Genomic DNA, 72,089 nt, shown 5'->3' with positions numbered 1-72,089 from the left:
ATTTTAAATTAAGGTTCCTATGGACCAATAAGATTCATCCAAATGTGTGGAGGAGATAAATGGAAGAAATAAAGAAAATCCCCCCCAAAAATGAGTAAATACTCACATAAGATGAAGAGTTGACTAAGGACAAGGCTAATAGTTAAAAAGGAAAGATATTTAGATATAATGATGCATTTTTGACACCTCTGCATGGGGATTTTTCCCTCATAAATGAGGCGCCTACTTCACATGTGCAATTGACTTTTAAATCTTCAAAAATTGAGATATTTCATCTCTCCTCTCTCCTAATTCAAGTCTAGTTCCAAAAAGTTAGCTCAACTGACCTAAAAATGGTCAAAAATTGACCAAACTGAGTTGGAAAATTCTAGAATCAGTTTGTTTGGTTAGGAGCTCAATTTTTCCTATAAATAGAAGCCTTCCCCTTTGTTGAAACTCAATAGTGTTTTATGCACTGTTACTTTGCTCCTCCCAAGCCAAGAACTGTGAATTTATTAATAATTCACTAGTTTTTGACATTTCCCTCTTCCAAAGATTGGTGGCCACTCTTGTTACAAACAAGAGTTGAACCCTCAAACCATCAAGCCAAAGGAAAGCTCCAAGAAACTATGTAAGTAGAGATTCTTGTAATTTTCTTTATTGATTTTATGTTTTTCTAATGTTTATGATTGTTTGAAGTGATAAATAGAAGCTATGCCTTGATCGAAAGGCTTTTCCCCTCTCTCTTCTTAGAATCAACCCTTCTTTATCCTAGTCAAAGTGATAATTATTGGAATTAAAATTTTTTATAATGTTTTCTCTTTTATAAGTGAATTTTGATTAGTCTAGATTACTTTAAATCAATGAAGAGTTAACTCTTAAGACAAATTAAGTAGGAAAATTTGAAAGATGGTGAGCCATACAAAGGAGGTTCTGGCAAATTTTTTTAGAAATAAGTATTATCTTTTATTATGCTAAAAAAGTAATTCGTATCAATTCTACACTCTAAAAGTGTCATTTTCATGCATAGATGATGCATATTGATTATTATTTTTATGCATAAAGGAATAATTTTCTTTTATTATGAAAGTGTTACTTTCATCAAAATAGATTTTTATGCATAAAGGAATAATTTTCTTTTATTATGAAAGTGTTACTTTCATCAAAATAGATTTTATGCATAAAGGAATGATTTTCTTTTATTATGAAAGTGTTACTTTCATCAAAATAGATTTTCATGCATAAAGGAATAATTTTCTTTTATTATGAAAGTGTTACTTGCATCAAAATAGATTTTTATGCATAAAGGAATATTTTTAAAAGTGTTACTTTATCATAATTGATTTTCATGCATAAAAGTATGCACAAAAGATTATTTCTTTAAAAGTGTTACTTTTCTCATAGATGATTTTTATGCATAAATGGGTGCATAAAAGATATTTTTATATTAAAAGTGTGATTTTCATCATAAATGAATTTATGCATAAATAGGATGCATAAAAAAAATTCTTTTATTCTAAAAGTGTAATTCCTACTAAATTAGATTTATGCATGAAAAGATGCATAAAAATTTTATTTTAATCCAAAAGTGTTATTCTCATCAATTTTGATTTTATGCATAGAAAGATGCATAAAGAAATCTATTTTTAGTTCAAAAGAGTTATTTTCATCAATTTTGATTTTATGCATAGAAAGATGCATAAAGAAATCTATTTTTAGTTCAAAAAAGTTATTTTCATCAATTTTGATTTTATGCATAAGCAAAAGCATAAAAGATTGAATTTTAATTCAAAAGTGTCATTTTCATTTAAAATAAATTTATGCGTAAGAAGATGCATAAAAAAATGATTTCTATTTCGAAAGTGTTATTCTCCTTAAAATGGAATTTATGCATAAGTAGATGCGCAAAGAAATCTTATATCAAAAATAAGAATTCTCTTGTATTCTATAAATAGATACGAGGATGTGAAACGAATCAGATAGATGAAAATGAACGAGGAATAGATGGAGATGTATGTATGTGAAAGAATGGACGTAGTTATATCTATGTGAAAGAAATGATGTAGATGTATGTATGTGAAGGATGTATGTGAAAGGAAAGATGTATGTGGATGTGGATGTGGATGTATGAATGAGGATGTGAAAATGGATGTATGCATGTAGATGTGGATGTATGGATGTGAATGTGGATGTGGATGTGGATGTATGGATGTAGATACGGATGTGGATGTATGTATGTGGATGTGGATGTATGAATGAGGATGAGAAAATGGATGTATGCATGTAGATTTGGATATATGAATGTGAATGTGGATGTAGATGTGTATGTATGGATGTGGATGTGGATGTGGATGTAGATATAGATGTGGATGTATGTATGTGGATGTGGATGTATGAATGAGGATGTGAAAATGGATGTATGCATGTAGATGTGGATGTATGGATGTGAATGTGGATGTGGATGTGGATGTATGGATGTAGATACGGATGTGGATGTGGATGTATGAATGAGGATGAGAAAATGGATGTATGCATGTAGATGTGGATGTATGAATGTGAATGTGGATGTAGATGTGTATGTATGGATGTGAATGTGGATGTGGATATGGATGTATGGATGTAGATACGGATGTGGATGTATGTATGTGGATGTGGATGTATAAATGAGGATGTGAAAATGGATGTATGCATGTAGATGTGGATGTATGGATGTGAATGTGGATGTGGATGTGGATGTATGGATGTGGATGTGTATGTATGAATGTGAATGTGAATGTGGATGTGGATGTGGATGTATGGATATGGATATGGATGTGTATGTATGAATGCGGATATGGGATTGGATGTATGAACATGGATGTGTATGTAGAATAATGAATGTGAATGTGTATGTGAAATAATGTATCGTCAATATGAGTGAATGGATGAGAATGAGTACACATATGAATGGAATGTGGAATAAGTAATGTGGACCGAGGAGAGATAATGTGGAAAGACGAGAGTTCAATATAGAAACTATATTTTGTGACATGTTTGTAAATGACTGTTTTATGTCAAGAATGCTGGGGAAGCATTTTGACCGTCTTGTGGATTAAGGTCATGGAGACCTAACTGATAAAGTTGCAACTGTTGACGGAGAGTCAATGGAGGACATCTCGCGTAGCAAGGTCGATTGAGGTCTTGACTAGCCTCGGTTCGATTTAAATGGTGAGCTTCCGGTACGGTGGATGAGGGACCAAGGAAGCGGTCTATGAGTGAAGCGCTAGGCGACCTGCGAAGGATCCTAGAGAGTGCTGACCATACGGTGCTCGGGCTCTGGGTCGCCGAAGATACCCACACGTGCGTCGTGGAAGATAATGGAACAAGGAGTAAGAGTTGTTTTTCTGAAACCGGGCATGGATCTGGTTGATTGACCTTGCTGGTCCTCAACGGATGAGTCCATGCACTACAAGGGATCGAGCTCATACCCGCGCTCCTAGCCGCTAAAAATGACTTGTGAAAAAAAGTAGCGGGCCTGTGTATCAGCGCGTGTATAATCGCGGCCAAAGACATGCGTGTAAAAGCGCGTATATAGGACTGTTCAGACGCGCTGATACACGGGCGTATACACGCGTTCTGTCAGTTCAGCTGCATTTAGACGCGTTGATACAAGCGTCTATACACGCGTTTTGTGACTTTAGATGCGCTTATACACGCGTATTTCTCAGATTTGACGCGTTTATACACGCGTGTTTTACAGATTATTCGTGTATATACACGCAATTTTTTGCAGTTCTGACGCGTTTATACATGCGAACAGAGAGCAAAAAAAAAATCCAGAGAGTGCTATTTGGTACCTGAATGCTGTTTCAGCATTCCAGCACCCAATAACACTCTCTGGATTTTTTTTTTGGGTGCATTGGACCATTCACGAAGAAGATTTCCATGAGGAAGATTAAGACAAGAACGACATGAATGCATACATTGTCAATACACGATTCAAGACAGACATGAATGCAATACTATCGATTCACGATTCAATATTACTATCAAAATTTCACACATATATACAAGGGAGTCCATATGTCGAAGTAGCCCATGGCTTCAGTTTACAAAAAAATATATACAACCACATTCTCAATATGGAATGTGATACTATAAGTGTGAGTACTACTCAGACCCAGATGATGACTCGGTGCTCCCTCCATGCTCAGATGAGCTCACATCGGTCGGAATGTCCGATGAGTAGTGCTCACGTCCACCCTCTGCAGTGGCGGCGGGTGGATCATCAGCAGCTTGTGCCTGTTCAAGTAATATATAGTATATTTGTATATATATATGTAATTCAATAAACCAAAATCATTCGTTTAGAGTTTTCAAGTACCTGTCGACCGTATGGTCTCATGGCCATCTCAAACTGTGCGTCCGTAATACGTCCCTCGGCTCTGAAGATGACCCACGTGTCACGTCTGCTATGCCCGCGAGCATACCCAGTATCGTGGGCTGTGGGCTTCCTCCCCGTAACCCGTCGTCACTGTATCATAATCAACACAATTTGTAAGATTAAAACAATCATAGAATCAATGAATTAAGTAAACAATCAAATAAAGTGGCAAGATACTTACGAACTCTGCCTCCCATGACTCGACGCCACCAGATCCGAAATGCGAAGATCCAATGGTCTCCATCTGGATCTGTCGTGCCTCCACATGCTGCCTGCTCTTCACGCCACCCTCTGCTCGTTTCTTTGCCTCCTTCCACTCGCGTTTGTGTGCAGTGTGGCAGGTTTCTCGACAGGATAGCCACCCGCAGCTACATTTAGCCCATCATCGTACGCGAGTTTTTTAAGGTGAGATTTTTTATTACTTAAGATCTCCCTTATTCGCGTCCTTCCCTATACATCCGAGAATGTAGCATGTGGGGGATTGGGGTACCGACTATGTACAGCCTCTATCACCTCCCCAACTAATCGGCTATTTTGATCTTTAAATTTAATAAAATAATTTCTATACAAGTTTGATACTACCCCACGCATGTACTCCATTACCTCTTTCCCCCTCGCATCCATCACTATCCCGCTCCTATCCGTCACATCATAGCAGATCACTCCCTCCACCTCTCTCATCTCCTCCTCTTCCGAACTGTCTCCTCTAACTCTTCTCCCTCTATCTCCTCTCTCACCGCGTGCCCTACTACCTCCCCCACCAAAGCACCCGCCGCATCCTCCACTCCCACTCTTCCTACTGCTGCGGGTGGAGTCATGACTGGGGGATTGTCGACGTGACGGTGGCTGTGAGCCCTGACGTGACGGTGGCTCTGAGGGAGTACGTGATGGTGGCTGTGAGCCCTGACGTGACGGTGCTTGGGAGGGTGTGTGTGAGTGTGTCTGGGACGAGGTATGTCTCCTCGGTGGGCGTGGAAGAGGAGAAGCTGCATGCCGTCTCGTCGGACTCGTAGGCATAGACGGCAGTGGAGTGCCCTGGATACTCGCGGTAGGGGTATAGACACCAGGCATGGAAGGAGGGGGATGGACATACATGTACTCTATAAGCTCAACTGGACCAGGATGGCGCCCAAAATGATTTAGCATCTCCATCAGCCAATTGCTATACGCAAATGGATCGGATGAAGAACCTGGAATATCCATAAAGAATCTGCAAAAATAATCCTCATGTACATCATGGGCTGTCTCTTGACTCACACAAATATCATCATCCAAGCCACCTATCAGCCTGCAAACCATAGAAACAGGAAACACAGTCTCGTGTATACACCCGTCTAGAAACGCGTGTATACACCCGTCCAGAAACGCGTGTATATGCGCGTGAACAGTCTGTGCAGACAGGATACATGCAGACATACACACGTTTTTACACGCGACCTGCGCAAAATTTTTTTTAAAAGGGACCGACCTCCGACAATGTGTCCTTATAAAAGGCACACTGTCGCCCCTGCCAGAATCGTTCACCAGATGGCAACCAGTGAAGGAGAAGGACGGAGACAAACCCAAAAAAAAAAAGAGAAAATAGCATAAACAAATCTGAGGACAAATCTGAGGAAAGAGACAAGGCAAAGGACAAACTGGCTCACCTCTGAAAAAGTGAGTCTTCTTTTTTGGTCGGTTTCTTTCACCCGTGTGTGCTCCTTGTCTGCTCCTTGCACTTAGGTTTAGTGTCTGTTGGAAGAGGCGAAAATGAAAGAGAGCAGATATGTTAGTTCAAAATGTTTATTTGGGGAAGGCGAGTTATTTTTAGTTTAAACAGGTCGTCGCGTGTATTTTTGCGTGTATGATAAATTAGCCGCGTTTATACACGCGATTTTAAGGATCTAGCCGTGTTTATACACGCGATTTTCAAGAAGTAGTCGCGTTAATACACGCGATTTTTAGGATATAGCCGCGTTAATACACACAATTTTTAGGATGTAGCCGCGTTAATACACGCGATTTTTAGGATGTAGCCGCGTTAATACACCCGATTTTTATACTTTCATTAAAAACAGATTATGATTTTGTGTTTTTTGGTTTGTACATAGGATGTCATCAACCTCCTCAAGCAGTTCTGGTGAAGATGAGACAATGCGTCATCGTAATCACGATGTGTGGTTAGGACAAAGGATCAAGTGTATGTGTAATCGATGTCAAGGATGCATTGTACGAGCACGTCGAATTACCTTGAATCACATCTCCATGTATGGAGAATGGAATCAAACAGGTTTAGAGGTGAGTAGATGTAAATTGATGGTATTCAAATGACTCATGGTATCCAAATTAAATTAATGGAGTTGTAATATATAAACTCTAATTGAAGCAGGATGCAGTACCACACCCTAACATGGTGCCCTACGCGCGGCGAGAGCACGCAAAGCGTCGACGAGATGATGCTGGAGCTTCGGGATCTATTGTGAGAGATGAGTGGGAAAGGGATGACAATAGCCCTGCACCCCACGAAGTTGTGGAAGAGGAAGTGTTTGATGATATGGTGCAGAATCTTTTTAAGGATGATCCCAAAGGTATGGACGACGATGATATGGTGCGGAATCTTTTTAAGGATGATCCCATGCACATCTTCAAGAATGTGGGATCTGGTATTTGGGAACATGTTATTGGTAAACGAGACAATGTTAGCGTACGTGAGGACTTACGGGTCGCAGGACGTATGCGTCAAGCTTGGCCACGAGAGGAGGGTGGGCACGTTCGTCTTCCACCTGCACCATGGATTATATCAAAGAAAGAGGAGAAGCAGGTAAAGCAGGCCATCACCACTTTGCGTACTCCCACTGGATGCATGAGATCATTGAAGGGAGCCTTTACAACCACTAAGAAAAGAGGCGTTGAGCAACTATATGGGTTGAAGTTCCACGATTGGCACAAGATGCTCCAAGTAAGTGTTTTCCAAGTCTTGTACGTTGAAATTAAATTTTGTAATGCCATAAACCATACATACAGGTGCTCTTATGTGCGCAGTTCATACTACCTACTAGCATCGACCATTGTGCAAATAAGAGTTTGAAAAAATGTATTTATAAGATGGGCAAGCTTGTGAGGTATGTAAAACCCATGTCAGATCACCCTTCATTATACCTTGCAAAATGAACGTGCATGAGGTATAACGTACTATTTATTTATTTTTCAGATATGTTAGTTCCAAAGCAATTGATCCAGCCACGTTGGATGATGCACGTGTTATGGCAGTGGAGGTGGTTTGTTTGGTAGAGGAGACTTTTCCGCGAACCATTCTCACAAGTCAACTACATCTCATTGTCATTTAGTGGACGAAATCGCTTTATGTGGCACTGTGCATGCACGTTGGATGTTCTTCCTAGTGCACTTCATGAAGACCTTAAAAGACTTTGTGAGGCAAAGTGCAAGGCTTGAAGGAAGCATGGCCGAGGGTTGGTTGATACAAGAGTCTCTTGTATATATTTCAGAATTTCTTGGTCAAGTGGACAACTCTTTGCCACGACTATGGAGCAATGAAGAGGACTTGAGGATGACCTCTATTGTGCCTCAAGGAAAAGGACAGAGTAAAGTAATTGACAGAACATTGATTGATGGTCTCAATTTCACTTGCATCCTTAATAGTGAGGTGATGAGCAGATGGGTTACAAGATATGAGGATGCAAAGACAAAAAGGCAAGCAGAAAGAGCTCTCTTTCGGAGGCAACATGGCTCTCGTAAGGCGTACCCTAAGCATCTAGCAACACTTCCGAATGATATCCATGTTGATTGGTTGCATGAGGAAGCAGAGAGAGCAGAGAGCGACGAGGGGCTGCATAATATCACGGCGGAAGAATGGGAGTATGCATGTTAAAGGTACATAGAACTAATGTTTTACATTAGTTGTAAGTGATTTGCTTTTAATGTTTATTCACATTGCTTACACAAATATTGCTTCTATTTTGGTCCAGTGCACTATGTTCAATGCTATATGGTGTGAAGGCAAGCATTTTCGAACACAAAGAATTGATGAAAAGAGGAATACACAAGATTGTGGTGTCATTAGTAGCTTTGAGGGAGCTAATAGAAAAATGGATGATTATTGTGGCACAATCCAAGACATATTTAGGCTTGACTTTCGTCGCTTCTTTGTGTATGTTTTGGATGTCAAATGGCAAATGAACATGGTGGAAAAAGGACCTAATGCAACAATAAAACGCCATGCAAGTGGCTATGTAACTATTGACTCTACAAAGTTTTGGCAAACAAAGAAAGATAGGCTCGTATTGCCACAACAATGTGAGCAGGTATGCATTTTTTTACTAATGTGTTTCATGTACATATATATCTAAGCTCGCGTACCCCTTGACTTTTGATATGCTAATTAATTACTGCAGTATGTGTATTTGAGTAGGTTATCTATCTACCAATGGTGCATGACATTAAATGGTGGTACGTCATCCCTATTGCACCACGTTCCAAAGTGATGTATAATACATTCACTGATATGGAGCATATGGAGGATGTAACAAGCCGCAATGAAGATGATGTCGAACATGCCAATGAAGATGTTGTGATCGATGATCAAGAAATAAGAGATGATCATGATAATGAGGATGAGCGTGCCATTTCTCATGATCATGAGAATGACCCTACCATTGAGGATGATGGAGATGTTGATGAGGAATATCAGGACATCGATACCATTATCAATGGACATAATATCGATAGTGGAATAAATTTAATCGTAGCCTTACAAATTGATCAAATGGATATTGATGTTGATCGTTTGGCAAGGATGGATCTTATTGAAGATGAGATCGAACCCTAACCAATCCATCACTGTATCGTTCTAAATTAATGACATTTCTATTGTATGTGTTGTCTTTTAATTATCATCTCATGATTTATTTTTGAATATATTTCATTGTTGTAAATGCATGTAGTGGGATTGTGTAATGATATATACTGTAATGTACTATGAGATGGTTTAAAGAAAATAGTTTTTAATTTTGTAAAGGAATTCAGTTTTTCTTAATAAAGCGTGTATTGATGCGTGTATTATTGCGTGTATATACACACGCTTATACACGCACTGATAGATGCCAATATACACACGAATTTAAATGCCAAAATACACGCGCCCGATACTATTCAAATACCTGCGCGACCATACATGTGCCCGTAATTTATCGCGTGTATGAAACGCGTGTATGGCAGCATTGTCTTGTAGTGATGGCTCTCTTATATGGATCTATTCATTGATCTTGCTGATCTTCAACAAGGATTCCATCATGATTTTTATATGTGAAAATATTACCGGGTACTATGAGCTAGGAACTATTGAAAAGGCCCCTGAGTGAACAAGTGGTGAGCGTTCTGGTTGCCAATGATGCCATAAGTACACCGATGAATGAATGATTGGAAATATGGATTCAACCAGAGATTTCGAGGATTGTCATCAGTGACATAATGGTTTCATTAAAGGATTGTTTGAAAGTTAGTTGATGCTGAGAAAAAGGCAATTTCATATTGGGTGTGTAAGTGGTGTGACTAGTTTTATGTTTGCATGAACTTCCGGCTAGGGAGCTTGGGAACTCTTTTCCCTGGTACCCGGGACAAAACCTAACCAAATTCCTAATTGGATCCCATCACTACAGTGGTTGGGTGGTTGGCTAACCTATGGGACTGGATGGGGTTAGGCTGGACTGATGGATCCGTAAATCGAGACTCAATTTCTGTTATTACGATAGATGAAGAAAATCTCGGATAGTAATAGGAATCAACGGCCGTGTCTCTTGATGGGAAAAAAAGCATTGATCCCAATGATCCAAGTGCAAGTTTCTTCCTTGATCTGACCGAGTATCTTTATAGGTGCAGTCGGATCAGCTTGATCAGTAATGGTCTTGATTACGTTAGAGTAAAAAGTTATCTTGGTGGAATCGCCTGTGCTTTCCGGGCAAAGGAAATTTTTTCTGGGTTCGGTTTTGGAAAAACCAACTGATTAGTCTCTTGTCCGGATATCCGTGGGCGAGGCCCCGAGTGTGGGATCTTGCCCCGCGCAAGAAGTGCTACTTCCGCTGCTAGTACCCGAATCCATTGCATGGTAGGGACAAGGATCTTACAGCTTCTATAAGCAAATTGCATATACTCGATCCCAAGAAAGGCACTCGACTTTACTGCCTTTGTGCTGACCCGACCAATCACAATGCATTCCATCAATGCAAACAAGTGGTTGCCAACATATGACAAGTTGTTGAGGTGTCTATATACAGGAAGGTGGCATTGTGTGCCATGTTGTGGTGTTTCTGGGTGCATTGTTTGCATGGAGAGATGAAAGAAAAACTTGAAAGAATCTTTGAGGGGTTCACCATAGGGAAACCTTGTGTATCACGTCTGTTCATTTATAAATCTCTTATTTGTTAAAGTTTATATTTTAGATACACCCCACCCCCTCTATAAATTTGGAGGCAATAAAACGATTTTAGATACACCCTTCTATAAACTTGAAGGACCTCTTTTTTGGACCAAACATGTTGATTCTTTAATTTTCTTTTTCATGTATGTATATAAATTTTTGGTTCTTTTTAAATGAGAACACCCTTCGTGTGAAACTCACATGATATATTACACATATATTTGGGAGCGAGGGCAGGGGGTATGCATAGGGTAGGGCACAAGGGGCAATCCCAGACATGTGGGCTTTCATTTTTGTTTGTGCATGTGTGTGCATGTGCATGTATATACATATGTGTGTGTATGTGTGCGCGTGCGTTTGTGTGTGTGAGAGAGAGAGAGCAAGAACCTCTGGCTTGAGAGAGTGAATGGAGATTGCGGGTACGAGTACTCAACGAAACTTTAATCGAAACAAGTTGGGAACCCGTGCTTCACACGTTTTTTGAGGCTTTCATAATCAAATTCTACTCAAACCTCCTCCTCCCCTCCCCGAACCTCCAAATTCTTGCCACGTGGCAGCTTTGTGAAACTCTTCCTCAAGATAATATAGAGATGCCTGATTCTATATTCTATATGAATGCTATGGACAAAACTGAAGCCATGAGGAGCCTGAAACTTTATTGAAGCGTCTGATTTTTCTATAATGGTACCAAAAAGTCAAACAACATGAGGAACAAGTAGTAACGAGCTTGCTTTTACTGTACACAGAAGTACACACCTGTGGAACTGGTCGCGCCCTTTATACGGACGGGCGGGGAACTTGGACGGCAGGGATCCGGAGCAACGGGCGGTGTAGATGGGCGCCCATCTTGCGCTGCGGCCATACTAGGGTTAGTTGTTGGTGGCGGCGCGCGGGAGGGAGTTATCTGTCAGTTAGAAGAGGCTAGAGCTGTGCATGCCGAATTGACGCGTTCTCTTGATCATTCGGGCAGATCAGAGGAGAGGACCACGGCGCATGCCCATTTGGAAGCATCTGGTATCCAGGGAGGCGGACTGCTGCATGTGCATATTGCCATCACCATCGCCATCATTATCCCGATGCTGCTTCACCTTCTCGACCTTCTTGTTCTTTTCTGCAGAGCCGTTTATGGTCTCTGCACGGAAAAGCCTTTCGGACTAGCCACCACATTTTGATAGCCCTGCTTTCACTTATACGACAGCGAGCGGATAGCTAGATATCTGAGCAAACGCAGGTGACAGTGGAAGGCTACAACTGATTAATGAAAGGACTAGTGTCGATGTTGGGTATGTAGTGTGTAGTAGCAATGGCTTAATTTATATAAGAGTGAGCAATTGTATGCAGTTACTCTGCTATTTCCGCCTTCATACCTGAAGTCGTTATTACTTCTCTCGCAAGCCACGACTGATTCGTCAAATATGTAACTCAAAAGAAAAGAGCTTGCCTAGCTTCACCTTACCACGTAACCAATGTAGATCGAATCCAATAATGGATTTCTCCATTTAAGTGTGTTACTCCCTAGATTCTCACATTCTGCATTGCAACAATTAATGTGATTGCAATCACATTGCTAGTGGCAATTGCTACAATTAACCGGTATAGGCAATACCAACAAATATTGTCCCACACAATGTGCTTTTCTATGTAAATGAGTATGAAATGTGCTTTTTTATGTAACTAGCATTGAAAGAAGACTTATCTTTTAAACATAGCACCAAATATGCTTGAACAAGTTACTTTAATATAGTATTATGGCCCATTTCAGCCCCCCTAAAGAACTCAACCATTCTCTTATGGAAAGAAACAAGCAACAACCATTGTGCTAAGATCTCCATAGCCTCCAAGCTCCACCAATGGTTGCTAACTCCCCTTTTCTTAGCCAAATCTCTTATTGTCACCAAGAAGCTGTTGCATAAGGACATACATCTCTCACTCTCTACACCATCTCACAATGCAAAAGGAGGCACTAAGAACCACAAGCTCATCCTCTCTCTCTCTCTCTCTCTCTCTCTCTCTCTCTCTCACACACACACACACACACACACGCGCACGCACATACACACACACACGCGTGCGCACACACAACCAAGAAGCAAGGAGTACACAAAAGCACAATTAGCACAAAAGAAAATTGTGTCTTTGCATTATGAGAAAAATGACTTATATACAACTGGCCCTTATTGACACTTGGGTACCCAAAAATCAAATAAATGACTAGGTAACATGGAGTAACCAAAGTTTTTTATAAGATTATAATGTTTAAAGTGCCTTTTCATGACACTTTTTGCAAATTCATGCTCTTAGTGGTAGAGAGTGTTGGAGCTATGTATAGCCTGCCCAACCTAACCCTAGGTCTCACCTATATATACCTAACCTCAGTGTGATTTTCACACACTTTGGGAGCTATGTTTGTGCGTCTCTCTCCCTCTCTCCCTTCGGTCAAACATGGTATCAAAGCGCAGTTGTGAAAAAAATTCTGCACTCTTCAAACTTAAAAAGATTAAAACTTCCTCATACAAAATCGGAATTCAATATCCAAGTCTTGTTTTTGGGGTTTAAAGAGCCATTTTGGAGCTGCTTGTCATCTCAAATTCTGCACCACCAATTTTTTGCAGCAATTAGACAACTTTCCAATTAGGTGGATGTCAGGAAAAATTCTGTAAAGGTGTTTTGAGTCCGTGTACATATGGGATGCATGGTGTGCAATAAAACTTTGCCCTGAATGCGCTGGCAAATGTACAGACTGAATGGCTTTGGAGTGACTTAGTGCATGCATTTTTCTTTGGAGCAGCTGCTGGAGACTTGAAGTTTTTATTGTATGAGCTTTTTGTTGGTCAAGAAGGTGTCTTGGATGTGTGTAAATAAGAGGTGGATGAGCATGAGGATGTCAATGATTGGTGCTTTGATGAGCTCATGGTGGAAATAGATGTACATATGCTGGTTATGTGGAGAGAGTCCAATTTAGACTGTAAATAATGAAATCTCCGAGGGACGCCAGCAAAATATAAATTGCTCTTATGCTTAAGTTTGGAGGGTCTTTCAGGTTTGGAATGGCCGTGTTTTGGTAATAATGATGTTGATGATTTAAAGCCAGGGGCAGCCCTTGTATTGGAAAGTATGGGCACGGCGTGATGATCCAAAAGTGAAGGAAGGAGGGGCTCTTATTGTATTGTGTGGCCATCATTTTGAAGCTCCAAATAAATAAATAAAAATGTAATACACATGGCCAACAATCAAATGACCACGTGGAAGGTGTTGTAGGCCGCCAACGTGAAGAAGGGAAGGCTGGCGAAGATTCGAGGAGGTGCTAACCGCCTGGTGAGAAAAAGCCCGGCTAGTGATTCTAAAAAAGAAGAAGAAACGGGGCGTGTGAGTACACAGGCGCAGGTAGAGCCGACTGGAGAGACTACCTTGTAGAGCCCAGGTGATCGTGAGTCTGCAGAGGCGTTGTAGCTGTTGTGCGGACGCAAAGAAAGTTGCCGCTTTGTATAAGTGAGGTGGTTGGTAGGCCACCGTGTCTGGGTGCAACATAGAGGTTGCCGTGAGGAGGAGCTGTCTGGTGTTGGCGCTAATTGGAGGCGCCCAGGTCATCGAGGAGACTTGGGGGGAGAGAAGAGCGAACGAGGAGCTGTGTGTGAGTGCAAGGCTGAGGGAGCCGCCCTTGGAGCTGACAGTGAGCCGACGGGAAAAGAGAGAGAGAGATCACGAAGTGGCTTGAGGAGAGGTGGTGAAGCTGAAAGTGAACGCCTGTGTGGTCGCCTGGACAGAGGAGACTGGGAGAGAGAGCAAATGCGTCTGGTGTTGACGGGCAAGGATTAGGCTGGCTCTAAACTTTACTGATTGTGACGTTGGATCGTGGTGCTAAATCATGGGAGTTCATGCTTGGTGTTAACAAGCTTGTACCTTCTAGCCGGTATTGGGATCATCTACCTTGTTGGTGTGGTGGAGTTTTGGTTTGAAGTTCTGATTGTACAACGTACTTGGTGGCTAAGGTATATCAAGTATGAATAGTTGCACAATGATTATGAGACCAAGTTGTTTGCTTTATGTGAAGAATTCCCTACTTGTTGCTTGTCGTGAGGTGAGCTGAGTGAGTTGAGAAAAAAGGGAATCTAAGGGTTCTGAATTGAAGGTGCTGGTGTATATTCTGGCTTGAATCCATGTGGTGTCTTGAGAGATTTCTATTTCCAGCATTGTGCTGGTGGTGCCCCTTGTGTTTATTGTATCTTCCAAGGCTGCTGGGTAGGTATCTGTAGAGGCATTTCTTCTTTTGCCAGCCTCCCGACAGTTTTCTGGTGCCCCCACTGAGGATAGCTCTGCTATTTTCTTCAGTTTACCAGGGTGTATGCCCTAGGAGTTGAGAGTTTCAGGGAAGGTGTTTTTCTTGGGTTTTGAGGTGAAGTTTGGGGGTTAAAATGATGTCTTATCCAGAGTTTTATGGTGGTCCTAATGAGGATGTGGCAGATTTCCTGGAAAGGATGGAGGTTGCATGCATAAGCAACCACATCAATGAGTCAGTACAGGTGTTGCGGCTACTGAGCATCTGCTTGAAAGGGGATGCAAGGACCTGGTACAGAGCTTATGAGGAGTCATTGAGGGTTTCTGTTCCACGTATTGATATGACTGAGAATGGATTAAAGACAGCACTTAGCAACAGGTTCAAGAAGGTAGAAGACCCCGACAAGGTTTGGCATGAGGTGCAAGCTCTGACACAAGGTGAGTTGGAATCAATTGATGATTATGTGAAGAAATTCTCTTTGCTGTGGGAGACTTTATGCAGGGCTTTAGGGGAAGACCAGGTACCTCCTGACATGATGAAGAAAAACAAGTTTGTAGCCGGGCTTAAGAGGAGTATTCGCTGGAAGGTGGAATTGAAGAAGCCCAGGTCTTATGAGGATGCGGTGGAAATTGCCAAATCAAAGGATTGGAAGTTGCAATGGATGAATTAGCTGGGGATGATTCCAGTTGTAGCACACCCGGAGATTTGTAGAGTGAAGGCTACACCCATGAATGCAGTGATTGAGAGGATGAAGCCCATTGAAGCCCAAGCTATGCAGATGGTGCCACAAGCTAGTCAAGGAGTACCTATGGTTCCTGCAGGTTTTGATGAGGGATTGTGATAGGATATGAAACAGATGGTTGATCTTATGAAGAATTTGAGCTTAAATTTAATGGGAAGTACAGGTGGTGGACGCGTGGTAGAGGCAGAGGCAATAATCATGAAGGGGGAGATGGACAAGCAGGGTATGGACGTGGTCGCGGTAGGGGCCGTCATTTCATCCCTACATGCTGGAACTGTGGTGAGCTTGGTCATCTGAGTACTAATTGTGATAAGCCTCAGCGAATGGGTGGTGATACGTACCCACTACCTTCACAGTTACCTGATAGGTCAAATGATTATGGTATTGATATCAGGGATCAAGCAGGCCCCAGTGGAATCACAGTTGAAGAGAAGGGGAAGGCAAAGGTCGTGAATGTTGTTACTGTGGAGAATGTTCAGGTGAGAGAAGAAGGGGATACGATGCCCGTTGGCAAGCGCACAACGGATGAAAGAGAAGGAAAATGGGTGGCTGGACCCAGCCGTAAAAAGGGGAAGCAGCAGGAAGGAGAAGATGTGAAAGCCAAAAGGAAACGGAAGCCTCGTAGAAGGTTCCAGGTGTCAGACTTCCCACTGGTGGGGGATGGGCAATGGGGGATGGGCAAACCAGCTATGACTTGAAATCTGATTTGGTGAACAGGAAGGCCAACATCACCTTTGGGCAGTTGGTGGAGATGGTGCCAAAATTAAGAAGGCAATGGAAGGGACTTGTGAATCCAATGGAAAAGGAGTCAAAGAAGAGGTCAGTCAAAGTACTATCTTTAGAAGAGCTTCCAGATATTTGCCCTATTGTGGAGGTGTGGAGTAAAGGTAGGAACCTTGGTCAGGCCTATATTGATGGAGGAGCTCAAATCTGTGTGATTACCCAATCATGTGTGGAGCAGTCAGGCTTGAGGGTGTCTGGGGTTTCTGGTTTTCGAATCAGGATGGCTAATCATCAAAAGGTAAAATGTCTTGGTATGGTAAAGGAGTTGGAAATTGAAGCTTATGTCAAAGCTACTGTAGATTTTCATGTGATGCCTGCGGGTCTTGGTGCTTTTCCAATTATTCTTGGACGACCCTGGTTGCGAGTGGTGGGTGCAGTACAAGACTGGAGGTATGGGACCATTTCTTTGCATAATAAGCGGGGTAATAAAAAAAATTTTGAGATGCATAGTAGGAGATCTTTGAATGGTGTGTGGGAGAGGCCACAGGATTTGAGTGAAGAGGAAACTACCACCAGTACTTCTGAATCAGAGATGGATTCATCGACCACTGCTTCTAGTGAAGAAGAGGTAGATGTGGCTTTCCTAATATCAGAGCAACAAGGCAATGAAGATAAAGAAGTGCATGAAGTGGGTGCTGAGGGAGAAGATACCTTGGGGTCGTATGAAGTGATCGAGGAATTACTGCAGCCAAAGATAGAAGTGAAGAAGAAGCAGGAGCTAATTGAAGGAATGCTGAGTCCGGATCTCTCGAGTGGAGAAAAGGTTAGATATGTTAATATGCTGTCTCATTTTCCAGAATTGTTTATCACCTCTTATAAGGAGATTCGAGGATTTAAAGGGCCAGACTTGAGGATTGAATTGAAAGAAGGTGTAAAAACAGTTAGGCAGAAGCTTCACAGGATGGGACGAGAACAAATGCAGGCCCTGAGAGAGGAAGTTGATAAGCTGTTGAGTGTAGATTTCATTACACCAGTGGACACAGTTGAGTGGGTAAGTCCTACAGTGGTGAGTCCAAAGAAGGATGGCAGGTGGCGTATATGTGTGGATTTCAAGCCTTTGAATGCTGCTACAAAAAAGGATTCTTACCCCCTACCTTTTTTGGATGAGATCTTGGATATTGTAGCTGGATATGAAAGGTATAGTGTTTGTGATGGGTTTTCAAGTTATTTCCAGTTAAAGATTGCAGAAGAAGATCAACGCAAGACGACTTTCATTACATCGTGGGGGTGTTTATGCTATAAAGTTCTTCCTTTTGGATTGATGAATGGGCCAGCCTACTATCAGAAAAGGGCAAATTGGGTATTATCTCCTTTTTTGAACAAGTTTGTGAAGGATTTTATTGATGATTTTTGTATATACAGCTCCAGGCAAGAGCATTGTGATAGGCTGGCTACAGTTTTTCAGCGTTATGATGAGTGTGGTGGTCAATTAAATCCAAAAAAGTGTTTTTTGGCTCAACCGAGGGTGAAGCTCTTGGGCCATGTTGTTTCAGAGAATGGTATTGATCCGGATCCTGATAAAGTCAAGTCTCTTCTTCTTCTTCCTACACCAAAGAATACAAGGCAACTGGCTACTTTTGTGCAAAAGGTGAAGTATATGGCTCGATTCATCTCTCTATCTTCACAGTTGTTATATCCTTTGCAGCAAGAAGCAAAGCATGATCCTTTACATTGGTCGGAAGAATGTGAGGTAGTTTTCCAGAAAGTAAAAGAGGTGTTGGGTGCTATTCCTACAATGCAGGCGCCTAACTGGGAACAGGTATTTTATGTCAACCCTTCAGTGGGTGAAGATACAATTGGAGCTATATTGTTACAAAAGGGGAAAGAATCACATTATATGCAACCAGTCTACTGTGCTAGCAGAGTAAAACTTGCTAGAGAAAGGTTGTTATCAGAGATGGAACTTGTTATGGTTAGTGTAATGTATGCATGTAGGCGGTTCCGCCATTACTTGTTGCCTCGCCCCTTTGTGTTTTTGACGAGCTACACTTTTTTGCCTCAGTTGATAAATGGCACAAATTTATCTAAGGCTATGATGAAGTGGGTGATTGAGTTGCAGGAATTTACTTTCTCATTCTTGGTGGAGGAGAGTACCAGGGCTACCTTAGCTGATCTACTGACATATAAGGAGAGTCCTCTTCTTATAAAGGAGGAGACCATCAAGAAGCCAGTTGAGGATGTGGCTGAGTTGGTGAATGCACACTTATTATATTTTGATGGTTCTTACAGGAAAAGCCATGATGCAGCCTCAGGAGGTTTGGTGCTTTATGATCCACAGGGTTGCCTTGTTTTTAAAAAGGGTGTTAAGGTGGATGCACATAGCAACAATGAAGCGGAGTATCTGACTTTGGAAGTTGGATTGTAAATATGTTTGAAGCATAGTGTACACAGGATTCGCATTCGAGGAGATGCATTGCTTGTGGTAAAACAGGTATTGGGAGTTTGGAAGTCAAAGAATATGTTACTCAAAGAAATGTGTTTCAAGATTAAAGGTTTGTTAAAGGAATTTGAAGCTTGGAGTCTCAAGCATGTGGATCGAGGCCATAATGAGGAGGCTCATGAAGCAGCCCAGGGAATGATTGGTGAAGTTTTTGTTCTTAAAGCTCATGCATCATTTTATTGTGGCAGGGAGAATTTACAGGATATTGAGGAGTTCTTGTTAACAGGGATGATTCCTAATGGTATTGACAAATCAAAAAAATATGGTTTCATTAGGAAAGCTGCAAGGTATGTGATGGTTGGTGATGCTTTGTATTTGAAGGGAATTGACTTGATAATGCGACGGGTATCTTGGAAGGAAGAAATCTACAAAATTCTTAAGGAAAACCATGAAGGAGCATGCGGTGGACATTTTGCCTCAAAGATTACCTTGCATAAGGTATTGCAGGAAGGTTATGTATGGCCAAGTGTACATAAGGATGTTAATCATTGGTACAGGTCATGCAAACAATGCCAAGCTCATAGTAGACGGATATTAAAGCTTGAAATGAGGAAGACAATTCTTGCTTATGATGTTTTTGAAAAATGGGGAATTGATGATGTGGGACCATTGCCTATTACTAGCCGAGGGAAGTGCTACATCTTGACTGCAGTTGATTACCTTTCTAGATGGGCGGAAGCAAAGGCAGTGAAACAAATTACTGCTAAGGAAATAGCAATCTGTTGTAAGTTTGGTGTGCCATTGGAATTGCTTTTTGATCAGGGTCCAGGTTTCAGAGCAGAGCTTATGGATTATTTGTGTACAAAGATGAAGATCAGTCGCAGTTTTACCACACCTTACTATCCACAGTGTAATGGCCTGAATCAGCGTTTCAATGGTGAATTGATCAAGATTTTATCTAAGGTGACAGAGCAACAAGGCAAGAATTGGGATCTGGAGTTGCCTGCTGCCTTGTGGGCATACAGGACAGCAATTAAGACTGGTACGGGTTTCACTCCATTTCATCTTGTTTATGGGAAGGAAGCCTTATTGCCTATTGAGGTGGAGATACCAGCTATTAAAATGTTGAAAAAGCTTTTGGAAGAGCCTAAAGATGCCCTTAAAGAGCGGCTGTTATATTTACAAGAAGCACAGCTAAACAGGGATAATGCTTTGAAGTATTATGAAGATATGCAGGCAAGGACGTTGGAGAAGTTCAACAAGAAGATTAAAAGCAAAGGAATTATGAAGGATGATTTGGTATTACATTATAATAGCAGGCTGGATAATTCCTTTCATAAGAAGTTCCAAATTAAGTGGGAAGGACCTTTCTTGGTGATGCAAGGATTTGCAAATGGTACCTATCAATTGGCAGATTTAGATGGGACTTTACATGCTTCCAGGGTAAATGGATACAGGCTGAAGAAGTATTATGCACATTGTCGTGCCACGGCATGTCTATGGTGTGAAACCATGCATGTGAGGTCATTAAATGCAAATCCAGATGCATGGGATTAAGTGCCTATGTACATATGGGACGTATGGCGTGTGGAGGGTTTTGCTTTTGAGGGCGTCGCTAGGTGTACAGGTGAAATGGTTTGGTGTTGAGCTTGTTGCAGGCCTGTCGGGTGAGAGGTCAGATGATGGAGATGATGTCAGCTGTTCGATGGCTCGTATGTGTGTGCGGCCGTTTGATATGTGTGGGCGCGTCAATAATACAATGAGCACTCAAGGTTGCTATTTGAAGAGGTATGAGGTGCATGGGCAAATAAAGATGAAGTGGCCAAGGTAGGCTTGGGAATTTAGTGTGAAATGGGAAAACTGGTGGCTTTAATAAAATAAATGATGGAAAATATGGCCACTTATAAGATAATCACGTGGGAGATAAACACAGCTGCCAGCGCATTCTTCTGGAAGCCGGCCAGCGTGATGTTCTAGAGGGTGGCGAGCTGGCACAGAGGTTCTGGGGGGGGTGGAATGAGCCGCCGCTTTGGGGGACTAGTGGGGAGGGGTAAAAACATTGCTGGTCCTCTTCAGAGCTTAAACATGCAGCTGCATAAAGAGAGGATGAGGGATCAATGGGGAAGCCAGAGATCAGTGCTTTGAATTAAAAGATTCTGATGCTCTATTGGGACGCTTGCTGAAAGTCGGGGATGTGCAGGAAAAGAAAAGATGTGTGTGTGAGCCGCCTCGTGTATAAAGGACTGGCGTTACAGTGTGGGGGGAATTCTGCAGACGGAAGTGAGCAGCGCCGAATCCAAGAGGGAGAGAGCTCTCTGACGTGAGGAAGGGAGGCGGCAGCTGGCACGTGAAAAACCGCTTGGGAGGGAAGGTGATTAAAGCTGACGGGAAAGCCATCGAAAGAGAGGAGAGGCTGGGGGTTCTGATCGAACTGCAGAGGCGCAGCTGCAAGATAAGTGTGGGAGCTGGCGTCAATAGTGATCAGCTGAACAGAGAGGCTGCAGGCGCTAAGGGTGAGCGTCCAGCTCAAGGCCTCTAGTGTATCGTCTATTTGGAAACTGCAGGCTCTACAGCGTAAACTGTCTGAATCTATGAAAACAGCAACTAGACAGGAGGAGATATGTTTCTCTATACTCCAGGAGACAAGCTATGCAAAATTTGTAGATTGAGATAAGGCAAGTTCTCTATGCTTATTGTCATGTGTCCTGAATATGCTAAGGATTCACAGGATCATGCTTCTACACGATGATTTGGAGCGTCGCATGGAAGAAGGCAACCATCTCATCACAGCTCTTGGGATTCAAACGAGGCATGATCATTTGGCCTATACTTTAAGAGTTGGCATATTAGGATCCTTTGTGCTTGTTGTTGCATGCCATATCAGTGGGCTTTGGGCTGTACTGTGGAAGAGAAGGGGTGATGAGCATTTCTATAGTGTGATTCTGCTGACGATAACGAGGAGAGATTTGTGAGCCATTTGAGGCTGTCTTTTCTGTGGATTTGTGGATCAAAAGAGTGGGTTATAATGTTATCTACCTTGGTTTTTGGTTTGAGCCATGATGCTTATGATGGTTTTTGGTACAACTCATATGTTTTGTTGAGATTTGGTATGTAAATATTATGGTTCCATCTTCTGCTGGTGATGCCCCTTGAAGTTCAACCACTTACTCTCATAGCAAGAAGCCTCGCGCTTTCCCAGCGACACCGCCCACGTCACGACAGCTTTGGTGAACCCAACGTGAGACCGCTGGGGTGAGAGTACGTAGAGATGGCTAGCAAAATGGAGCATTTATATGCAGAGATGAAAGAGCTTGAAGAGCGGTTCAGGAAGATTGAAGAAGAAAGGCGAATTCAGGAAGTGGTGGAAGTTGCGGTGTAATTGGTATATGACAGGGTCAATATATTTGATGGTTACGATCCAAAAAGCTATCTAAGGTGTTACGAGACAGAGATGAAGAATCAAGGGGTTCCAGAAAACATGATGATTGCATCTTTTGCATACCTTAACAGTCCTGATTTAAAAGATGAAGTGCTGGAACTAGCAGAGTATCACTCCAAACGATGGAGTGATTTTGCAGATGCACTTATTTATGCGAGTTCCAGGTATAATGTGAGCTGTGATAGTGTTCCAGCAACAATCCGAGCCAATTTAGAAGCGGTTGTTGATGCATGTCTTATGGAGGACAATCAATTGCTATTCAAGGCTGATATAGAGATTGTGGAGGCTGTTTATGCTAAATTGGGACTGCAAAAAGCCATTAGTGAGCAACAAGGCCTTCACAGTGCAAAAAGGGATGCTTTGCTACAGCCTCATAAAGATGCAATGGGTGAACTCTGCAAGTATAATCTGTCTTCCTTGTTTGAGGGTGCAGACATACAGGGTCCTATAATCATACCTAATGATGTGTGTATGCCTATGCTTGAGGAGACACTTGATTCAGAGAGCTTCAGGACAGGTGCTCAAGACCCAATACACGAGGAAGAGGACATCGCAAATAGTTTCCTCTTGGGCTGTGAAGCATGTAAGCTGTGTAAACTTGAGGATTCTCATGACGAAAGTGCTCCTTCGAAGGGTATTCCTCAGGTGTCGTATCATATGTGTGAAGAACAGCAGGAACCAATGCTTCTTGCTGAAAGCATGATTGCAGAGTTTGAAGATCTAAGACAAGAAGAAGATGCTATCATTACTGCATTCTTATCTGGTTATGATGCTTATAAGCAGGATGATGTACATGAATATGCATGCGAGGAAAATAAAACATTACAAGATGGGCCACAAGTATGTGTGATTGATTTAGAGGGGGTGAGTGATATGGGTGATTCCAACAGTGATGTTGTTTCTGAAGCTGGTTGCCAAGGTTCTTTGGATTTGGGTTATCCTGGAATGCTAACTGGGTGTTCCAACAATAAACAGGGTGATGCTATGTCATCAGTGTCAGGGTTACCTTGCAACCACATTTGTGAGCAACAATCTCGAGCTTGGAAGCCTGTTTATGATGATGATTTGGAGAGGGAAATTGAATCTGTCTTTTTGGATCATACAGGGTTCAATGACATACAGATTCAAGGGTACTCGGGTGAGGGACCCATAATTCTAAGCCCATCTGCAGACAGGTATCAAGAAATACTGGGAGATAACATGCAGGATATGCAAAGTGTGGTCACAGAGCCTCATGAGGCTGCATATGAACAACCAAATGGATATAGCTATGGGGGTATGAATGTTCATGATAATCAACATGTGGGATTGCAAGATGATAATGGCTTCAATGCGATTGATCCTGGATTGGATGCTATCTTAGATGATGCATTGGATGATTTCATGGTATATAATAGATTCCCATCAGCTTTGGGCTCTTCTATGCTTGATGCTAGTCAACTGTCGGTTGCAAGTGAGGATATGCAGGTGTTATGTAAGCCAAATGATTGTGATGAGATTGATTCAGATCTGGAGGCTATTCTCGATGATGCCTTGTTGGACTTTGTATGTGTTGATGCTTTTCCGTCTTTGGATGAGAAGAATGAATGTTTGTCAGTGGGTGAGCTGGATCCGGGCAAGGTAGATTTGGATGGGATGTTACCAAGTGTGTGTTCCATGCTGTTAATGCAGTTGTTACTTGTTGTGGCCATACAATATGTGGTGCAAAGGCTTCAAACATGGCCTGAGGAAAATTTTGAAGCAAATCATTTTGAAGAGCATCCCACTTTGAATGATGAGGGTAATTATGCATATGCAGGGAATCTAAGTGAGGATAGGGCTTCATATGAGCAAAGGATATGGCACATATGCCAAAAGCGATTGGTATTTGATCCAGGTGGGAAAGCAGAACCATTCAGATGTGATTGCTAAGATACAGGACCTGTGTGGCACATACCAGAGGATGTGCAGGTTTAGAGGGGGTGGATGTCGTGCCACGGCACGTCTATGGTGTGAAACCATGCATGTGAGGTCATTAAATGCAAATCCAGATGCATGGGATTAAGTGCCTGTGTACATATGGGACGTATGGCGTGTGGAGGGTTTTGCTTTTGAGGGCGTCACTAGGTGTACAAGGTGAAATGGTTTGGTGTTGAGCTTGTTGCAGGCCTGTCGGGTGAGAGGTCAGATGATGGAGATGATGTCAGCTGTTCGATGGCTCGTATGTGTGCGCGGCCGTTTGATATGTGTGGGCGCGTCAATAATACAATGGGCACTCAAGGTTGCTATTTGAAGAGGTATGAGGTGCATGGGCAAATAAAGATGAAGTGGCCAAGGTAGGCTTGGGCATTTAGTGTGAAATGGGAAAACTGGTGGCTTTAATAAAATAAATGATGGAAAATATGGCCACTTATAAGATAATCACGTGGGAGATAAACACAGCTGCCAGCGCATTCTTCTGGAAGCCGGCCAGCGTGATGTTCTAGAGGGTGGCGAGCTGGCGCAGAGGTTCTGGGGGGGGTGGAATAAGCCGCCGCTTTGGGGGACTAGTGGGGAGGGGTAAAAAAATTGCTGGTCCTCTTCAGAGCTTTAACATGCAGCTGCATAAAGAGAGGATGAGGGATCAATGGGGAAGCCAGAGATCAGTGCTTTGAATTAAAAGATTCTGATGCTCTATTGGGACGCTTGCTGAAAGTCGGGGGTGTGCAGGAAAAGAAAAGATGTGTGTGTGAGCCGCCTCGTGTATAAAGGACTGGCGTTACAGTGTGGGGGGAATTCAGCAGACGGAAGTGAGCAGCGCCGAATCCAAGAGGGAGAGAGCTCTCTGACGTGAGGAAGGGAGGCGGCAGCTGGCACGTGAAAAACCGCTTGGGAGGGAAGGTGATTAAAGCTGACGGGAAAGCCATCGAAAGAGAGGAGAGGCTGGGGGTTCTGATCGAACTGCAGAGGCGCAGCTGCAAGATAAGTGTGGGAGCTGGCGTCAATAGTGATCAGCTGAACAGAGAGGCTGCAGGCGCTAAGGGTGAGCGTCCAGCTCAAGGCCTCTAGTGTATCGTCTATTTGGAAACTGCAGGCTCTACAGCGTAAACTGTCTGAATCTATGAAAACAGTAACTAGACAGGAGGAGATATGTTTCTCTATACTCCAGGAGACAAGCTATGCAAAATTTGTAGATTGAGATAAGGCAAGTTCTCTATGCTTATTGTCATGTGTCCTGAATATGCTAAGGATTCACAGGATCATGCTTCTACACGATGATTTGGAGCGTCGCATGGAAGAAGGCAGCCATCTCATCACAGCTCTTGGGATTCAAATGAGGCATGATCATTTGGCCTATACTTTAAGAGTTGGCATATTAGGATCCTTTGTGCTTGTTGTTGCATGCCATATCAGTGGGCTTTGGGCTGTACTATGGAAGAGAAGGGGTGATGAGCATTTCTATAGTGTGATTCTGCTGACGATAACGAGGAGAGATTTGTGAGCCGTTTGAGGCTGTCTTTTCTGTGGATTTGTGGATCAAAAGAGTGGGTTATAATGTTATCTACCTTGGTTTTTGGTTTGAGCCATGATGCTTATGATGGTTTTTGGTACAACTCATATGTTTTGTTGAGATTTGGTATGTAAATATTATGGTTCCATCTTCTACTGGTGATGCCCCTTGAAGTTCAACCACTTACTCTCACAGCAAGAAGCCTCGCGCTTTCCCAGCGACACTGCCCACGTCACGACAACGTTTGATGGTGATTGTACAGGATGCAGTATTTGAAGATGTGATTTCAGATGAAGGGCAATTTTTGGATATGGATTTAGGTCTTGAAATGCTTTTTATTGCTGATCATGAATGATTCAGCAGGTTGGGGGTTGGGCAAAGTATGTCAGGAAAAATTTTGTAAAGGTGTTTTGAGTCCGTGTACATATGGGATGCATGGTGTGCAATAAAACTTTGCCCTGAATGCCCTGGCAAATGTATAGACTGAATGGCTTTGGAGTGAGTTAGTGCATGCATTTTTCTTTGGAGCAGCTGCTGGAGACTTGAAGTTTTTATTGTATGAGCTTTTTGTTGGTCAAGAAGGTGTCTTGGATGTGTGTAAATAAGAGGTGGATGAGCATGAGGATGTCAATGATTGGTGCTTTGATGAGCTCATGGTGGAAATAGATGTACATATGCTGGTTATGTGGAGAGAGTCCAATTTAGACTGTAAATATTGAAATCTCCAAGGGACGCCAGCAAAATCTAAATTGCTCTTATGCTTGAGTTTGGAGGGTCTTTCAGGTTTGGAATGGCCGTGTCTTGGTAATAATGATGTTGATGATTTAAAGCCAGGGGCAGCCCTTGTATTGGAAAGTATGGGCACGGCGTGATGATCCGAACGTGAAGGAAGGAGGGGCTCTTATTGTATTGTGTGGCCATCATTTTGAAGCTCAAAAAAAATAAATAAAAATGTAATACACATGGCCAACAATCAAATGACCACGTGGAAGGTGTTGTAGGCCGCCAACGTGAAGAAGGGAAGGCTGGTGAAGATTCGAGGAGGTGCTAACCGCCTGGTGAGAAAAAGCCCGGCCGGTGATCCTAAAAAAAAAAAGAAACAGGGCGTGTGAGTACACAGGCGCAAGTAGAGCCGACTGGAGAGACTACCTTGTAGCGCCCAGGTGATCGTGAGTCTGCAGAGGCGCTGCAGCTGCTGCGGACATAAAGAAAGTTGCCGCTTTGTATAAGTGAGGTGGTTGGTAGGCCACCATGTCTGGGTGCAACAGAGAGGCTGTCGTGAGGAGGAGCTATCTGGTGTTGGCGCTAACTGGAGGCGCCCAGGTCATCGAGGAGACTTCCTTGGAGCTGACAGTGAGCAGACGGGAAGAGAGAGAGAGAGATCATGAAGTGGCTCGAGGAGAGGTGGTGAAGCTGAAAGTGAACGCCTGTGTGGTCGCCTGGACAGAGGAGACTGGGAGAGAGAGCAAACGCGTCTGGTGTTGACGGGAAAGGATTAGGCTGGCTCTAAACTTTACTGATTGTGACGTTGGATCGTGGTGCTAAATCATGGGAGTTCATGCTTGGTGTTAACAAGCTTGTACCTTCTAGCCGGTATTGGGATCATCTACCTTGTTGGTGTGGTGGAGTTTTGGTTTGAAGTTCTGATTGTACAACGTACATGGTGGCTAAGGTATATCAAGTATGAATAGTTGCACAATGATTATGAGACCAAGTTGTTTGCTTTATGTGAAGAATTCCCTACTTGTTGCGAGTCGTGGTGGTGAGCTGAGTGAGTTGAGAAAGAAAGGGAATCTAAGGGTTCTAAATTGAAGGTGCTAGTGTATATTCTGGCTTGAATCCGTGTGGTGTCTTGAGAGATTTCTGTTTCCAGCATTGTGCTGGTGGTGCCCCTTGTGTTTATTGTATCTTCCAAGGCTGCTGGGTAGGTAGCTGTAGAGGCATTTCTTCTTTTCCCAACCTCCCATTCCAATCTACTTCCTTTGATATTATTATTTTGATTTAGATCATCATAATAAATTTCTTTATGATTATATATGATTAAGAGTATTCTTTTAACAAGTTTAAAATCAACAAAATCTATAGATGAGTAACTACTTTATTCATTAATTCTAAATTCTATTTCCAAAGTATTGATGTCGAATTGCAAAGATGCTTTTCTTTTAGAGATTTTTCTTTTTGGCTTGTTCTCTCTTTCTAATTAGGATCAAAGATTTCCTTTCCTTTCTTTTTTATTACTTCATGGCTTTGGTTGCATGTGACTTTCTCTAACAATGCTATGGTTGCCTGTGGCTTTCTCTAACAATGCTATGGTTGCATGTGGTTTTCTCTAATGAGGCTACGGTTACATGTGCCTCATGCATGAATATCTTTCTTAAAGTAGGCATAGCAGGAGATTTGGAGAAGCTTTATCTTTAGAGATATGTTCTTTTAGTTTGAGTTTGAGGTTGGAGAAGCAAGATTATGTAGGAATCATCAAAGAGATTTGTGTTTTCTCTCTTCTAAGGCAATGAAGATTTCTACTACAATCATCCATGTCGAGTTGATCTATGTCTATATATTATAGAAGTTTTTGGTCTTCTTTACTATCATATCATGATAGACTTTATAATCTTTGTCAATGTTGATATACTATGTGGAAAATAAGTAATATTGTGGACTTTTTCCACTATCAGCAAATAATGTTCATCTTAGCTAGTGGGTATTCTCACAAGGAGCTTCTCTTGATTTCCAACTTTAATAGGGAAAGCATAACTATCTACACGTTATTCTAGTTTTGGAGACATGAAGATCTTTAATGTACTTTTGGAAGCTCTTGGCGTAACCATCATGTTCTTTTATCACATCACAAAGGAAAGCACCACAAAAGATTTCACATGCCAATTATGGGTTTCTTCAACGCTCTGAGACAATTACTTTCTAGTGGCGGTAATGCCCACATCCACTCTTATGGACTTTTAGTAGTGGCACCCTTGGACTAGCATGGATGTTGTTACATCTTTTCTATTTTTATCAGCATACTTATTTTGAGCTCGACATTCCAGGGATGCATTCTAACCCTATCTTTATAAATTGTGATTATGATTTAAATCTATTATAGTGATTTAAATTGAGAAAATTGACTTTTTCTTGTTGTTGCTAAGAAATCAAAATTACAAATTACAAATTACAAAAGGAATGATATTTTGAGTCATCATGATTGAATTTTATTTGAGTCAATTTTTGCAGATAATCTCGGCATGTATGCCTTACCTCATAACACAAGGGTGGCTCTCTCAGTATTAATTGTGGGATTTCGATTATATCACTTGTGGCATTTGGATTTGGTATTACATCTCTCATCTCGTCGGACCAAAATGGAGCTCTCTTAAGATTTTGTTTGCATACTATCTCTACTATTACAGGTGGGCCTATTTTTGATGTTTTTTTTTACATAAATGAACATGTAAAAAACCCCGAAAGCGTCGAGATTTGCATTCAAGAAAAGCATCAGAATTGATTCATCAAAACAACCTCCGAAATAGCCATCGAAATCACCACAGGAAGTGTCAAAGTTAAAATTTGTTAACGCGACTAAAATCCCAATGCTTTTTTCGTGACTAGAATCCAAATGATTATTTTGATGGTTATTTTGACTACTATTACGTAGAATAGAATCTTGACAATTATTTTGATGGTTATTTTGGCTATTACTTCGATAGATGTAGGTTTTATTGTTTTTGACATAATGCTACATCCAGCTGCTGCGCAGTCCTACTGTAACAACTGAATGCACCACTATGCCAGCATTGAAGAGTACCCACAATAACGGTACTCAAATTTCCCAAAACATGGAATTTTATTACTTACAAGAAGTTACATAACATCTTTTATTTATGTTTACAATATAAGCTCAAACACATGGAGCCGACAAAAAAGTATTTAAAGGCATTACTTTTGTACATAGTACCTTTTGCGAGCAAGGCAAAACCTAATTATTGGTGGACTCGAGGTTTGGCATTGGTCCCTATTAAGAAAATTCATAATGCAAAAACTAAGAAATGGCAAATGATGCAAAACTTTATCACGGGTATAAAGTGTAGAGTGCTTACCATATCAGCCACATATGTCCCATTGATGTTAACACCCTCTCACTCAAGTTGCTTGAGGAGGGCATACATGCCATGCTTTAAGGTATACCTTTCCTCCGTATCATTCATTTGCATGACCCGCCACTCTTTTCTAGAAGCATAAAAACCTACCATAAACACTTATGTTTAGGAAATGCACATTATGCGAACAAAAGAGAGCGAGTGTACTATTAATACTTACAAAGTACGTGTGGAAATCATCCCAGGCGCATCACTCCCAATATGGGAGCTCCCTACGCTCTCCATTCACTTGCTTGCAGTCTCCTCTTACTTCTTATACCTGCGGGGGATTTACATTTGTGCTTTTCTGCACTCCTAATCCCAAATCTAATCTTGGTGACAATGCTAAGGCTTTTATCCCCCTATATTCACCCTATGTGTGATGTCACTGTGCCAATGCTTCATGCCACCCACCATGTGATCTTTGATCCACTTGGGAAGGACCTCTTCACTACCTAGGGTGGGAAAAGGATCCTTCTATCAGTTAATGAAAAAATAGCCAGAAAGGGCTAGATACAACCACGAAGGGCTAATTACAAACTTGCCTGATTTAAGGGTGGGAATCAAGTGATTATAGGGGAAGAGATGCTTCTCCTCCAGTTGGGTGTTCTATAAGGAGAAGGCTATCTCATGGGGGGAACAACCACACAAGTGGGGTAACCACCTCTATCTGTGAGAAATGGGCCAGGCCTCCGTAGCCTCAAGAAAGCCTCTCACCTACTTCCTCATGTGGTAAGAACCTCCCTAAAACTTCTCCCCACTAACCACACAGAGAGTGTGAATGATATTGAGCCAAATGATCTTGATGGACTTAGCTGGTGGAGTGTGGGTACCCTCCATGGCCCTACTGCATCCAGCTCAGCAAATGTGCTAGGCTACTATGCTACTGCAAATCTCCAAGTCTGCTGGCCGCTAGTCTAGGGCTCTCACTGGTAGTGCTATGATACGATGGTGGGAGACGGGAAGGACTAGCCCTCACCCATCCTCCTTGTAAGCCCTGACCACTCCAGCCTATGTGGCCCAAGAAAAAGTGCCTCATATATACCAAGGTGATGAAGAAGGGGTGTGCCCTTGAGAGTTAGGTGCACCCCATGCCAAAATATCTTTAACACATTTGGATGATCTTCCAAGTTCTACAAAATGCAATGGTGTGCTTCCAAAACTACATCTGCCAGATCTTGTGGTCATTGCACACATGAGAGACCCCTTACTTAAAAGCAAGTAGCTACTGTAGAATGGCTGGACCGAGCAACCAGGTGTAGAGGTGTATCTCCACATGTTTGTGCCATTGTGGGAATTTGGATAGCTTCCAAAGCTCATTGGACACAATCAAGGTGTCCTCTCTTTGTTGCATAATGGAAGCATGTCCTCCCATTGGGAGCATCAAACATGAGGATATCAGCTCTCACTACAAGAGAATCATTGTTTTTCAACGCTTAGTTTCCACACCTAGTCACATTGTTAATATGTGCCTACTTCACATTCATCAAATATCTACACTTGACATCCTCCAAGTTGAATGCTATCAAAAATACCTTTGTCAAATAAATCTGAACCCAAATCTGCCAAATAGTCAAATTGATCACCAACTTTCTTCACAATGAAAACATTTTGAAAGTTAGACTGAACATTTCTCATCAACATCAGAGATTTAGATACTTCAAAACCAAAATTTTGACCCTTGACAACTTTTGCAACTTCCCTCATAAGATTTTGACATTCCGTTTGAATCCTCCAGCGATCAAAATCAGTCTCAATCAACTTGTGTAGGTGTATTTGGCCATCTGCTACTATGAAAATGTGACACCAATATGCAAGAAACCTGTGTTGATACACATAGACCAACTTTGCTCTGAAATTTGAAAATTCCACCAAAATCAAGCAAATAATCCGCATATAATCCTCTGGAATCCTCTGAACTGGTTTAGATGTGATGTGATCCACAAACCTTAAAAATTGATCACTATGCATCCTATAATGCATTCTTCGTTGCCCAATCAGCAACTCCGAAATCTGCAACACATGAATATCTGAATTTTGACAATCTGCCATCATTTGTATTTTAGAATTTGTCATCCACATCTGACAACCCATTTTGCACAAATTCACCTCCATTCTGTCATCAACTTGAAAGCACACATCATTCAACAAAAATATATTTGAATTGACAACAAATTTTCCCACATCCATTTTAGAATGCACATCCATCAAACTTAAGCTTAAAATTTCATCAACCCGCATTTTAGGCATCATATGCTGATCCCCCAAATGTGTCAAACTTGCTTTGTACTCTTTAACAACTTGCTCTGACAATCCTCCTGCTCAATTTGATCCATAAGACTTGTATTTGATTCAGACCAAAAATCAATCCACTTGTTCAAATTCTTTGCAACTGAAACATCTCCTTGCTGAATATCAACCTGTGACATCAAAATATGTCCTTCAACAAAACATTCAGAGTCAAAATTTTGATTTCCCTGATCATCCGCAATATCACTTATATTAGTCGAAAAATCCGCTTGAATCCGCCAACTATCAAAATTAGCATCTGGAAACTCCTTTGGTATTCCTGCAGCACCTAAAATGTGACCATAACAATTATCTGCAACAACCATGCTTTGATGTACAAGAACGGATTTTGCTCTTGTTCTGCCATATTTCTCTGAAATACACTTGCTTGTTGGAAATTCCTCCCACTGGTTTTTTGATTGCAAAATCTGTTTATAGGATTCAAATATCAATTCTGCAATATCTTTTGGCTGCAAATCCTCCTGTGCGGATCTTTCTAGTGGAAATTCTTCTTGAACTGACATATTTGCCAAAAATTCCTCTTCAGCAAATCTAATTTCAGGGAATTCCTCCTGATTTGATTCTTTATCTGTAAGTCCACACACATCATCCATGGAACCTAAAAACAACTGAATCACATCCTTCTCTTCATTCATCTTGGTATCCGCCTCTTCAATTGCGCTTTGAATGACATGAACAACATCATTGCTATGTATGATGTGCTTCTCCTCACAACATTCCTCAGATGCAAGTGACATATGTAACCTAATGTTGAGCAATGAATCTTCCTCTTCCACTTCATGAGCATACTCTAGTGGTAGGTTAGGGGTATCTAGGGGCTCTTCTAGGCTCTCTTGGACAACCTCCTTTTGCACCTCCTTCTCTGCCATCTTTGGTATCCCCACTTGATGGATTTCAATCTCCATGCCAACCCAAATGTCATCATCATCACTTGACTCCCCTTCAAACTCATCCGCATATGCATCTCTCAACTTCTCACATGCTTTTTGTAACTTCCCAATGCTTTTCCTACTGGAACATGACTTTCGCCTGTCTCCTTTGTGATCAGCTAACCATTCATATGCATTCTCTAAGTCATCCTCAAAGTCATCTAACCTTCCCAATGCATTCTTCATTTCCTCCCAAGATGATGCTTTATAGCTTGTTCCCATGCTCCCATGCTCACAAGCCTAATGTGGGTTAGCCTCCTGGTATATGCTCACATAATGTGCATATAACATACTTCCCCTCTCTCAAAACATTGCACTCTTGCAACAATGAAAAGAAGGAGAACTACACTAAACAATATCAACTGACTCCCAAGTCGAATCTTCTATTTCCCTATCTTTCCACCTAATTTTAACCTCAGGGATTAGTCTACAAAGTTTCCTTTTCCTAAATTCAAGTACCTTATCAGGTCGTGTGGAACATAGGATAATTCTTCGACTCAACGAGCCCTTGAGGAGTAACTATGTTATCCTCACCTCTCCCAGTTTCCCTTTCAATCTATTGATACGAAAGACTGGATGAACTCTAACATGTGGAGGTAGTTTAAGTTCATACGCAACCGCGCCAATCCAATGTATAACTCGAAATGGACCACAATATCTAGGAGATAAATTCGGCATTTTCCTTTTGACAAAGTTTGAGAATCTTTAGGAACTTTTAAATAAACCAACGCTCCTGGATCAAAAGACCAAGTTGAGCGTCCTCTATCAGCATAGAATCGTGCCCTATCCTACGCTGAGCACTCCTGATGAAATCCCAAGCTTCGATCACCATTTCCTGCATATCACGCAAGAAATTCCTTGATGCATCAAGCTTGATGTCCTTAAGACCGGCATCAATAGGTGCCCTGGGTTGATACCCATACATAGGCATGAACGGACTAAAACTAATAGCCGTATGTTTAAAACTGTTATAGGCAAATTCCATCATTGGAAGATATTTTTCCCAATTTGATGCTTTTTTAGAGACATATGCACGAAGCATATCCTCTACAATCTGATTCATACACTCTATTTTCCCATCAGACTACGGATGATCAGAGAAATTCATACTCAAAGTAGTTTCCTCGTTTTGTGACCATTCGGAATAAATTAGGAAAACATGGCATTATAACAGCAAGAACCAGATATCCATCGGCGACCCGACGTACCCACATCTGCACATAGAATTATTGGCATCCCGAGTTATCCATATCAACATAGAGAGTCATCAATGTCTCGATGAGTCACATATGTTCATCCGTAAACCATCAAGTTGACTGTATAAATAACCTAAAGGATGGAACTAGAGAAAGAAATGCCAACAAAGGAAGAATCCGAATTTCCTTAATGGGAACACAACAAAATAAACTCGTTGAACTCTAAAGATAGATATTTTAACAAATAAATATGCCGACGAGATTACACTCATCATCAATACATAATGTAGGCTATAGATAAAAGAAGTTTATCTAGAGAATGCCTACACTATAACTTTAAATGAATTCAGAAAATGAGATTGTCTTTGAATGTTGAGGTCAACATGCCAAGTGATGTAAGAAAAGCAACAATATTGAGCCCAAATTATCCCGTAAGATAATATACCTGAGGGATCGCTAGCGTCCCATACCACCATGATACCACACATACATACCTTATTAATTTCAAACTCCCTATAATGCCGTCTTGGCAATATGAATAAAATCCTGTATAAAAGGAATAAAATGGCCTTATCCCAGACTTTCACATACTAAAACCTGTCTCTATATACCTCAGACTACATGAAGGAATAACTCTTTCCGAGTCCATCATTAGAGAAAAGAATTTTGAATCATTGGCATCTTTCTAATGATAACTACCCAATAAACACAATAAAGCTGGGGTAGAAAAATAACTCACCTAGATACATAAACAACTAGGTATCCAAGTTGGAATATGTACAAGAATACAAGCAATATACTCCAAAATTAAGTGCAAAAAATGAAGGCAAATGATACCTTCAAAGCAAATGATATTATCCAAAAAATCAAAAGATCCTTATAAAACCATGGATAAAAGCATAGAAGCTCCTCGAATCCATTAAAACCATAGCTGATCCATAAAAATTAATGCATGCCATCTAATGGTCATTAATCATACCAAAAGAAGCATTATTATTGGTGGCCAACTCATCAATCCGGAGTATATGAACATGGTGTCGTTCAAGCAAAACTCCAAAGTAAGCAAGTGAAACACGTGTGTAACACTCAATAAAAAACCCCTAGACACAAGTGATCTAGGCAAAACCTGATGAGTCCATATAAAACTTGGAAAACATCTAATAAAATCCACCAAAACAAACCGATCAACTAACCCATGATAGAATTTGTCTTAGGCTTAGGAAATTAAGCATAGACCACACTTAAAAAAGTGTAAAATAAATTATCATGGAAAAGTGTCAAAGGTGAGACACACTTTGAACACATATTCTAGCCATCATTGAAGAAATCAAGGAACATGTCCAAAACGAATGGCTAAACAAAGGTAAAAAAAATATGAAAATATCGTTCAGAATTAATCTAAACAGAAATATCTACTAATACGAGGTATAATCATATTAATAATATGCGAATAACCCGCATCTATATAATGTCAGCATGAGAAACTTCAACATTAAATAACCCTCGAAAATAATAAATTCTAAATAAAAAACAATGATCATGATTTTTTCCTAATTTTTCCTAATTTAATAAGACCTCAAAATACGATAATTTTGAATTCCACCAAACCTATCTTATGGCATTCAAAACCTATATTTTTCTAGAAAATTTTCAGCAAATAAATTTGCTAAAATACCATTGATATTTTAAAAAATATCAATTTCTAGGATTTTTAAAAATAATTTCTAGAATATTCCTAATTTCTCTTGCAAATCCCATCATTCATGAAATATCCAATTCCACCCGACGATTCTCAAATCCAATGAAAATTTATAATTTTAATGGATTTTAAAAATTTTTGGGTCAAAAAATATACTTTTAAAGGAATTTGAATGGTCACGGGAGCCCGAATGGACACACCACATGCCAAACACCAACTCCACATTTTCTCAAAATTTAAAATAACCTTTGTCTAATTTTCTACTAATTTTTAAGAATTTTTAATTGACCCTGAACGCATTTAGAATACAAACGGTCAAAAAATTTTGGAATCCCAACGGTTTTCCTGGAATACGGAAAGCCAACACTTTCGGGAAAATGAAAAGACAAAAAAAATCAGAATGTGAAAGGTTAAAAGTTTCTGGAATCCGAAAGGTCAAAAGATTTTTCGGAATTCGGAAAGCCAAAAGGTTTTAGGAAAGCAGAAAGCCAAAAACAGAAAGCCAAAAGGTTTCCTGGAAGATGAAAAGCCAAAAGGCACTAAAAAAAAAAATTTCCAGAAATTTTCAGAGAATTTGCTTTCTTAAATGTCAAATTTTCTCTATTTTTTAAGGCTTTTTTCCAAGCTTTTTTTGAAAAATATTGAAAAGCTTTTTATTTTTGAAAAAATAACTTCTTTTAACCAAAAAAAATAAAAAATAAAGCTTTTATTAAGCTTTAATATAAAGCCTTATAACTTTTTATTTGGGGGGTGGCGATTTTTCTCGCCGCCTGCAGAGCGAACCCCCCCACCCCCGCATTCAAAAAAACCAGAGAGGGAGAGGGTGAGAGGACTCCCTCTCTCTTCTCCCCTCTCTCCTCTCATTATTCTCCATTCCATTTTGTCTCCACCCCCCTCCTTCTCTATTAACAGAGAGGAGGATTAAAGATTAATTAATCTTTTTAATCATAATTAAATCTTAATTATGATTAACATTAATAAAAAATGTGCTTTTTTAAGAGGAAGGAAAATTCAGAATTGAGAGATGAACAGGGTCCCATGCACACAGAAGAGCATTCAATGCATCAACATGCTGCCCCCTACTGCATTTCAGTAGAAAATTGGCAGAAATTTGATCGCATACCCGCGGAAAAATCCGCAAAAATGTATTAAAAATACATTTTTAACCATAAAAATGCTCAAAAATTGTCTAAAAATTAGGAAAAAATTCCTAAAAAATATAGAAATTTAGGGAATCCATTCTACCAAAAATATCCACAATAAAATATGTGGTTTTTTTGTAAAAATTTCCATTAATGCTTATTTTAAACCACAAAAAATAGGAAAAAATAGCATTAAACTCACGAAAATCCCCCGCAACGTCGATTCGTCCATTGTATAGTAGTAACACACATTCCAATCGCCATATTGATGATCCACATGCAAATCATCAATAAAAATTAATAAAATAATATTTTTATTAGTAAATATTAAATTTTACTTCAAACAAATGCTAAAAATTACAATAAAAAAGAAGAATCAACAACAATTAACTAGAGATTGCTCTGATACCACTGTTAAAACCCTAAGATCTCTCTAGATAATTGTTATGCATAAACATGCATAAATTAGGCATAAACTCATCCATCTGACCACCCCCAAGCCCAAGGGATGCACACATGAATTATAATGAAATACATCATACCTTTACCTTGATGTCCCATACCATCAAGAGGTATAACTCCAATCCAATAGCACAAAGCTATAGTGTGAAATGGTAGGTAAATAGTAACGATCCTGTACACAAGAGAGTATAACATAACCTAGACTCAAGATAACATCAAGAGACCATAGCCTAAGCCTCCAAGCCTCCCTTGAGTGTGTTCCATGCCCCTATTATATAGGAGGGCCCTCAAGTGACTCTTGACTCTCCATTTCCCATGTGTGACCCTTGGATGCTTGACGCTAACCTTAATCCTTAAGGTTAGTCCTAACCCATGCTCCCATGCTCACAAGCCTAATGTGGGTTAGCCTCCTAGTATATGCTCACATAATGTGCATATAACAAACGTGCATAACATAAATTCCCGTGGGAAATGTTCAGATGGAATTTTCGTTCTAATAGACCATTATTGTGTTAAGAATATGAATGAATTATTCTCTAATAATGAGTTCTGTATGTTCTTCTTATAGAAGGGATCTCTATCCCAGGATTCTGTGAGGGTTGACCAGACTATAAGGAATCCCAAAATCACTTGGATCTAAAGTTGGATTCGAATTTTAAATAAAGTGGTCTTTTCACCTGAGCGTCTTGGTTAATTTGGAAAAAGGGACTTAACAAGAATTTTCGTATTGATAGGATCATGGATCGAGGTCATCGTGGTAGGAATGTTAACCCCCAAGTCGATGAGGAAGAGCTCGACCCGGATGTTCGTAAAACTCTTCATAGATCACAGCTTGGACCTTTTAAGAGTGAAGGGGAAAACTTGGGTGATGCTGTGGAGAAGTGGATCGAAGGAATGGAAGAATACTTTGATGCCACCGGGTACAACGAGAAGAGTAAAATGTCTCTTGTAAGGCTGAAGATAGTAGAAACAGCTAGAGTGGCATGGAGAAACCACTATAAGACAAACCGTGTGGATCGGAACACCCGGACATGGAATGATCTCAAGATTTACCTAAGGAAGAGATTCAGTCCTCCCGGATTTTTGGAAACCAAGATGAATGAATTCTTAGAGTTAACCTAGGGGAGAAAAACTATTGAAGTGTATCGCCAAGCATTCGCTCTCCTCCTCAAGTACTCGCCACCGCTGAATGAAGAACAGCTAATGGTCAGTTTTATTCAGAGAATGAACTGTGAGGTCCCCCACCCGCTCCGAGGCTCCTTCCGATAGCGGAAGCGGCGTCGGCCTCCTGCACTGGGCAGGGTCCACACACTCGGGGCCTCGCCCACGGATGTCCAGATGAGAGGCTAACCCGGGTGACACCTTCAAGACCGGGCCCAGAAGACTCCCCTCGCCCGGAAGGCACGGGTGATTCCGCCAATTGGGAACAATCTTCTAACGGGAAAATTACTCTAACGAGTCAAGTCTTAACTAGATAAATTATTCTGACCAAACTTGAAGTCACATGGTCAGATCAAGAAGAGACTTACACTTGGTCCATGGAATCACCGCTTTTTTTCTCATTTACGAGGCACAACCGATGATCCCCTCCCATCGAACACAAGGTCTTCTCACGATTTAAAACTAAATAACGTAACTAATCATATTAAGTTATTTCTCAGGAATCCTCCAATCCAGCCTAATCCCATCCGGCCCATGAGTTAGCCAACCACCCGACCAATGAATTGGTGGGAACCCTTTAAAGATTTGGTTGGGTTTTTGCCCAATTACCAAGGAAAAAAGTTCCCAGGCCCCCTAGCCGGTGATTCATGCAAAAATCAAGGTAGGCATACCACGTACACACCTAATATGAAATTGCCATTTATAACAGATTCGACTGGCTTTAAAAACAATCCTTCAATAGCAATCATAATATTTCAGATCATCTTTTTTCCAAAATTTGGAGTCCATTGTATTACAAGAATGTATCCTCTGAACTCTCCGTTGAAGACCAGCTGGCCAACCAACGAGATCCAGTATCAAAAATTGGTTTTCAAAAATCTTTCCTTTTTGTCCATCCAAAATCTTTGTCGATGTATGCATGGGTGTCCTAGCAACCGCGAGCCCGTGCATCGCTTGGTCAGAACCCTCTAAGATCCTCCTTAGGTGTCTTAGCACTTCACTCAGGGACCGCTTCGTCGGTCCTCACCCATCGTACTGGAAGTGCACCATTTTAACCGTACCAAGGCTGGTCATGACCTCGTCGACAGGCTTTGCCGCGCGAGCAACATCCCTTGACGACTCCCCGCCAGGTGTTCCACAACAAACCTCCTCTTAGAAAAACATAAGCCAAATGCTTCCTCCAGCATTCTGGTGTAAAACAGTCCTTTGAATGAAAAAACAGAGGTTCCAATGCAAGTAAAATTCCAGTTTGAGATCGATTCCGAAAACCCTTTTTCCATAATTCCCAGTTTCAATAATGAGGATCCTTGATCTCTCATGAGGGTAAACTATCCATCATTTTGTCCATTTGTCCAACTAGATTCTTTGTGAGTTTGGTCAAGGAAAAACTAGATTAGTTTCGGTAGTCTATTCTTTGGATTTAGTAACTGGAATTGGTCACGAAGTTTTTGTTTGATTCAGATCGAGAGAAGGACAATTAGGTTTACTGTCTGTCCTTCATGTAGTCTAACCAAATTCATTCGGTTTAGTTCTATAAGGATTCCCTTCAACTAAACATCTAGATTTTGGCTAAGTATCAATTTAGTGAATTTACCAATTAAAATATCCAAGATATTCTTTATGCCACATAATTTCTCAATCTTAATTCATTAGGTAGAATTATGGTGGAAATTCATCTTTTGACACTAAAATTTAATTCAAATCCATCTTTTCTTAAATATTATAAAAATTCTTCTTTTAACTAAAATACCAATACCTATTTTTTTGAATAAACTTGAAATCCTTCTTTTTCTCATTTCAATGAGTGCAATCCAATTATTGTGGGAATTCCTCTTTTACCATAAATTAAATCTACTTAAATTCTTCTTGAAAATTACATAAAATATCCATTAATTCCATTAAGCTAAAAATTCCACTTTTCTCATTTAAACATTTGCATTCCAATATGGTGGGAATTCCTCTTTCATCATTTAAACTTATCTATACAAAAAGATAAATTTAACTAAATTTTCTCTTAAAATTTAAATAAAAATCTCCATTAATTCCTTTACACTAGGAATTACACTTTCCTCATTTAAATATCTGAATTCCAATATGGTAGGAATTCCTCTTTCATCATTTAAATTTATCTATACAAAAAGATAAATTTAACTAAAATCCTTCTTTAATTTTTAAATAAAATATACATTATTTTCGCATCACAATTTTTCTCTTACTTCATTTGAATACATGGATTTCCATTGTCATGGGAATTACTCTTTTAACATAAAAATGGATTACTAGAAATTCCTCTTTTTCCTAATTAACTATTTATGCATAAACATAAAAATCAATTTTCCATGATTATAATGAGAATCATTCAATTAATCTAGAATGATTAATCCTAGAATATGGTAGGAAGTCCTCTTTTCATAATATAAAGAAAAATGATTTGTGTTTATTTTTTAGAAATTTTGCCATAGCTCCGCTGCTATTACTGATAAATCTCAATAAATTTGAAAGAATAAAGTTTAGTATTATTCATGTGATTAGAATAACCACTAATTGGATCATTATCCAATTATGAATTCATTCTTAATTTTACCATAAGTTAAATAGCATAAAAGTATTAAAAAGCCATTATTTTGGCCTCTAATTAGACAAGCATAGAAATTACTTTTAGATTAGAGAAATGCTTCATGAGAAGCTTCATTTGAATTGAGAATAGGTCATAGGAATGACCATTCTTTGAGGGAGAGAGAGAAATGAAAAACTATTATAAATTAAGCATAAATGGAAATTTATGTGTTTCTTCATTACAATACATTAAAGAACTTCAATAGTATTCAAAAGCCATTCAAATTAATGCTTCTCAAGCTTGAGAGGGGTTGAGAAGAGACACATTTGGAGATTTAAGAAAAAGAAGACAATAATCCACACTTTACCTCCTAAATTACTTGATTCTTTGATCACAGTAGAGGCCCCCAACCAATCAAATGGTTTGGTATGTTGTTGGAGTCCACAAGGAAGATTGAAGAGAGAGAGAAGCTCCAATCTCTTCAATTTGTAGAGGATAATAGAAAATCAGCTTAACTTAGAGTAATACCGGCATAGTTTAGTTCACAGATGAGAATCCCAAGGAATGAGGGTCTTTTTATAGGTGAGGGAGGCCACTAACTGGGTCCAACTGAGTTCTAGATTTTTCTAGCTTCAGTTTGGCTAAATTTGGACAAGTTTTGGACCAGTTTGGCTCCCTTTTTTATTTGGTTTGATTTAGGAGAGGAGAGATAAAAATATCCTATTATTTTTTAGTTTAAAACTCATCCACACATGTGGAATAGGCACCTCCTTGAAGGAGGGAGGCCACTAATTGGGTCCAACTACGTTCTAGATTTCTCTAGCTTCAGTTTGATTGAATTTGGACAAGTTTTGGACCAGTTTGGCTCCCTTTTTTATTTGGTTTGATTTAGGAGAGGAGATATAAAAATATCCTATTATTTTTGTGTTTAAAACTCATCCACACATGTGAAATAGGCACCTCCTTGAAGGGCCCCCTTTTCCTTACCCATGTGTCAAAAATGAATGATTACTCCAAAATATCTCATTTTTTAATTAATACTTCATAATTTTTAACTAATAAACCTAGTAGTTAGTCAACTCTTCATCTTATGTGGGCATTTACTCATTTTTGGGTTTTTTTTTAATTCTTTGTATTTATCTTGTCCCAACACTTGGATTAATCTTATGGGTCCATAGAAACCTTAATTAATCAAAAAATTTTCAAAAATCTTGACCCTCAGGCTAAGATCTTCTAAATCAATTTTTATTAATTCCAATTGCACCTTGGAAAATCTATTTTGATTTTCTATTTCAAGGAAATATTTTTTTGATATTTGTAGAATTTATTTATCCAAAAATATCCAATATTGATTTACCACTCTAGAATTTTTTTATCTCACTAGGCAAAACAAGGAAAAATAATATTTTCTTGTATTTAGAAACATAGAATGATTACAAGGGATTGAAGTAGAGGCTTAATCAATATTCAACCCAAGGAGGAATCTTACATCCTCTCCCACACTTGAAAAACGCGAGATGTCCTCATCTCACAAAGTGGGGGTAATCCTTCACCCAACACTTCTTCTTTCTCCCAAGTGGCGTCTTCTAGAGGAAAGAACTTCCACTGTACTAAGAATTCTTTGAGGACTTTGCTCCTGAGAGTCTTCTCCCGAATGTAAAGGATTTCCTCAGGTTGGAGTACCATCTGGCCTTGAGTCTCGAAGAGATCAATTGTTCATCAAGCATGTGACTCGGACTAGGTACATACTTCTTAAGCAAACTGACATGGAATACATCATGTACCTTGAGATGGGGGCCCATATTATCTAGGAGAGAGCTTCTTGTACTTCCCTAAGAATAAGGAAATTCTTTTTTTTGTCGTACTCGAATGAAGACCATATCTGATTCTTTGAACTCTTTCTAACATCTCTTTTTATCTGCATTATGCTTTTGTCTTTCTTGGGCTGCCTTTATATCTTTACAAATTGATTGCATCTACTGGTCCATGTCATCCATTTGTCTGGATATTTTGACTCTGATCAATGGATCAGACCAAGTCAATGGTGTAAGGCAATCTTGTCCATACAAAGCTTTGAAAGGACTCATCCCAATGCTCATATGATAAGAAGCATTGTAAGCGAATTCGACCAAATGCAGATGACTTAACCACTTCTTGGGTTCCTTGCTGCTACTGTAGCATGACCGTAGGATATCTTCAATTACTTGATTCACCCTTTCTATCTGGCCATCGATTTTAGGGTGATAGGCTGTGCTGAGATCCAAGAAAGTTCTTACTGCTTCAAAGAACGCAGTCTAGAATTTCGATGTGAATTTGGGATCTTGGTCACTTACTATTCTCCTAGGTAAACCATTCAATCTGAAGATCTCCTTAAGGAAAACTCTGGCAACATCCACTGCAGAGTATGTTTCTTTCACTGGAATCAAATGGGCAACTTTGGTTAGCCTATCAACTACCACAAAAATGGAGTTGTTATACCTGATTGCACTGAAGGTAATCTAGTGACAAAGTCCATACTGATGCATTCCCACTTCATTTGTGGAATGTCTAGAGGCTACAGTTTCCCTCGCATCTCGACTCTCTCTGCCTTGACTCTTTGGCACATCAAGCATTTTCGCACATGATCAAGTACATCCTTTTTGAGTCCTGACTTGAGTCCTGGCCAGAAGAAGCTTTTCTTCACAGACATATAGGTTTTTATAGACCCTGGATGTCTTGCTATCAGGCTATCATGGGCTTCTCTCAGAATTCTTCCCTTTATTCCCTCATCATTGGTGATACATAGCCGATTATTATAATACATGCATCCTTCATCCAATTTGTACCCAAGAACTCAACTCATTTCCTGAGAGGAGTCTTGCTTTCCTGCATTAGAAGGGTAGCAATAGGGGCAAAGAATTTGTCCTGCATGATTTTCTCCTTTGCTTCAATGATCAATGGATTTGACACCACTGTAATTGCAAGCAAGGAGGCTTTTTTGCTGAGCGCATCTGCAACCACATTTTCTTTCCCCGATCGATACTTTATTTCAAAATCAAATTCTTGTAGGGTTTGCATCCATCTCCTTTGACGCATGTTGAGATCCCTTTCGGCGGTGAAGATCCACTTCAGACTTTGATGATCTGTCATCATCAAGGTGAACCTTTGTCCCAAAAGATAATGTCTCCACAACTTCAGAGCATACACTACTGAGAGTAACTCCAAGTCATGGACGGCATAATTCCTCTCATGTGTTTTGAGTTTTCTGGATTCATAGGCCACTGCATGACCTTCCTGCATTAGAGCACCGCCTAAGGCAAATCCATTGGCATCAGTAACTACCTCAAAGGGTTTGGTAAAATCTGGCAATTTAAGAACATGGTTGGTTACTAAGGCTATCTTTAGCTTGTCAAAGGCACTCTAACACATTGCTGTCCATTGAAAAAGTGTACTTTTCTTGAGAAGGTTAGTCAAAGGGGATGCTATCTGAGCATACCTAGGTATAAAGATCCTATACCATCCGGTTAACCCTAGGAATCCTCTGACTTCTTTTATTGACTTGGGTTCTAGCTTTTCAACTACTTCTTGGATCTTTGCGAGGTCAGGAGAAATCCCATCCTTTGACACTATGAATCCCAAGTATTCAACCTAGTCAACAGAGAAGGAACACTTGCTCTTCTTATTGCAAAGATTTGGTGTTTCCTTAGGATCTCCACCAGGACTTTGCACACATGATCTTCATGGTCTCTGCAACATTCTTTGAGTATACCAAGATATCATCAAAGGAGACAAGAACAAAATCATCCAAGTATTCTCTGAGAATATCCTACATAAGATGATTGAATGTTGCCGGGGCATTAGTCAATCCAAACGGCATGACTGTGAACTCATAATGCCCATAGCGAGTATTGAATGCTGTCTTTGGGATGTCCTGCTCCTTGATTCTGATCTGGTAGTACCTGGATTTGAGATCTATCTTTGTGAACATTTGGGTCCCACTTAACCAATCGAGAAGTTCATCAATCCTAGGAATAGGATACTTATTCTTAATTGTTAATTAATTTAGTCCTCTGTAGTCAATACAGAGAGTCTTAACGTTCCATCTTTCTTCTTTTGAAAGAGAACGGGCGCACCCCAAGGTGAAACACTGGGTCTGACGAATCCCTGTTCTAACAGTTGTCTTAACTGTTCCTTAAGTTCTATGGCTTCAGGGACTGGCATTTTGTATGTATGCTAGGCTACTGGGGCTGAGCTCCGGGGTTTAATTCGATCTCATGATCTACTTCACGAGATGGAAGCATCTCAGTGAGCTCTTCAGGAAACACATCTGCATACTCAACCACTCTGGTTCTTTAGCCTTGCATTTTATGTCTACTAGATTCATTTTAAGGACATACACAGCTTGCTTCTTTCTGAGCCCTTTTAATAACTTGGAAACCTTGACTAAATGTAGCACTAGGGATCCGAAAATTCCAATTCCTTGAACTTTACTCCCAAGAAGGTCAAGGAAAGAGATGGTTCCTTTGTGACAATGAATGTCAGCCTGATTCTTTTGGAGCCAATCCATTCCAAGGATTCCATCATATATTCCCAGGGGCAGGACTCTGAACTGGCATTTTGTTACATTCCCATCTAGGCTAAACTGAATAAGGTCAGCCTCAAGGTGAGTGAAAAGAATCTTCCCACTCGTGGCTAATTCCAGGTTTCCCTAATTTTTGATTTAGGACTAATTTACGTAGACATCCTGGGGAAATAAAACAATGAGTACTGTTGCCTGAATCAATCAAAAGCTTGAATTTCTTACCCTGGTACTCTGCTGGAGTCTGGAGGACTGAGAATTAATGGTTATTCCCCTGATGCTCAATTGCTGCATAGATCTGTCCTTTCTCTTCTCCACTTCCTCAGCTATGGCGACTGCTCTGGCTGCTACAGTAGTCTGAGGTGGAGCTCTCTCTTTGGTTATTCCAATTCTAGGAGGGAGTTTGGAAATTGCTTTGCATGGAGGCTGCAGGCTGAGCCGGCACTCTTCTTGGGTTACCCTAATTCTAGCATGGGGGACCCTGATTAGACTGATATGAAGGAGTCTATCTCTTAAAACTCTGGGACCCTGGCTTCCTTGGCCCACAGAAGGAGATGGGTAATCCTTGAGCTGGTGCCCAAATCCCTGACATCCGAAGCATTTGTTCTCGCTTCAAAGTTCTTCCCTTTGCATTCTAGAGAGAGCCAGAGTTCCTGAGAATGTACTTGGGAGGAAAGGTCTTCCTTCATTTTTTTGAAGCTTCCTGAGCTAATCTTAAAAGATATTTTAAATTGTTACACATAATCTTGTCAATGAGAATATTGGCATCTTGAATATTTTCTTCATTCTCTTGCTCAAAATTCGACATGTATCCATAATCTAGGGTTATTTACTTTGAATTCAAATGCTTTGTGTGAAAATGTCTTCCCTCATATTACATTACATTAAAGACCTCGTACTACCATAAAGAACATACACAAGATATACAAAAACATTAAACATTAATGTCAGATCATATCATTTGTAAGATGGAAAGGGATGCACTTACATGAGGTTTGCATCCTCCTTTAGGAAGGATAGAGATGCACTGACATGAGGGTTGCATCCTCTTGCTTAGTACCATTCCTCATTTACGATCATTTATTTATTTATGTTTTCTTAGTAAATTGCCTCATGTAGACATTTGACATCACAATCTTTTGAAAGTAGCTCTAGGTTTTCTAGATATGGCAAGCTAGTAGTATAGAAAAGAAGAAGAAGAAAAACATTGCACATGAAAGCCGACCTTATACAATTATTAAACATAATCTTTATTTGCAAGCTGGTGATGGGATTTTTTGTAAGATGGTTTCCCATATAGAAGATAAAAAGCTTCTTAAGGAGTTTCATGAAGGATTATGTGGGGTCGTTATGTTGGCAAGCTACTGCTAACAAAATCTTTACTCTGCTACATAATATTTTCTGCCTTCTCTTTTTATGGATGCTTTTATCTTGCTATACTTGCGATATTTTTCATACCTTTACAAATATGCCAACTAGATAGGGAAAATTTCATCCTATCCCTCCTCTTAGTCCTTTGAAAAAATGGGGGATTATTAGGTGATCTTTATAACACCAACGAGGGATTGGTTTATCATGGTAGCCCACTGAGTATCTTACCAAATGGGATGAGACAGGACCTCTTAAGAATGCGTTAGGGAGGATATTTCATGCTTCATGTATGAAAGGATCACTACTCTCATTGGATGCTTGAAGGATCACTACTCGCATTGGATGCTTGAAGGAAATAGTGTGTGATGAAGGTAAGAACTTATGTAGTGGTAATCAACAGATAGGTTTTCTATCAAGCATCATGTCACCACATCTTATAAACCTAGTATAAGTGTATTAATTAAGAATTCTAATTACACTTTATGTATAATGATTTCTAAGGAGGCTGAGGCCTTGGAAGATAAAAGCTCATGGGATAAGAAGGTTCATGCTATGTTGTGTTCTTATAGATGTACTCCGAGCTCTTCTAGTGGCTTTTTACTCCTTTTTAGGTTGGTTTATGATGTTGAGGGGATGTTTTGTATTAAGTATGATATTGCTACTTGGATAACCTCAACCACATATCATTTAGGAGAGGAGGAATATCTTAAGCATCTTCTTTTGAATTCGCCTTATCTTGATTAATGTCATCATGTTGATATGAATAATATTTTGATCACCAGTGTGTTTTTCTTTTCATATGGTTTGTTGAATCTATCTACTAGAAGGAAATTGTGAAAGTTGAGTGAGCAAATTTGGGCATGGCAATTCTCGGGTTGTTCGACTCTTTCTAAAATTCAAACAGTCTTGGTCTCTTTTGCTCTTTGCTAGGTTATACCTCATGATCCATTTCTCCATAGCACATGAGTTGAAGACGTAGAATTTATTGATCTTCTGTCATAATGCCATATCCACTATTGTTCTAAGGCCTTGTCCTTGAGGCTCTTACCCAACGAGTCGATCATCCTCTTCTATTTTCCACAGTCATGGCATATCTGGGTCAGACATATTATGAAATTCTATTATGTATAAAAGATATTCTTGAACAAGCCATCCCATTGCCATCCTACCCTCAAGGTGAGATCTTTGACAAACAAAACCTTTCAATGTCCTCATAAATCTCTTGAGGAAAAACATCCATTATCTATTGACAACCTATAGGAACCTCGTCAACCACATGAACCAGTAGGTGCAATTAAATGGTCAAAAAACTTGTTGGAAATGCATTTCTTATAATCTCCTTCTTTAATATACATCATACCACTACACCAAATTATCTTGTATATTATCACTCTTATGTCCTTGGTGAGGCAATCCTTAATGACTATTGGCAACACAAACTGTAAGATTTTGTGCCAGTCATAAGACTTCAAGCCACTAAGTTATTTATCCTTTGTGAATTCTCCCTTCAAGAAATGCATGCAACCAATGGGAGTATGAAACTCACTGATCCAATTCTTTACACATGGCTTCTCTTCTTTGGTCTGAAGACCCAAGGTGATCTAGGGAGAATCACCTTCTCATGAGGTTTTCTCCATGCCCATAAGTGTTGTATGCAATTCCCGTCTTGTAGATCATCCCTTTGTTCCTTCCTCTCTTTAGCATCTATGATGGTTTTCCAAAGCCTATTGGATATGTTCTTGAATACGTGCATTGGATCAAGAAGATGATTGAATAGAATATCACTCTAGTATGGGAGTAGATGGAAGATGGATAGCTGCTTCATTACGGGGGGTGAACAACTTAGATCCACTTCCTATGCCCTACTCCAATCACTTGGCTTTAGCACATGATGAGGCATCCCTAGAAATCTCTCTTACAGCTCATGTTTTTTTCAAGGAGATACTTTTGTGGCCCTCGTATACAACCTTCCACAAAGATGTTGAGTATCGAGCCTCTAATCCAGGCCCGCCGATGTTGAGTATCGAATCTAGGCCCACATGTAGGGCATGCATTATAACCAAATATTGAGAACCCTGCCAAACATGCTAATCATTGTGATGAGATCTACGAATACTATAAGATGTATAATACATAAATTGTGAAATTATATTTGATCAAGAAATGATAGAATAATTAATTTACAAGAGCACTCTTGCCAATCATGCATGGTCCACATAAGTTGTCATCGCACTGTTGTAACCCTTTCTCCAAAAGTCTTGGATGCATCATGAACTTGGATATTGTTCCATAACGTGCATAACGTGCATAGCTCATCAACTAATGGAGCCAAATAGATGTCCATGATCTTCACTAGAACTATGAAGGAAAGTAAAAGATACTGTTCCATAACGTGCATAGCTCGTCAACTAATGGAGCCAAATAGATGTCCATGATCTTCACTAGAACTATGAAGGAAAGTAAAAGGTGCTCCTTCTTTCCCACAATGAACAGTAAAGGAGAAAGAGAAGACATTCATATGGTATCCGCCTTAAATACTAATCATGCAAAAATATGAAACATAGAGAGGGGAAGGGATAATATACAAGTTTTGAAACGTTCGTATCATACCACCCATATATTGATTGCAAGTTCAATATAGAGAGCCTGAGTGCACAAAACAAAAAACACATTCTCCATGTTAAAGTGGTAGACGAGCAAGCCTACGTAGCTCTTTCTCCTATAGAGAAGCATGCTCCACATGTCATCTCATGCCATCTACTTCTTGCGCCATTTCATGCTTTGCATCATGACCATATACTCCATGGCTTGGGTCGTGCAAGGCATCTATCATTTTGTTCATGTCATTCTCTAGAACTTGCTCTGAGTCCACCAAATCTTCCTCGGGTTCCAATCCCACCAAGCTTGTCTCTACCCTTTGTCTTTGCTCTGCTCAGGATGGATATCCACGTGATCAACTAGTTCATTGTTGTATTCGATGTGCATTGATGCCACTAATTAGATGTTGCAAAGACTCCACTCTAAATGCGTCCCATTTTTTGGAATGCTCATTGAAAATCCTTTGTCGTCCGGGAGAAACTTGGTAATTGAAAAATGACTACACAAGCACATCGTTCTCTCCTCTAAATTGATGAAATTTAAAATATTCATAGCACTCACGGGTTCCATGTATGTTGAATACACATGCAAATGTGGGTTTAATTGAGCGAGAGGTGGAGCTTCTTTTATATTTCATGCATGGTCTAATTGGTACTTTCTAATTTTAAATGGAAAGGTGTTGAGCTACCAAAAAGTTTCAAATTCTGAATGAGAATTAGCATGTTGAAGTGACAGATAACAAGGGTCAATAAACGTCAAAGACAAGGGAAAAAAATCAACGCTTATTTCGACTTTGGGGATTTTTAAAACAAAGCGACGCCTAGGTTACTTATCCATGTTTTCAAGTTTCTGTAGGTTTGCGAGAAGTAGCTTATTTGCAAGGTTTTTTCTTATCTCTGCACCTCCCATCCCTTAGGAATTAATCTAAGCCCTTCCCCTTTCTCTTGCTTTTGATTTTGTGTGTGTGTGTGTGTGTGTGTGCATGCGTGCTCTTTCAAAATCGCTTACATGTTTTGTTTTGCAGGCTTACAAGTTCTCCTTGGTCTTGCATGTAATAAGCCCTCCCTTGAGACTCCAAGTACTACTAGTACGTAGCCCTTCCCCTTTTCCCTTGCTTTTAATTGTGTTTGTGTGGGGTGTGGGGTATGTGTGTGTGATATTTCACTATTTTGTTCATGTCTTATTTATGTTTGTTTTGCAGGGTTTTTAATGATTTTCCCTTGAGACTCTAGGTACTACTAGTACGTAGCCCTTCCCCCTTTTCCCTTGCTCTTAATTGTGTTTGTGTGTGGTGTGGGGTATGTGTGTGTGATATTTCACTATTTTGTTCATGTTTGTTTTGCAGGGTTTTTAATGATTTTCTCTCACAAGCTCAAGCTCTCTTGGTCTCTCCCACTCAAGCCCTCCCTTGAACCTCTACTTAGCTTACAATATCTTTGGTAAGTGTCCTAAATGCATCATCTCTTTGTTTTATATGCATCTCCTTACTTTTGATGTGAGCTTTGGGTAGATAGATCCTTCAAGACCATGCTTCTTTCCTTATTAGAGTCATGGCATAAGCATGGGCATGAAGATGCCCCATTCTTATGCCATGCAAAACCTAAACCCTAAACACTGACACCCTTGCATAATCATGTGCATAGATACCTTTATTTGTGTGTGTGTGTAGATCGCACACCAAACAATACACCCACATATAGCCCTAATTTCTCCACTATGCCTACTCCACAGGCAATGTCTCCTGATCCATTTTCTAATTGGATCTCCCAAATGAGCCCCAAGAAAAGAGCTATGGCTCAAGTCTACTTTGGGGAGAAAGGGTTGGCACTTCTACACAACCATCACAACCCACCACTACACAAGTTAAGCCAATGGAAACTCCAGACAAGTCACACAGACCCTACCCATGGCTTGCTCATAGAAGACACGATCACTCGTTGCCTTGTTGCCATTGGTGGTGGCTAAAGAGAATGTGGGGGAGAGAGAGAGCTTCAAACCCTAGCAAAGCAAACACACACAAGAGAGCAAGACACAAGAGAGAGATGGATGGCTGAATTTTCTTTTATCTTCTTCTTCTCTACTCAATCAACATAACATAAAGATAAGAGTACACACCATATGGGTTAGTACTCAACTACTACAACATACGAGGGTCGGTCCATAATGTGAACCCGACTAAATGAGCTGGTGCTATAACTATGCCACTCTTAGTAATCCAAAATGGCTGTCACATAGCCTGTCATCCCACTCACCACATATCACCCATAATCTCACCAACCATGCCAATGGTGTAGATGCGGAAGCTATCACCCAGGCGGGTCATCAATGTTTGATGTAGCACTAGTTAAGCTCGATATCTCAACACTCCCCCTCGAGCTCAGCTCCACACACACTGCACTCTAAGTAAGCTCCTAAACCTATGGAGCTTCTCTATGCCCAATGCCTTCGTGAAGATGTTAGCCACCTGTACCAGATCTACATCTCCTACTATAACCTTCTCCCTCACAAAGTGATAATGCACCTCAGTGTGCTTCATTCTAGCATGATATACTGGGTTACTGGCCAACTGTATGCCGCTCATGTTGTCACAATATATGACAACTTTCCTATCCATGAGCTCTCCCATGTCACCAAGTAGCTTCTGAAACCAAGCTACCTCAGAAGCTGCCATAGCAGCACCCTTGTACTCTGCCTTTGTACTCGACAAGGCAACTGTATGCTGTTTCTTACTACTCCAACTCACATTAGCACTCCCAAATGAGAACATAAAACCACTGGTAGATCTCATGTCTGCAATACTACCAGTGCAATCAGCATCTGTGTACCCATGCAATCGTATATCTGTACATGAGCATCATAGAAAAGTCCATAATCAACTGTGGACTTTATGTACCTAAGGATCCATCTAGTTGCATCCAAGTGTGGCTTCCTAGGGGCCTGCATAAATTGACTAACAAGTCCATCAGCATAGCTCAATTCTAGCCTTGTAATGGTCATGTAGATCAAACTACCCACTATGCTCCTGTATGTAGTGGGGTCCTCCAAAAGCTGACCTGTATCTCAGGAAAGCTTTGTGTTATGCTCCAATGGCACTAAAATAGGCTTACAGTCTGTCATACCATACTTGGACAACATGTCCAAGCCATACTACCTATGTAATAGCAAAATGCCATGAGGTGATCTCACCATCTCTATGCCCAAGAAATACCGCAACTCACCCAAATCCTTCATCTCAAAGTTCTGCTTCAAAAGCATCCTGACATCATGTATGTCTACATCACTATCACAAGTGATAATCAATCCATCCACATAGATGACTAATAGCATGATCCCTCTATCTTTTTGTTTCACATAGAGTGAAAAATCTGCATTGGATATCTGAAATCCAATTTTGACAAGATACTCCTCGATCTTGTTTGACCATGCTCTAGGTGCCTGCTTCAAGCCATACAAGGCTTTGCATAACCTGCACACAAAATCTAGGTGTGCATCACTCTCATAACCTGGTGGCTGCATCATGTACACTTCTTGCAAATCACCATGCAAGAAAGAATTCTTTACATCCATTTGATGTAAAGACCAATGACATCTCTCACGGTTTCCATTCTTGCAATTGGGCTGAATGTCTCCTCATAGTCTATGCCATAAGTCTGCGCATAGCCCTTGGCAACCAATCTTGCCTTGTACCTACTCACTGAACCATCAGCATTTTGCTTGACTTTATACACCCACTTTTATCGAATTGCCTTCTTTTCCTTAGGCAAAGGCACTAACTCCCATGTTGCATTTGCATTCAATGCTACCATCTCCTCACCCATGGCATCTTCCCATTTCTCATTTCCCATTGCTCAAAGTAAGTGGGCTCAACCTCCTGTATTGTTTTTACCATGTAAGCATAATGATGGGCTGTATATCCATCATATCTCAACCTGTCAATAGGGTATCTAACCCTCGTAGACCTACGTACACCTAGATCACTGCCAGGTGTCCTCGAAACATCCCTGGTTCTCCTTACACCAAGAGTAACCATAGAAAGAATACCAAGCTCCTTTTTGCCTGTGATACATGTGTACTTGCATCATTCCTCAACCTTCCCGACCATGGGCTAACATTGGATCCACTGCTCAAGGACTCCTCGGGTCCACTCAGCACCTGTGATTACTGCTCTACATGTGGTGCAGCATCAGCACTTCTTACATCTGCATCTTCTGTTGCCTTCACTATTGGTGCATACCAACTACTCATCTCATCGAAGCCATCTTTGCTTACTCGCATCTCACGAGTGGTAGGGTTATAGCATCTATAACCTTTTTGCTCCATAGCATAACCAATGAAGATGCATTTCTCTGCCTTTGGATCCAACTTTGTTCTTACTTCATCATCAGGAACATGTACATATGCAATACACCCAAACACTTTCAAGTGAGATACATCCAGTCTTATGCTTGTAAACTTCTGTTCAAGAGTCATACCATGAATAGCTGTATTGGGTGTCCTATTCATAATGTACATAGTAGTTGCTACTTCTTCTGCCCACAAGTAATGTGGCATATTCTGTTGAGCCATCAAGGCACGTGCCACTTCTACAATGTGCCTATTTTTCCTTTCTGCAACACCATTTTGTTGTGGAGTGTACCTGCACGTAAACTGCCTCATTGGAGAAATATTCTCCCCCACCATATCTGATCTTAGGAATTTTATTTGCATGCCTTTTTCCTTCTTGACCAAGGCTTTAAATCTTTGAAAGTGAGAAAACACCTCACTTTTCTCCTTCATGAAATAAACCCACACTTTCCTAGTGTGGTCATCAATGAATGTAGCATCGTACTTGCAACCTGCAATCATTACAGTCTTGGTCGATCCCCATACATTTGAATGTATGACATCCAATGGGCATGCACTGACATGCTTTTCATGTGGGAAAGCATGTTTGTCCTACTTAACAAGTTGGCATGCTTCACATACCGTATGCATACCATCAACCTTAAAATTTGGCAAACTTGCAACAATATTTTGGGCCTGCATAGACTTCAATAATTGTACATTCACATGACCAATGCGCTTGTGCCATATGTCAATATCTGCAATGACACCTATTCCATGAGCAAACATGGTTGCCTTTATCTCAAGCATGTTCACATCCAAAGTAAACATCCTCCCATTTCTGTTACCCTTTTTGCACCAAGTGACACTTATTTTTGAAATCTTCTACAAAACATCCTTGAGGATTAAACCTCATTTGCAGACCCTACTCAACCATCTGTCCAACAGAAACTCGGTTCTTTGTAATATTTGGAACATGAAGTACATCAACCAAGTACTTCATTTTGCCATCCTACATAGACAATGGCACTTTACCAACATGCATAATGGGATGCGCAGTATCATCACTTGTTTCTACATAACTTGGTTTTCCATTTTTTGCATATCTCTAAACCACTCAGCATGACTAGTCATATGGTTAGAGGTGCCAGAATCCACATACCATATATCTTGAGATCCAAACACATCTCCTGTTATGGAACTAAGCATGTGCTGCATCACAAATAGCTGCTCACTTCTATCATCACCTCCATGTTTTCTAGATGATGCATAGTTGCCTTGCAACTTCCTTGCCTTTGTGTTAGTCTGAAACATCTGAACTAGATTTTGCCATACAACTATTGGAGTGTTTTCATCCTGTATGTGTCCTATCATAGTGTCAGTGACACTAATTGAAAGCCAATACATGGCTTTTCTTGCACCCTAAGTCCAATCCTTGAATGCCTTTATATCTGCAGGAGTGGCATTCTCCTAAGATAAGTTTGGAGGCTCCTCATTGTCTCCTTCTCTATAATCCCAAAATCCTTTATCCATTAGTAAATTTGTCATTTTAAACTTCAAGGCATGGAAGTTATTCTTATCCAGCTTCTCACTAAGAATCTGATTAATTCCATCAGATATGTTTTCCTGTAGCAATCAAATATCATCTGTGCAAACAGGCAACTTCTGTATGTAACTTGTAATATAGCAGTATCTCCTGTAACTACTATAGCACAGTGGTACTTCAGCACAGCCTGTGTGTCACCAAATGTGACCAGAGTACATGTACATACACTCAGTATCAACAATACATGTGGGAACCCTGTTTGCACTTCCAAAATACACTACTACATTGTAATAACCAAATTTCGAGCAGAAACAGTTCTCTAGTAGAACTTCCAAAAACTGCCAAAATACCTTATAGTGTGACGAAACAGGGCCCGTAACGTGCCCGAAACGGAAATCTAGCCAAAAAAACTATGTCCAATAGTCCAATAGGACAATATACTTGCCCTATAGCTCCTCTCCTGCAAAGACAGCTCCTCAACAATCGGAGATGTGTAGCTCCCAGAGCTACTGAGGGGGTGCATCTCATGGTCAGAACCCTCTACGATCCTCCTTAGGTGTCCTAGCACTTCACTCAGGGACCGCTTTGTCGGCTCTCACCCATCATACTGGAAGCGCACAATTTTAAGTGTACCGAGGCTGGTCAAGACCTTGGTAGGCTTTGACATGGGCAACGTCCCTTGATGACTCCCCGTTAGCTATTCCAACGAACCTCCTTTAGAAAAACATAAGCCAAATGCTTCCTCCAGCATTCTGTCGTAAAACAGTCCTTTGAATGAAAACAGAGTTTCCAATGCAAGTGAGATTCCAGTTTGAGATTGGTTCCAAAGACCCTTTTTTCAATAATTCCCAGTTTCAATCATGAGGATCCTTGATCTCTCATGAGGGTAATCTACCCCATCATTTTATCCATTTATCCAACTAGATTCTTGGTGAGATTGGTCAGGAAATAACTAGATTAGTTCCGATAGTCTATTCTTTGGATTTAGTAACTGGAATCGGTCACAAAGTTTTTGTCTGATTTAGTTCGAGAGAAGGACAATTAGGTTTACTGTCCGACCACACATAGTCTAACTAAATTAATTCAGTTTAGTTCTACCAGGATTACTTTCAACTAAGCATCTATTTTTTGGGTAAATATCCATTTAGTGATTTTACCAATTCAATTATCCAAGATTTTCTTTTTCCCACATAAATTCTAAACCTTAATTCATTAGGTAGAATTATGATGGAAATTCATCTTTTGACATTAGAATTTAATTCAAATCCATCTTTTCTCAATTATCATGGAAATTCATCTTTTAATTAAAATATCAATACCTATTTTTTTGAATAAACTTGAAATCCTTCTTTTTCTCATTTCAATGAGTGCAATTCCCAATTATCATGGGAATTCCTCTTTTTCCTAAATTAACTCTATTAAAATTCTTCTCTTAAAAATTACATAAAAATAACCATTAATTCCTTTAAGCTAAAAATTCCACTTTTCTCATCTAAACATTTGAATTCCAATATAGTAGGAATTCCTCTTTTATCGTTTAAACTTATCTATGCAAAAAGATAAATTTAATTAAATTTTACTCTTAAAATTTAAATAAAAATCTCCATTAATTCCTTTGCACTAAGAATTACACTTTCTTCATTTAATTAATTAGATTCCAATATGGTGGCAATTCCTCTTTCATCATAAAAATTTATCTATACAAAAAGATAAATTTAACTATATTTTCTCTTAAAAATTAAATAAAGTTCTTCATTAATTTCTTTGCACTAGGAATTATATTTTGCTTATTTAAATATTTGAATTTCAATATGGTGGGAATTCCTCTTTCATCATAAAAGTTTATCTATACAAAAAGATAAATTTAACTAAAATCTTTCATAAATTATACATTATTTATTCTCTAAATCATTGGAATACAGGGATTTTCAATATCTTGGGGATTACTCTTTTAACATAAAAAAAAATTATCAAAAATTTCTCTTTTTTCTAATTTACTAATTATGCATAATCATAAAAATAAATTTTTTCATGTGATTACAATGAGAATCATTCAATTAATCTAGGAGGATAATTCCTAGAATATGGTAGGAAGTCCTCTTTTCATATTATGAATGAAAATGTTTTATGTGTTTATTTTACAAAAATTTTACCATAGCTGCGCTGCTATTACTGATAATTCTCAATTTAATTGAGAGAATGATGTTTAATATGATTAGTATGATTAGAATGACTACTAATTAGATCATTATCCGATTATCGATTGATTCATAATTTCTCTATGAAATAAATATCATAAAAGCATTAAAAAGCCATTATTTTGGCCTCTAATTAGACAAGCATAAAAATTACTTTTGGATTAGAGAAATGCTTCATGAGAAGCTTCATTTGGATTGAGAATAGGTCATAGGAATGACCTTTCTTTGGGGGGAGGGAGAGAAATGCTTAAAAACCATTAAAATTAAGCATAAATGGAAGGGGTTGAGAAGAAAGAAACATTTAGAAATTATAGAAAAAAGACCATAATCCACTCTTTACCTCCTAAAATGCTTGATTCTTTATTCACTGTTGTAGAGGTTCCCAACCAATCAATTGGTTTGGTATGTCGTAGGAGTCACCAAGGAAGATTGAAGAGAGAGAGAAGCTCCAATCTCTTCAATTTTGTAGAGGTTTTTAGAGGATAATAGAAATTAAGCTTATTTTAGAGTAATACCAGCATAATTTAGTTCACAGATAATAATACAAAGGAATGAGAGTTTATTTATAGGAGAGGGAGGCCACTAACTGAGTCCAACTAAATTCTAGAATTTTCCAACTTCAGTTTGGCTGAAAGGACTCATCCCAATGCTCCGATGATAAGAAGCATTGTAAGCAAATTCGACCAGATGCAAATGACTTAACCATTTCTTGGGTTCCCTGCTCTGCAGCATGACCGAAGGATATTTTCAATTACTTGATTCACCCTTTCCGTCTAGCCATCTGTTTCGGGGTGGTAGGCTGTGCTGAGATCCAAGAAAGTTCCTACTGCTTCAAAGAATGCAATCCAGAATTTCGATGTGAATTTGGGATCTCGGTCAGTTACTATCCTCCTGGGTAAACCATGCAATCTGAAGATCTCCTTAAGGAAAACTCTGGCAACATCCACTGCAGAGTATGTTTCTTTCACTGGAATCAGATGGGCAACTTTGGTTAGTCTGTCAACTACCACAAAAATGGAGTTGTAACCTGATTGCACTGAAGGTAATCCAGTGACAAAATCCATACTGATGCATTCCCACTTCATCTGTGGAATGTCTAGAGGCTGCAGTTTCCTTGGCATCTTGACTCTTTGGCACATTAAGCATTTTCGTACATGATCAAGTACATCCTTTTTGAATCCTGGCCAGAAGAAGCTTTTCTTCATAAACATATACATTTTTATAAACCCTGGATGTCGGGCTATCAGGCTATCATGGGCTTCTCTCAGAATTCTTCCCTTTATCTCTGTATCATTGGGGATACATAGCCGATTATTATAATACATGCATCCTTCATTCAGTTTGTATCCCCAAGAACTCGACTCATTCCTGAGGAGTCTTGCTTTCCTGCATCAGAAGGGTAGCAATAGGGGCAAAGAATTTGTCCTGCATAATTTTCTCCTTTGCTTCATTGATCAATGGATTTGACACCATTGTAACTGCAAGCAAGGAGGCTTTTCTACTGAGCGCATCTGCAACCACATTTTCTTTCCCCGACCGATACTTTATTTCGAAATCAAATTCCTGCAGGGTCTACATCCATCTCCTTTGATGTATGTTCAGATCCCTTTGGGTGAAGATCCACTTCAGACTTTGATGATCTGTCATCATCAAGGTGAACCTTTGTCCCGAAAGATAATGTCTCCACAACTTCAGAGCATACACTACTGAGAATAACTCTAAGTCATGGATGGCATAATTCCTCTCATGTGTTGTTCTGAGTTTTCTGGATTCATAGGCCACTGCATGACCTTCTTGCATTAGAGCACTGCCTAAGGCAAATCCACTAGCATCAGTAACTACCTCAAAGGGTTTGGTAAAATTTGGCAATTTAAGGACAGGGTTGGTTACTAAGGCTGTCTTCAGCTTGTCGAAAGCACTCTGACACATTGCAGTCCAGTGAAAAAGTGTAATTTTCTTGAGAAGGTTAGTTAAAGGGGATGCTATCTGAGCATACCTAGGTATAAAGATCCTATACCATCCGGTTAACCCTAGGAATCCTCTGACTTCCTTTACTGACTTGTGTTTTGGCCATTCAACTACTGCTTGGATCTTTGTGAGGTCAAGAGAAATCCCATCCTTTAACACTATGAATCCCAAGTATTCCACCTGGTCAACAGAGAAGGAACACTTGCTCTTCTTTGCAAAGAGTTGGTGTTTCCTTAGGATTTCGAGGACTTTGTGCACATGATCTTCATGGTCTGCAGCATTCTTTGAGTATACTAAGATATCATCAAAGAAGACAAGAACAAAATCATCCACTGAGAATATCTTGCATAAGACGATTGAATGTCGTCGGGGATATCATCAAAGAAGACAAGAACAAAATCATCCAAGTATTCTCTGAGAATATCTTGCATAAGACGATTGAATGTCATCGGGGCCGTGACTACCCGTATATACCGAGAGTATAGACTTGAAATTATAAGCGTTAATGCTATCCAGATGATGAATTCGAATGTGGTTGATATGATTTTTAATTCTGTTTGGGAACTGATGAAATTGATTTGGATTCTGATTGAAAAATGATGATTTCTGAAATTTAGCTAAAATGTAATAAGATGAGCGAAACCACAATGAGGATGAATGGGACGAGTCCCAGTGATAATATTCATAACTGGAATGATAATAATGATTTCAGCAAATCACTATGAGATTAGTGGATTGTGCTGTCAGATTGCTACTGTTAACACTTGAGACGGTAGATTAAGTTAAGGGATGACAAATTGAGAACTTGCTTAACTAAAATTCCTGTGGAGGAATGTTCAGAAGGAAAATTTTCAGTCTAATGGACCATTATCATGTTAAAGATATGAATGATATGATCTGAATGAATTGTTATTTAATGATGAGTTCTATATAAGGGATAATTATCCCCGTATTCTGTTGGGTTGACCAGAATATAAGGAACCCCAGAATAAATTGGATCTTAAGAAAAAGAGTTGTCCTCTACCTTGCGAGATGAGGACATCTCGCACTTTTCAAGTGGGGTAGAATGTAAGATTCTCCCCCAGCCTTCGAGGTATACAGGAGTAAGAATCTCCCTTTCTGATCTTATAATTATTCTCTCTCTAAAATAAAAGAAAGATTCTGTTTAAAAAAGGAAGAACCTTTTTCCTGAATACTTCTCAAGAGTCCCACCTATTTTAAGGATTCAGAACAATGAGTTCAGAAGTGAGAATCGATGTTTTGGATATCAAGGTTTTGGTCTTCATTCGAGTACGGCCCAAAAGAAGTTCTTTATCTCTTGGGAAGTATAAGAAGTTATCTCCCAGAGAAAGTAGGTGATTTAGCTTATGAACTTCTTTTATCTCCTCATCTCAAAGTTCTGAATGCCTTCTATAGAAAAATGTGCCAAACCCAAATCATGGAAAGACGGTAAAACTTCAGTGGCAAGTTACCGTTGGCTTCTAAGTTACGCTAGCTCCTTCCTTTATATAAGTCGTAACTTTTACTTGTCGTTCACAATAATCTTACTCCCATCGATCTCCTTTCTTTCTTAATCTCCTTCATGGCTTGGCAACAAGAATTAGTTTTATCCATAATGATTCCTCACCTTCAAGACGCAAGTGAGTCTGTGAAGAAGGATTTTATAGAATAGTATGAGCGCTCACTTTTCCCTCACTTGGGAACTTCTATAGCTCAGACCAAATGGCGGACCTATCAAGACATAACTAGGGTAACACCCTGGGGTCAGCAGCACTTTCGTAACAATGTCCGCTTAGCCATGGTTATTGAAGCTTTGGGTTTGGGTCCCCGATACTACTACGTCATGAGATCAAGGCATCTTGGGTTTTCTGAGCGGGTCTTCTTACTGGCGTGTTTTCTTCCTCATGAGAAGATATGCCTTTACCCCGTTTTTGGCTTGCCTCTCAGAGGTCCTTTTGTTAGATCACCTCATACCACTGAGATAGGTGTGGCAATAACTAACAGAATTATTCCCATAGATGAGTTACCTTATACTTGTGCAGCTTGTGAGTGCTGCTTTTGTGACCATATGATGGACGGGCTTATGGAAGTGTAAAGAGTTCTTCTATCTTTACTGTATAAGTTCCGAGAATGAATAAAGTTTAAATCTTGTTCTTATCTTGCTCTCTTTGAGACTTTTCTTGGTGGTTACTCTTGATTAAAATTTTTCTCTAAGTCTCATATTCGTGCATCTTACGAAATTACCCTAGTTTGCGAGATGAGGACATCTCGCGTTTTTTAAGTGGGGTAGAATGTAAGATTCCTCCCCCACCCCCTTTTTGATGTCTAGTATCTTTCCCTGTAATCAATCCCTCTTCAGAAATATAAAGACCTTGTTTCTAACTATTTTAACCTAGAGAGAGAAAATATTCTAGAGAGAGAATATTCAGATTTTGAATATTTTTAGATAGAAAAATATCTCTTATAATTAAGATGAATTCCCCTGAAACAGAAATTCAAAAAGAATTTTCTAATGTGCAATTGGAATTAATTGGAAATGTGTATAAAGGACCTTAGCCTAAGGGTCTAGATTTTCAGAAATTTTTGGATTATGGTCCAATTAAGGTTCCTATGGGCCAATAGCATCAATCCATGTGCAGAGAGGAGATAAATCCAATTTGTAAAAGAAGATACCCAAAAATGAGTAAATGCTCACATAAGATGAAGAGTTGAAAATGTACAAGGTTTATTAGTAAAAAAATATGAGCAATATTAAAAATATGAGATATTTTGGGTATCCAAAAATGAGTAAATGCTCACATAAGATGAAGAGTTGAAAATGTACAAGGTTTATTAGTAAAAAACTATGAGCAATATTAAAAATATGAAATATTTTGGGTATAATGATTCCATTTTGACACATATGTAAGGAAGGGGAGTTCTTTAAAGGAGGTGCATATTTCACATAAGATGAAGAGTTAAAAATGTACAAGGTTTATTAGTAAAAAAACTATGACACATATGTAAGGAAGAGGAGTTCTTTAAAGGAGGTGCATATTTCACATAAGATGAAGAGTTGAAAATGTACAAGGTTTATTAGTAAAAAACTATGAGCAATATTAAAAATATGAGATATTTGGGTATAATGATTCCATTTTGACACATATGTAAGGAAGGGGAGTTCTTTAAAGGAGGTGCATATTTCACATGCTTGAATGAGTTTTAAACTCATAAAAATTGAGATATTTCATCTCTCCTCTCTCCTCATTCAAGTCTAGTTCCAAAAAGTTAGCTTAACTGACCTAAAAATGGTCAAAAATTGACCAAACTGATTTGGAAAATTCTAGAATCAGTTTGTTTGGTTAGGAGCTCAATTTTTCCTATAAATAGAAGCCTACCCCTTGTTGAAAAATATATAGTGTTTATGCATCGTTACTCTACTCCACCTAAGCCAAGAACTGTGAATTCATTAATAATTCACTAGTTTTTGGAGCTTCCCTCTTTCTTCAATCCCCATTGGTGGCTCCATCAACATACTTAACCAATTGATTGGTTGGGGGCCTCTACCGTGAACAAAGAATCAAGCAATTTGTAAGGTAATTAGTGAATTTTGATCATTTTCTATAATTTCTCAATGTTTCTCTCTTCTCAACCCCTCTCAAGCTTGAGAAGCTTAATTAGAATGGTTTTTGAATGTTATTGAAGTTAATTGATGAATGGTAGTGAAGAGTTACATAATTTGATGAATGCTATTGAAGCTAATTGATTAATGATAGTTAAGAATTACATAAATTTCTATTTATACTTAATTCAAATGGTTTTTATGAAATTTCTCTCTCTCACTCAAGAAATGGTCATACTCATGACCCATTCTCAATCCAAATGAAGCTTTTCATAAAGCTTTTCCTTAATCCAAGATTAATCTTTCTATACTTGAGGTCAAATTAATGGCTTTTTTCTATGCTTTTAGTTTATGTATTTCATGAATATTAATGATTCAATCCATTATGGATTATTGATCCAATTAGCGATCATTCTAATTAATTCTTAATGATAAGCTTTATCCCTTAGAAAAAATTGAGATTTATCAGTCATAGCAGCGGAGCTATGGCAAAATTTTTATAAAAATTACGCATAAAATAATTTCATTCAAAGCATGAAAAGAGAACTTCCTACCATATTCTAGGAATTATCATCCTAGATTAATTGAAGATATTCATAGAGAAATTAATTTTTATATTATGCATAATTGATTTTCATGCATAGAGGTATGCATAATAGATTATTATTTTAACATAAAAGTGTTACTTTTATCATAATTAGATTTCGTGCATAGAGGTATGCATAAAAGATTATTATTTTAACACTAGTTTGGTACCAAAACAGGACACTTGAGTGTCCTTTTTTGGGGGTTGCGAAAAAAAATCAAACTCCTAATGTAGGCTTTAAAAACCAAAATGCTTCATTGGGCATGTAGAACATAACCCTATGCTTATGTAAAAATGCTAAACATATAAAATGCCTTTTTATTTGGAAGTACATAAGCAACAAAGTAGCATATGTCTTGAAAATGAACATTTTTCAGGATTTTTCAGGATTTTTTCAAATATGCAAGCATCATTCTCTCAAAAAAAAAATCCAATGATATCAATAGCATTTTTCCCAAGATATTTTGATAGCATACATCAGTCCAAGGAGGTAGAAGTTCACCAAAAAAATCATTTTCCTTTCCTAGAATGTTTTCCAAAAAAGTTGTATAAAATCAGCAAAAGTAACGCATATTATCAAAACTCAATCACGCCACTAAAAAAAATTGTAGCCCTATCAATGAGAATGTTGATTATTGGTTTTCATGCTTGAGATGAGATAAATAAGCCATAATTTGATGTGTATGACACTAACTTAGCCTCCACTTAAGTAGGTTCTTATCGCCTAGTTCTAAAAAAACTGTAAAAAATAAAAATACAAAATTTGATCATCTTTTTTCAAAAACTAATCATAACTATGCTTGCACAAGTAGTCTACACCTATAGTTACAACAAATAATGCACTTACACAGCTTTCCCCTTTGATGAAAATCAAAATTAGGCTCATAATTAGACATTTTACGTATTAAAAACAGGTTGCGCAAAAGGCCATGTATGAGAAGAGGCCCAAAAAGTGGCTCTAAAGTTTTGGAAAATTCAAAACAAAGTAGTATTTACCCTATATAACATGGGTGCACCTCAAGTTTTACATTATTAGCTTGCATATGGAAGGAGAAAAATTCATGCTCCACCTGTATAAAAAACATCATTTCAATATTAGCGAGTCAAAAATTTATCCAATAATTATCGTTTGATTATTCCAAGATTTAGTTTACATCATGGGCTTTCCATCAAGCCAAGTTTCATGATCAAACTATGTCCCTTCTAAAAGTTATATACAAATTACTACTATTTTGAAAACAGCAAAAATCATGCGTTTTATCAGCATGTGTCTAAGAAAATTAAAATATTGCCTTGAAAAAGCTAAGAAAAGTGCAATTTAAAAAAATCTCATTTTTTTTGGGTCTTGAGGAACATCTGTGGATGTTAAGCATTTCAAAACTCTTAATAGATTGCCCACAAAAATTCAAGAAAAATGCTAACTTTCAGGACACTTTAGTGTCCAATTACAGAACTAGTGTTAATGTAAAAGTGTTACTTTTAGCACAATTGAGTTTCATGCATAGAAGTATGTATAAGAGTTTATTATTTTATTATAAAAGTGTTACTTTTATCACAATTGAATTTCATGCATAGAAGTGTGCATAAGAGTTGATTATTTTATTATAAAAGTGTTACTTTTATCATATTTGAATTTCATGCATAAAAGTTGATTATTTTATTATAAAAGTGTTACTTTTATCATATTTGGATTTCATGCATAGATGTATGCATAAAAGATGATTATTTTATTGTAAAAGTGTTACTTTTATCATAATTGGATTTCATGCATAGAGGTATGCATAAAAGTTGATTATTTTATTATAAAAGTGTGACTTTTATTATATTTGAATTTCATGCATAAAGGTATGCATAAAAGTTGATTATTTTATTTTAAAAGTGTGACTTTTATTATATTTGGATTTCATGCATAGAGGTATGCATAAAAGATATTCTTTTATACTAACAGTGTGATTTTCATCATAAATGGATTTTATGCATAACTTAGATGCATAAGAGAAATTCTTTTATTCTAAAAGTGTAATTACTACCAAATTGAATTTATGCATAAGAAGATGCATAAAAGATTGATTTTTACTTTGAAAGTATTAATCTCCTTAAATAGAATTTATGCATAAATAAATGTGTAAAGAAATCTTATATTAAATATAAGAATTCTCTTGTATTCTATAAATAGATATGAGATGTGATAGGATGTGATAAGAGGTGTATAAGATGTGATAGGATGTGATAAGAGGTGTATAAGATGTGACAAGAGGTGATAAGATGCTTATGAAATAAGTTATGAGGTGATAAGATGAATTAAGATTTGATAAGATGTGTATGGGATGAGGTAAGAAGTGTATGTGATAGGATAAGATGTATATGGGTTGTGATAGGGCGAGAATGGATGTGATGTAAAAGATTAGATATGAAGGCATATGGGGTTATATGAATGGGAATGCGGAAATGGATGTATGTATGTGGATGTGTGGATGTGGAGATGGGAGTGTGGATGTGTGGATGTGGAGATGGGAGTGTGGATGTATGAATGTGGAAAGGGATGTATGCATGAAGATGTTTATGCATAGATGTGAATGTGGATGTAGATGTGGCTGTATAGATGTGAATGTGGAATGTGGATGTGGATGTATGTATGTATGTGGATGTAGATGTGGATGTATAGATGTGAATGGGAAGGTGGATGTGGATGTATGTGAATGTGGATGTAGATGTGGATGTATAGATGTGAATGTGGATGTAGATGTGGCTGTATAGATGTGAATGTGGAATGTGGATGTGGATGTATGTATGTATGTGGATGTAGATGTGGATGTATAGATGTGAATGGGAATGTGGATGTGGATGTATGAATGAGGACGTGATAGTAGATGTATGCATGTGGATGTGGATGTATGGATGTGGATATGGATGTGTATGTATGAATGTGGATGTATAAATGAGGATGTGAAAATGGAGGTAAGCATGTAGATGTGGATGTATGGATGTGAATGTGGATGTGGATGTGTATGTATGAATGTGGATATGGGATGTGGATGTATAAATGAGGATGTGAAAATGGAGGTAAGCATGTAGATGTGGATGTATGGATGTGAATGTGGATGTGGATGTGGATGTATGGATGTGGATATGGATGTGAATATATGATATGTGATGTGAAGGAATCTGAAGTGAAGAGATGGAAAATAATGTGATTGGATGAGTACACATATAAATGGAATGTGGAATAAGTAATGTGGATTAATGAGGGATAATGTGGAAAAATGAGAGTTAATATAGAAATTGTATTTGTAAACTGTTTGTAAATGGCTGTTTTATGTCAAGAATGCTGGGGAAGCATTTTGACCGTCTTGTGATTAAGGTCGTGGAGACCTAACTAATAAAGTTGCAACTGCTGACGGAGAGTCAATGGAGGACGTCTCGCGTAGCAAGGTCGACCGAGGTCTTGACCAGCCTCGGTTCGATTAAAATGGTGAGCTTCCGGTACGGTGGATGAGGGACCAAGGAAGCGGCCTATGAGTGAAGCGCTAGGTCACCTGTGAAGGATCCTAGAAGGTGCTGACCATACGGTGTTCGGGCTCTGGGTCGCCTAGGATACCCACGCGTGCGTCGAGGAAGATATTGGAACAAGGAGTAAGAGTTGTTTTCTGAAACCGGGCATGGATCTGGTTGATTGACCTTGCTGGTCTTCAATGGATGAGTCCATGGCTCTTTTTATGGATCTGTTGGTTGATCTTGTTGATCTTCAACGAGAGTCCATCTTGATTTTTATAAGTGATTATATTGCTGAGTATTATGGGCTAGGAACTATTGAAACGACCCCTGAGTGGACAGGTGGTGAGCGTTCTAGTTGCCAATGATGCCATAGATACTCTGATGAAGGAATGATGGAAAATTGAATCAACCGGATAATTTGGAAGATGGTGATGAGTGATACTATGGTTTTATTAAAGGATTGTTTTAAAACTAGTTGAATTTGTGAAAAGGCAATTTCATATTGGGTGTGTAAGTGGTGTGACTAGTTTTATTTTGCATGAACTTCCGGCTAGGGAGCCTTGGAACACTTTTCCTTGGTACCCGGGACAAAACCTAACCAAATTCTTAATTGGATCCCATCACTACAGTGGTTGGGCGGTTGGCTAACCCATGGGATTGGATGGGGTTAGGCTGGACTGATGGATCCATAAATCGAGTCTCAAATTCTGTTACTACGATAGATAAAGCAAATCCCGGATAGTAATTGTTCTATGGATAGGAATCAACGGCTGTGCCTCTTAATGTGGAAAAAAGCGTTGATCCCAATGATCCAAGTGCAAGTTTCTTCCTTGATCTGACCAAGTATCTTTATAGATGCAGTCGGATCTATTTGATCAGTAAGGGTTTGACTACGTTAGAGTAAAAGTTTTCCTGGTGGAATCACCCGTGCTTTCCGGTAAAGGAAGTTTTTCCAGGTTCGGTTTTGGAACAACCGACGGATTAGTCTCTTATCCGGATATCCGTGGGTGAGGCCCCGAATGTGGGACCCCTGTCTCGCGCAAGAAGTGCTACTTCCGCTGCCAGTATCCTGAATCCGTTGCTCGGTGGGAATAGGGATCTTACAGAATCAATCAAAAGCTTGAATTTCTTACCTTAGTACTCTGCTGGAGTTTGGAGGACTGAGAATTGATGGTGGTTATTCCACTGATGCTCAATTGCTGCATAGATCTGTCCTTTCTCTTCCTCCACTTCCTTAGCTATGGTGACTGCTCTAGCTGCTGCATTATTCTGAGGTGGAACTCTCTCTCTTTGGTTAGTCCAATTCTGGGAGGGAGTTCAAAGACTGCTTGGCATGGAGGCTGTTGGCTGAGCTAGCACTCTTCTGGGGTTACCCTAATTTTGGCGTTGGGACCCTGATTGGACTGATATGAAGGAGTCTGTCTCGGAACTCTAGGACCCTGGCTTCCTTGGCCCCACAGAAGGAGATGGGAAATCCTTGAGCTAGTGCCCAAGTCCCTGACATCCAAAGCATCTTTTCTCGCTTCGAAGGTCTTCCCTTTGCATTCTGGAGAGAGCCGGAGTTCCTCAGAATGTACTTTGGGGGAAAGGTCTTCCTTCATTTCTGAAGCTTCCCGTCTCCACAATCTGGTTAGGACCTTGATGTCTCTTTGGAGGAGACGAAAAGTTGGAAGAACTTCCCGGTGTCTGAAATCTCTTGAAGGATGAGGGAGCTAGCTTTGGCGGGACTTTTACGATGAAGGCTTTGGCAAAGTCCTTCGCCATTCTGACAGCTTCTGCCATGGACACTGGTTTGGCATTTTTGACCAGTGTATCCAAGGGTTCGTTCATTCCCCGAATGAACCTGGCCATGAGTTGCTCTTCATCTAGAGGTGGTGAATATTTGAGTAGAAGAGCAAAGGTTTGGTGATATTCCTCGATGGTTATGCTCCCCTGCATTAGCTCTAAGAATTCGTTCATTTTGGTTTCCAAAAATCCAGGGGGACAAAATCTCTTTCTCAAATAGGTTTTAAGGTCGGTTCAGGACTGAGTATTTTTGTCCAGATGGTTGGTGTCACAGTGGTTCCTCCATGCCACCCTGGCTGTTTCCACTATTTGCAGCCTGGCAAGAGCCATTTTGCTTTGCTCATTGTAGCATGTGACGTCAAAATATTCTTCCATGGCTTCCACCCATTTCTCCACAGCCTCACCCAGGTTCTCCCCTTCTCCTTTGAAGGGTCCTGGTTGAGTCCTATGAAGAGCCTTGCGAACATTAGGGTCAAGCTCATCATCTTCAGAGAGAGGGTCTGGCTAACGGCCATGGTTTCCTTGTCTCATGATTCTGTCAAAAATTATATATTATTAAATTTTTATTTTGATATCGTCCACGAGATCCTAAGACTTAAGAGGTTCGAAAAACAATTTCTTAAACAAGACAATGATCTTATTGGAGATCTATGACATATGTCTGATAACATATTTTTCTTCAACAGTTCGTCCATAAACAATCACTTATACAACAGCAGGGAATTTTTCTCTAGAAAACATTTCTTTATTTATATAAAAGTTGCAATATGTACATAGAGCAACTCGGCTCCAGAATACAAAATCTCCTCGAGAGATGCATAAGACGACGATACTGGGCCATAGCCATGCCCTGATACAAAGGTTCACTTACTGAAAAGGGAGCTATTATCTTCTCCTTAGGAATAAAGCAACTAAGGAGTCTGTAGACTTGGCATGAAAGTCTAAAATTTCAAGGCATCGAATGATATAGAATGACACCACGCACCATTTTTAGCTTTAATAGAATCATTGCCAATGAGAGGTTCTACCTCAGCATTGCACGCCGGTTGCAAGAGGTGTGGGCATACTGCCCTGCAAACCACTTATGCTGTCGTCTCTCCACTGGGTCAAGAAAATATAAATCCTCAAAATGGCGTGCGAGTCCTGCTCGGCTTGTTCGAGTTGAAGCGAAAGAGATGAGATGCTCGAAGACGAACGCAGTCATATCTTGAGACTGGGTGAGGTCGGGAATACCAGATAAATAGGGAACTTCCATCTATAAAAACAATTTCTTTGATTAAAAATTCTTTATTACAGAAGCTTACGGAATGAAAATACATCATGAAAAATGCTTTTTCTGAAGTTTTATTATCAATTTATGATAAGAATTTGTTTATCCTTATTAGCTTTCAACAATGCTCTGATACCAGCTATGAGGTCCCCCCCCGCCCGCTCCGGGCTCCTGCTAGGACGGAAGCGGCGTCGGCCTCCCGTGCGGGGTGGGGGTCCTGCACACTCAGGGCCTCGCCCGCGGATGTCCGGGACGAGAGGCTAGCCTAGGGGCGGTCCCTGCGAGACTGAGCCCGAAAGACTCCCCTCGCCCGTAAGACACGGGCGATTCTTCGAGAAAGGTGAAAAATCTTTTAATTAGGAGATTACTCTAACAAATCAAGTCATGACTAAATTAAATTGATCTGACCAAGCCTGAAGTCACATAGTCAGATCAAGAAGAGACTTGCACTTGGTCCATGAAATCACCGCTTTTTTCCTCATTTCTAAGGCACAGCCGATGATCCCTTCCCACAAAACAAGGTCTTCTCAGGATTTAAACTGATTAACGTAACTAATCGTATCTAGTTGTTTCTCAGGAATCCTCTGATCCAGCCTAACCCCATCCGGCCCATGGGTTAGCCAACCACCCGACCACTGAATTGGTGGGATTCTTTTATAAAGATTTGATTGGGTTTTTGCCCGAGTACCAAGGAAAAGAGTTCCGAGGCCCCCTAGCCAGCGATTCATACAAAAATCAAATAGGCACACCACATACACACCCAATATGAAATTGCCATTTATAATAGATTCAACTGGCTTTAAGACAATCCTTGAAAAAATCATAATATTTTCGATCATCATTTTCCAAAATTCCAAGTCCATTGTATTATAAAAATGCATCATCTGAACTCTCTGTGTTTGAAGACCAGCTAGCTAACCAACGAGATCCAGTATCAAATTTTTATTCCCAAAAACCTTTCCTTTTTGTCCCATCACATATATTCCTCGACGTACGCCTAGGTGTCCTAGCAACCGCGAGCCCATGCATCACCTGGTCAGAACCCTCTAGGATCCTCCTTAGGTGTCCTAGAACTTCACTCAGGGACCGCTTCATCAGCCCTCGCCCATCGTACCGGAAGCACACCATTTTAACCGTACCGAGGCTGGTCAAGACCTCGGCAGGCTTTGCCGCGGGCGACGTTCCTTCTCTGCTAGCTATTCCAAACGAACCTCCTTTAGAAAAATGCTTTCTCCAACATTCTGGCGTAAAATAGTCCTTTGAATGAAAATAGAGTTTCGAATGCAAGGAGATTCCAGTTT

This window comes from Cibotium barometz, chromosome 28, assembly GCF_041138505.1.
Source record: "Cibotium barometz isolate CiBa-2024 chromosome 28, ASM4113850v1, whole genome shotgun sequence".
NCBI classification, from domain to species: Eukaryota; Viridiplantae; Streptophyta; class Polypodiopsida; order Cyatheales; family Cibotiaceae; genus Cibotium; species Cibotium barometz.
Note: the sequence above shows the minus strand (reverse complement) of the source record.